The sequence below is a fragment of the Trachurus trachurus genome (assembly GCF_905171665.1).
Source record: "Trachurus trachurus genome assembly, chromosome: 24".
NCBI lineage: Eukaryota > Metazoa > Chordata > Actinopteri > Carangiformes > Carangidae > Trachurus > Trachurus trachurus.
Window position 1 is genome coordinate 3,195,805 of NC_139910.1, and position 72,089 is coordinate 3,267,893.

A 72,089-nucleotide genomic window follows, 5' to 3' on the forward strand; every position below is an offset into this window, starting at 1 on the left:
ACCAGAGACTCTGATCGTTGTTGTCGTCCTGATCTGACTGGTTTGCAGCCGTACAGACCAACATCCTCACGTGAGACGTTCTTCAGAACCAGAGAACAGTTCTCTGTGAGACTCAGTCTGTCTGATTGATCCTGAACTCTCTCACCAATCCGCCCCCGGGAAAACAGCTCCACTGATCTGGAATCAGACATGAAGGACCAGGTGGTACTGTCACATTTACCCTGATGATCGCTGATGTTTCCACAGGGCAAAGTGACATCATCTCCAAGTCTGAAGATCAGGGAGGAAACCTGTCCAGTGACATCTGAGGAGAAGACGAGAGAGAAACATCAACAAATAACTGAAATGAGAACAGGTGAACTCAGAGCTGATCACTGTGATTGATCAGTGAAGATGCAGGTTAACAGGACCTGTGGTTCTCTCTCTCTGTTCATGCAGATCTGATCACATCGGTTCAGATTATGAACATTAGTTATTGATCACTGCACCTACACTGAAGTCAATGGCTGCTAATTGATCCCTAATTCTCTGATCAACAATATAGACCTTTTCAGAGAGTATAAACAAATACAGGTGTTACCAAGGATACTAATTAAGGCTCCATTCCATTTAGTGTACCAGAGCGTTTTCTAATGAGCCACACCTGTCTTTGTTTATACTCTCTGAAAAGGTCTATAAATACAAACAAACAAACAACTACATGTTGGTTCCTCATTTGTTTTCTGAGAACCAATGAGGGAGGAGGTGTGAACAGTGACCACATGACCATCATAAATAGAAATAGTTGACATGGCAACAAGTGTCAGTGTCAGAGCAAGAAGACCACAGACTAAAAATAAAGTTGCACAAAAACTTCACCACCATGTTTATATTGTCCTAAAAAGACCGATGATGGCGATGTTGTGGTCCTTTTTTTTTTTTTTAATTGTGTCTTCGTGGTTGCAGCTCAGAGTTTGTTCAGAGAATTAAAGGGGAAGTAGTTCAGTAAGTGTGTTGTTTTCTACATTTTAAATCAGGTGTGAACAGGTGAACTCAGAGCTGATCACTGTGATCGATCACTGAAGATGCAGGTTAACAAGAACTAAAAAAGTTTGACTGTGGTTCCTCTCTCTCTCTATCTCTGTTCATGCAGACATGATCACATCAATTCAGATAATAAACATTAGTTATTGATCGCTGCAGCTGTCTGATGTGTAAACATGTGATGAGGTCGTTAACAGAGAACAGGAAACTGTTTCCTCACCTGGGACCTGAAGCAGCAGCGTCACAATCAAAGACGTTTGAATCCACCTGAGTTCAGCCATGGTGCGTTCATGTGTCCGTCTCTTCATCAGTTTGTGAACTGTCGCCTGACGGAAGAAAACACTCAGTAATATCATCTGTGGTCAAGAACGAGCCACTTCCTCAAAGTCTGTTTGTCATCATGTGGGCGGAGCCACTGAAGTCTTCACCTGTGGATTCAACAACGAACCCAAAGGTGTTGACGACAGAAACTTTACTGACTGACACTGAAGGCACCGGCTGCTCATTGATCCCCATTTCTCTGATCAACTATATCAGAATCAGTCAGAATTAAAGAGACTGGAGTCACAGATGTTACCATGGCAACAGCTGTTGTTCAACAACTTTGTCTCTTCTTCCTCTTTTCATGAAGTCAAACGTGTGAAGACAGTTTATCAAGACACAGATCAGGTCTTTGGTCATTTTGCTTCCTTTTCTGAGAACTGAGGAGGGAGGAGGAGGTGTGAACAGTGACCACGTGAACATCAGAAACAGAAACGGTTGACATGGCAACACATGTCAGAGTCAGAGCACGACAACCAGAGGTGAGGAAGATGAGTTGTGCAACCGTCGTAGTTCCTGAACACAACTGAGAGAAGAGTTGTTGTGATGTAAATGTAAATGCAGCAGTGGGTCAAACAGGCCCAGAGTATGCTGTTTGATTGAAGAGTTCATTGTATATAGCTGGGTATGATGTGTCAATGATGGTCCAGTTGGTACTGTTACATTTACCCTGTTGATCTCTGATGTTTCCACAGGGCAGAGTGGCTTCATCTCCTTCTCTGACAACAGGTCCATTGACAGCTGAGGAGAAGACGAGAGAGAAACAACAACAAATAACTGAAATGTGAAAATCCAGCTCCATCACGTCCTCCACCACCTTCACCTGATAGGACACTTGTCTCTGTGCTGGGACACCACCTGTAGGACAGAACCAGAGCAGAACCGCCCTCTACTGAAGGACTGTCCACACTACTGAGCTCCTCTACCACAGGTTTGCTATTAATGTAAAGGAATAGTTCACCAAAAAATGAAATTCAGTCGTTATTGACTCACCCTCATGCTGATGAATACTGAAGAGTAGTTTTTTATTCCTCAAAGTGGATCTGGAGACCCGGGAGGCCGGTTCGTAGTCCAACGAAAACTTTATATATGAGAGTAATAGGCCCAGACACAAAAACGTCCATAAAACTACACAAAACCATTTAATCTTCCTCCACACTGCTTGCCCGAGGCAAATTCAGTGCAGGACTATTTTGGCTGTAAAAATGTCCTAAATGACGTTGTTTCGAGTAAACTCTGGACTATCTCCCTTCAGGACACTTGGATTGCAGTGGACGAGCAGTGTGGAGGAATATTAAATGGTTTTATGTAGTTTTATGGAACATAAAAAACTACTCTGCAGTATTCATCAGCATGAGGGTGAGTCAATAATGACCGAATTTCATTTTTTGGGGAACTATTCCTTTAAAATAAAAGAAAAAATGTATTGAAATTTTATAAAACTTGATTTCATTGTGACCTGTGCAGCACATTCATTCACTCAACCCCTCCTTCTCTCTCTCTCTTCCTCTGTCACACACACACACACACACACACACACACACACACACACACACACACACACACACACACACACACACACACTGACCACAGCCCATCTTTTAAAGGAAGTTAGATCATCAATGATCAATATTCAATGTTTTAAATCAGACATGAACAGGTGAACTCAGAGCTGATCACTGTGATCGATCACTGAAGATGCAGCTTAACAGGAACTAAAAGAAGCTGACTGTGGTTTCTCTCTCTCTCTCTCTGTTCACGCAGACATGATCACATCAGTTCAGATTATCAGCATTAGTTATTGATCACTGCAGCTGTCTGATGTGTCAACATGTGATGAGGTCGTTAACAGAGAATAGGAAACTGTTTCCTCACCTGGGACCTGAAGCAGCAGCGTCACAATCAAAGACGTTTGAATCCACCTGAGTTCAGCCATGGTGCGTTCATGTGTCCGTCTCTTCTTCAGTTTGTGAAATGTCGTCTGACGGAGGACAACACTCAGTATCATCGGTGGTGAAGAAAGAACCACTTCCTCAGAGAGTTTTTGTCATCATGTGGGCGGAGCAACTGAAGTCTTCACCTTTAGACTCATCGACCACCCAAAGGTGTCGACGACAGAAACTTTACAGACTGACACTGAAGGCACCGGCACCTCATTGATCCACAATTCTCTGATCAACAATATCAGAATCAGTCAGAATTAAAGAGACTGGAGTCACAGATGTTACCATGGCAACAGCTGTGGTTCACACTGTGTCTGGTCCCACGGTCGGTTTATGACATGTTTTGACGTGATGTGTTTGACATCATGAAAAGGAGAAGAAGGGAAGAAGAAGTTGTGTGAGGAAATGTGTGAAGACGTGTCTCTCTGCTGCAGCTCTTGCTCTCTTCACACAGGTAATCAAGACACAGATCAGGTCTTTGGTCATTTTGCTTCCTCCTTTGTTTTCTGAGAACTGAGGAGGGAGGAGGAGGTGTGAACAGTGACCACATGAACATCAGAAACAGAAACAGTTGACATGGCAAGCAACACGTATCAGAGTCAGAGCACGACAACCAGGAAGATGAGTTGTGCAACCGTTGTAGTTCCTGACCACAACTGAGTGAAGAGTTGTTGTGATGTAGCCTAAATGTAAATGCAGCAGTGGGTCAAACAGGCCGTCCACCAGACTGAGACACCTACAGCTGAAACTACAGGACAGTGAAGGTGGGAAACAACAGGTTTGGAGGTGGAGTTTGAAAAGAAGAGGCCCCAGAATCCAGCCCTGAGGGACTCCGCCTTATACATTTTATTTTCACAAAGTGAATTTGAACAAGAAATTAGAGCAGTGGGTCAACAGAGAAGATGATGATGTGTTGGTGCTCTTTCGTGGCTTCGTGGTTGTTGCAGCCTGACATGTCCACCTTGGTGAGCCAAGCTCCAAGCTCTTCACTCGACTTCTGGATGGCAGCAGTGTCTTTCAGGGTGGAGTCGAAGAGCTTTCCCAAGCTCTTGACTGGTTGTTCAGTAATGGATGGGATTGCTGTTCCTGAGATGGAAAAACGGAATTTGTCAATCACCTTCCCCCTCTTCAACACCATGGACCTTGACTTGGAGGGCTTGAAACTCATCCTTGCCCATGTGATGAGTCTGTCCAGACCTTGCAAGATCCACCTGCTCCCTGGGACTGATGTTGTTGTGATGGTGAGGTCGTCCATATACGATCTTATAGGGGGCTGTCGAACACCTGACTTGGACAGGGGCCCCCTGCGTTCCACCTCAGCAGCCTTGACCACCATGTTCATCACTAGGACGAAAAGAATAACAGAGATGGTACAGCCTGTTATTATACCTTTCCCCAGGCGATGCCAGTCTGACGTTACTGACCCAGAAGTGACTCTGAGCCTGAAATTGTTGTAATAATCCAGGATCGGGTCCTTGATCTTACTGGGAACATGGTGACGGTGTAGAGCAAGCTCAACCAGTTTGTGAGGGATGGGTCCATAGGCGTTGGTCAAGTCCAACCACAACACAGCAAGGTCACCTCTGCTCTCATGTGCCTCTCCAGTGTGCTCTAGACAGCCAGGAGCTCCAGGAATCCCGCCCTTCTGCACAGAAGGGTCGATGTAGTTGTTCTTTAGGAGGAACTCGGTCAGTCTTCGGGAGACGATGCTGAAAAACACCTTCCCTTCCACACTTAATAGTGAGATCGTCCGAAACTGGTTGATGTTCTTCGAGTCCTCCTCCTTGGGGATCCAGACTCCCTCTGCACATCTCCACTGGTCAGCCACTCTCCCCCTTTGCTAAATTACCTTCAAGATCTTCTAAAGGTGCCCTAGAAGCTCTGGGCAGCGCTTGTAGACAATATAGGGTAGGGTATATAGGGTACGTCACTGGGGCCTGGTGAAGAGAGAGTTATCAACTTCTTCCACAGGATGTAATGCAGCTCTGCTAATGGTTGCTTCTCCTCCTCAGTAGCTCTTTTGAACTGTTTCTTGAGGGTTTGAAGCTCCTGACGCAGTTGGTGTATCTTGGTGGCCCTGAAGCATAGATGACGATGAGGGTGGTCATTGCTTGTAGTCTGCTATCAGCATCTCCTTTGGTGGTGGCATGGATGATGTTGGACACATCCTCGTCAAACTGCACCCACTCGCTCCGTCTGCTGGCTGGGGGCCACTTAATCCGCTGCTGTGGAATTACTCTGCTGGGATTGGGAGGCTCTGGTGCATGGAGGGACTGGGCTCACGCTCCCGCTCCAAACATTTCATTCTGGCCTGATGGATTCTTAGGCCACGCTGGTTCTTGCACAGCTTGCCGCAGAAACATGTGATATTCGTAGTCAGTTCGTTTGCGGGGGTCGTTAACCTTAGGTCTGTCCGATTGGCGATCTCATCCTCCCCCCCTCTCAGGATCTCCTGGGGGTATTTCTCTTTAGGGCTTTCCGTAGCTTCTTTGGGTTCTTCCTCACGAAAGATACAGGCTGGGGTGCTAACCCAAACAGTCCCTGGTGCTGTCTTTCCGAGCCGTCAACTGTCTCTCCAGTAGTCTCCAAACTGTATACAGTTGCATACAGTTTTCACTTCTAATACAGAGTCTCTGTTCAGGCTGGAAGCTCATTCAAAGACAAACTAAACATTTAAAGAGACACATTGGACGAGTGAGGAACTAGTCTGAGTGGCGGAGGGATACGACTACCAGGAGGAGGCTCTAGTTCCTGGTGAGTTGATGTTGATGTGGAAGTGGTGGAACAGTGGAGTCTGACAGAGTTTTCATAGTCGACTGGACCTTCATCTTCATCTTCTTCTACAACACGCTGCACCTGTGAACAACAACACAACACAGTGGAGCTGAGTTTGACAGCAGAGACCAAACAGACTCCCAGATTCCCTCCCAGCTGAACCTGAAGGCACCACGGCTTCCTGTCTGATCTGCTCTTTACCTGAGTGGCTGCTGCACCTGAACGCCGATTCTAGAAAAAAGTGGTAAAATTTAAAAAAAAAAAAGAAATGTGGGACCCCCTTGAACCCTCTCAAGGACCCCATGTTGAGAAACACTGGGCTATAGTGTATATTTCTTCTTAATTTCTTTGCATTTGAATGTAGAATTCAGTCTATAAATTTATTGCATGTGTTGCAAAATGTTAGAAAGTGATTTCAAGTTACAGTTAAAAAGATGAAACATGCAAAAACAATGTGTTCCCCTGTCGTTCCCTCCTCCTCCACCCAGGAGCTCATGTTTCTGCTCATGTCAGTCAGAGGACCGAGGTTTCACCCGCATCGCTTTGGAGCAGATGTGGAGCTTTTTAATTCAAATTAGATTTTTTTGTTTTGTTTTGTTTGGATGTCGGCTGTGGTCCGTTCGCCAGCAGCTGTCACCGCTTCGATAAACAAGATCATCTCCTCAGACTCTGTGAAGTTTTATTTCTAACTTTGCAGAGGTATTTTAATTATACGGCCACGATTCTCAAGAAAACAAGGAAAACATAAACTATTTTCTCTGTTCCTTGTAAACTTTTTCAGATTTGCCTTTGTGTCTTTCGTCTCCACCCAGTGAGCTGGACTCAGAGGTCACGGTCACGGTCATGCCCCGACTTGTTCCAACACTGAGCAGAGACTCTGGGCCCTGAGGTGTCGGCAAATCAAAACTCGGTATCAATGCTAAGCTGCAGTAAAGTAAAGTAGAGTCAGATAACAGCAGCTTAGTTGTAGTTTTCTTGTCGATGTCTAAAGCTGCAGGAAGAAAACGCCACAGCTCAACATGGGACAACTTGGAGTACGACCCACCGGTAGATGGATGGAGCTTGATGAGGACTGATGGGAACATTATGGGATGGATGCAACTAAAAGGGAACAAGTTCATCTTCAGAGGTCTGACAGAGGCTTTCTCCTAAGACCTGAAAAACTACAACTAAGACTAAGACTAAATAAAAACTACTCAATTCCTGTAAAATAAAAACTAAATTAAAACTGATTCATCACTTTTTGAACTAATTCAAACTAAACTGGAATAAAAAAGCCAACTGAAAAACTAAATTAAAAAAACTAGTGAAAACTTTTGAACTATAATAACCATAATTGCACCACATTATGTCATAACGTCACATTTTGTAATACAATTCTTAAACGCAATAGGTAATAAACTTTGCTGCATTTTGTAATAAGTTGATACATATTGCACCAAATTATTACATTTTCTATATAAAAAAAGTGCAACACTCACATTTTGTAATAACTAGTGCAATATGTAACAACTTATTACAAAATGTGGCAAAGTTTATTACCTATTGCGTTTAAGAATTCTATCACAAAATGTGGCAGATTATTACATAATGTGGCGCAACAAGATTATTATAGTTCTAAAATTTGCATTAGTTTTTCATTTTGCTTTTTTATTCCAATTTAGTTTTAGTGAGTTCAACAAGTGATGAATCAGTTTTTGTTTAATTTGTATTTTAGAGGAAATGTGGCGCTATAAACCTTGTTCAGGACTCATGACAAATAAAAATTAAATCACTGGAGCATTTTTCCTCTGTGGCATCACCAGTGTGAACGTCCCCAGTGTGGAAACACCCGGTCCCAGCCCCCTCCTCCTCCCCCTCAGGGAGGCTGCAGGTAAACTGACACTGGTTCAGTTGGTCAGGTGGAGCTGAGGAGGAGGCGTGGCCACACCACACCTGTCCTCCTCTGCAGGTATGAGGCCGTCGCTGACATCAGCTGCTCTTAAACACAGAGTCAGACTTCACGGAGCGACTTCCATCCAGGCGAATGGCGTCTCTGCAGCTGTGTGGCCTCCTCAGCCTCGGCCTCGGCCTCGTCGTGCTGTCGGCCGCCCAGACCACCACCACCACCACACACAGGTACAGAGGCCGGGGGAGCAAATCTGAGATGTTTAATCTACCGTTAAAATAACATTAGATGCAGATTTCACCTGTATATTGTTGAACTGAGGATCATATTAACACCAGACGGACTGTGGTGTTGAATATGGACTGACAGATGAAGTAAACAGCAGCTCCACCTGTGTAAGAGTCTGATTTGACCAACTTTTATAGGTCATGCTTCATTAGTTCATGTTCAACTTTCCAAATGTGTTTCTTTTGTAATGCTAGAACATTTTGTTCTGAACAGCAACACAACTCAGAATCAGATCTGTCACGGTTACAGATGATGAAAGATCACAGTCATGAAAAACAGTTCAAGTAGCATGAAGTCATGATGTGAAGATAAGAATTGTTGATCCATTAGTTCAGTAAAATGCTGTATAATGATGCAATGTAATATTTTGAAATCACAGTCAGTGGCCTCCTCCTCCCTCTGACCTTTCTCCTCTTTTCTGTTGTTCTTGTTGTGTTGTTGTCTGTTTGTTTGTCTGTTTGTTTGTTTGTTTGTTTGTTTGTTTGTTTGACCTGTTGTTAGCCCGGGCCCCGGGGCCTCCTACCTGCTGCTGGCCCCCAGGTTCCTCCTTCCTGGAGTTCCTCCGTCCGTGTCCGTCTCCGTCCTCGGCTCCTCGTCCGTCAGCGTCTCTGCTCACGTCGACCATGGAAACCAGACGGTTTCAGCCTCAGAGTCGGTGACGGTGGACGGAGGTAAAACACACGAGTCCACATCAACATCACAACATCGACTCTGATTATTATAATGTATAATAATACTGTATATATTATAAGTGATACAGCACACATTTATTCAATTATTATACAATTATTTATCTGTTTACAGGCTCAACTAAGCTGCTGACTCTGCCACCTGTAAGTATAACACTATATACCAGTGATCATCAACTGGCGGCCCGCGGGCCGAATCCGGCCCGCCGAACCTTCCAATCCGGCCCGCGACTGAGTTCTAACAGTTAAAAAGTAGGTCTCTGTTTGTGTGTGCCTGTAAGTCAATGCGCTGGGACACGGAGACACGCAGACACGCTCAAAGTGTGCGCCTGTAAGTCAATGTGCTGGGATAAGGAAACGCGTCGGTAACCAAAGCCCCGTGCATGAAAGTTTAGGGAGCTCGCTGGACTGCAGGGTTCCCCAGCCTGCAGAGGCGAGCTGCCGCCGCCTTGGTTAAACCGGGTGTGCACGGGCGGGCCATGTAGCGTCTTTTGCGCACTCAAACCCATTCAGTGTAGATGCGTGTCATGCACGTTCACAACCCAAAAACGATGCGGTGGCAGCGCGTCTTTGATGCCACTCGGTTGTTGTTTTTTTGTGCACGTCCGTGGCGCACAGCTGCACGGACCTGTTTCTCCCTCCGGTGTTCAATTCAATTCAAAAAACTTTATTTATCCCCGAGGGGCAATTGTCCCGGTTCCCCCTCGGCCTGTGTCTCTCCTACTGTTTCCCACTGAGCTCTGCCTGTGTGGAAAAACGTCGCCTCCGAGATGTAGAATGTGTATTATAGAAGAGAAACACTACTAACTACTCAGGGCTACTGACTTGTATCATCACCAGAACCGATTGTCAGCCTCCTTTCATATTTAGGCTGAAAATCACAGGCCAGTCAGCAGTGTAAGCTCCAGCCTTTGGGAGTATCTGAAAGTCCAGCTGTCAAGATTTTTCATTTTATATCATACCAAACACCAAAGATATGTATCAATGAAAATTATGAGTTTACAGGTAAAATAGAATATAAACAAATAAATTAATAGGCAAAAAGGTGAATTTAATTTCAATCTCGGCCTATTTGAATGTCCGGCCCCCAAGATGTCTGTTGAGAAAGATTCTGGCCCTTCAACAAATATAGTTGATGACCCCTGCTATATACTGTAACTATATGTACAATTCTTTCACATGTTTCTGTATATTAATGTGTGTGTATTTGCATATACTTTTTATATTTCACATATTCCCATAATGTATCATCATCTTCATAATCAAATATCATTTTAAAAATTCAAATAAACAATTAATATTATTTATACTATAAATAACAGATAAATATGAGTGTTTGCAATGTCAATATGTAATTTTATAATGACATTTTTTTGTCTTCACTGTATATGACATACATTTATAAACATAAATATCATTTTATGTTATTGTGTTGTTTTAATCTTTCCACATATTTTACATTTAAATATCAATTTAAGAATAAAACTACATTTTCAGATTATAATTCATACATTATTTTGTTATTATATATGAATATTCATTTGTATCATGAGTAGGCTAATACATATGAATAGTATAAATATGTAATTTGTAATTAACTTTTTAAAAACTTTCTATACATTACATTACATACATATATAAACATATGATATATATTTTGTTGTCACTTGTTGATCTAATTAAAACTAAACTGGAATAAAAAAGCAAAATGAAAACCTAAATAAAAAAAAACGAATGAAAACAACCTTGTTGCGCTACATTTTGTAATAATCTGCCACATTTTGTGATAAATTCTTAAACACAATAGGTAATGAACTTAAACATTTTGTATTAGTTGAAATAATGATCAATCAAATGATTACATTTTCTATGTAAAAAAAAAGTGCAACTCACATTTTGTAATAATTTGGTGCAATATGTAACAACTTATTACAAAATGTGAATAGTATAAGATAAAATGTAATTTTGTAATTCACTTTTTTTTTTACTGTGTCTATACATTACATAACATACATATATAAACATTATATATTTTGAATTGCTTTACTATTTCCTCAAATCCTTTTAGGACCATTGTGAATAAATATGATCATATAATAATAATATAGTTTTTCTCTGTCGCCCCCTTGTGGCCGCCAGTGAACCTGAGATAAAATCCAGTGTTTATTAAAATCCCAGAGGAGTCGTAGAGGAAATAACAAAGAGAACAGAATCAAAGTAAAAAGAGAAATGAAGACATGGTTTGTACTAAATAGTCGTTTCCTCCTCCGTCTCTGGTCTCTGTGTTTCCCTCCATCGGTGTTGACAGGTTTCTTGGTCGATGAGCCCAGAACAATCAGTGAGTGTGTGTTTTCACAGCTGGAGTAGAAACTCTCTCCTCTGGAGTGTGAACTGACGCCTTTGAACAGAAATGTGATCTGAGTGAGTCACATGTGGAGCAGAGCAGCTTCTTATCTGCTGCTCAGCTCGGATCGACTCCACAAACACAAACAACAAGCTCGCTCTCATTCTTCACTTTCTCACATTTACATATTATTCCTCCTCTGGCGTTGAGTGTCCATGAAAACACCTGAGTCATTTCCTGGTTGAAACTCAAGCTCCATGATCCTGCAGATCCCTGACGGAGAGTCCAGCTACTGGCACCCCTACACGCTGCAGGTCAACGGTCACGTGGACGGCGTCCAAGTTTTCTCCAACTCCACGGAGCTGCAGTTTCAGCCCAAAAGCCTCTCCACCTTCATCCAGACAGACAAAGTGAACTACCTGCCGGGACAGGTGGTGAAGATCAGAGCCGTGTCCATCCACCCCGATGGTCTGCCCTACGTCGGCCCGGTGGACATCACCATCACAGTGAGTCTGACCTCTGACCTCTGACCTCAACTTCTTCTGCTAGAATTTAGATAACCTGCTTCAAATCAATCAAAATATCCCCAAATTTCACAAATTATATGCACTTATACAATAAAATCATATATGAAACTTATCAGATATTTGATCTATTTTATAAAATATATGGGCACATGTATCCAACCCATTCAAATCAGGATTCAAATTCATATGATGGACATAGCCTACGCTATGTAAATACTGTATATCCATCCCACTGACTGACCGTCGGTATTATGTACCGTTTTCACAGAAAAGATCAAATTCAATCCAATCAAATCAAGCACCTTTGTGCAAATTATAATAAAATATCATAAAAACATCTTTTAATGTTTAAATTAAAGAGAATTGATGAGAAAACAATATAAAATCCAACAGAATATTACATACAGATATTTAAATTGACTTGCATGTGTAGCTCTACAACATTAGCGTATGTGTTCATAACATATATCATATTTATAGAAATGTTAATGTGTATTCTATTTGTTGTATGTTTTTTTTTACCTTATACTTTTAAATAGAGGATCCAATATGTCTTATGATATGTGACATATGTTGTACAGTGAGAAAGCATCATATTTATACAGATTTTATTGTGTTATAAACATGTAGCTTCATATATCCAGAGTATTCGATGTGTGATAATAATGTCCCAGCCACATCAGGCAGCTATTATATTTATTATATTTATATCATTATAAACTCCTCTACTGGTGGATCATCATGAGTTTTTCTCCTTCTTCTTCTGTCTGATTCAGGACCCGAGGGGAAACATCCTCAGACAGTGGTCGTCCGTGGACGGCGTCCTCGGGGTCGTGTCCAAACAGTTCCAGCTGTCGGACAACCCTCCTCTGGGTGAATGGACCATCTTCACTAAAATCAAAGTAAGAGTGTTAAAGGAATAGTTCAACATTTTGGCAAATTGGCCCATTGCCATAATCCCTATAGTCATAGCAGTAGGTTCGTTACCTTTAATTGTTGGTGCAAGCTATTTTTAGAACGGCAGAGCAGAGCCGTGAGCTGCTCAGAGCTTCGCTACGGAGGCTAATGGGATTTCTTTGTTTCCCTCATCAAACTCATCAAATACACAATCCAACAACTCCAAAACGCTCTGGTGGACAAGTTGTGACCTGCACATTCACCACGCTATGAGATAATAACACAACGTTACCACACAGAGTTGTTTTAGAGGCAAATTCATGCAAAACCGCTGATGCACGTTGCCTTCAGGGACAGTTTTTCAGCAAGCAGTCTCTGTATTTACCTCTAAAACAACTCTGTGTGGTAACGTTGTGTTATTATCTCATAGCGTGGTGAATGTGCAGGTCACAACTTGTCCACCAGAGCGTTGTGGAGTTGTTGGATTGTGTATTTGATGAGTTTGATGAGGGAAACCAAGAAATCCCATAATGAGCCTCCGTAGCGTAGCTCTGAGCAGCTCGCGGCTCTGCTCTGCCGTTCTAAAAATAGCTTGCACCGACAATTAAAGGTAACAAACCTACTAAAACTATAGGGATTATGGCAATGGGCCAATTTGCCAAAATGTTGAACCATCCCTTTAAGATCCAGGCTTTAACCAGGACTGTACGAGCTGCAGGTGGCGCTATAAAAAGGCGTTTATGTTGTGTTTGTTTTCTAGGGGGCTTCAGCTGGGCAGCACTTCACCGTGGCTCATTATGGTCTGTGCAGTTTCTCTTTATCTTTATGTTGCACAGTGAAGCTCTGTTTATTAAACACAACATTAATGTCTCCGTTGTGTTGTTGCAGTGCTGCCAAAGTTTGAGGTTGTGATCAAAGCTCCAGATGTGATTTACCATAAGGACCGTCTGGAGGGCTCCGTCACAGCCAAGTGAGACCTCTGCTCCATCCCGTCAGGTGTTGATACTCTGATTTACAGGTTGAAATATTAACGATCTCCATTGGTTTGTCCTCATCCTCAGGTATTTGTACGGGAAACCAGTTCAGGGACGAATGAACTTAACCTTCCTTTATCACTTTCATGGTGTTATGGAGGTTTACAGCGAAGACACAACGGTGCGTGATGGATGAATATGTCGATGTTTGGAGTTTAATATCAACCAACAAACTCGTTTTCTCCACTGATCGAATAATCATTGGACTGAGAAACACAAGGAATAATTGAAGTGGAAATAAGAAAAACAAATATATTTGATTACATGATAATTATTTTGTTTTAGTTCGATGGCACAGAGGATTTCACGTACAACGTTCCCACCTACGATCTAATGAATCAACCGGCTATGAAGATGGTTTTCTACGACGAAAACATGAAGAAGGAATTTGTGACAATCAAAGTTCATGTGACTGAACACCTGACAGGTAATCAGGCTCATTCGTTCATTAATGTGACTTCCTGTTTGTTTAGACGACTTCATGAAGCATCACTAAACTAACTGTGGGTGTTTCTCCTCCTCCAGGTCTCACACACAACTCAACAGCAACGGTGTCTTTGGCAAAACACAAATATAAACTTTCATTTTTTGCTTATCCCAAAATATTGAGGCCATCTGTCATTTTTACCACCAGGGTAAGAAAAACAGCATGTTTTATAGATTTACCTGAATATACAAATGAAACATTTCAATTAAAACACATATTGCTGATAGTTCATTCATTCTTTTCTTTTTTGTAGTTGAAAATATGCACATACGACGGCAAACCACCGTCGATGGAGGATCTGCAGAAGGTTATTCAAGTGTCAGTGATGCAACGAAAACAAAGTCCCTGGAGTTGGAAAATGGAGGCGATGGAGGAAATGATTCCTCGGTCGTCACACCCAGAGGAGACCACACACAAAGAGATGGAGTATCTTGTTCCTGCAGACGGAGTCATAACCATTATCATCCCAGTCCTGAACGACACCGGAACTCTCACTATTGATGTGAGTCATGATGACACAGACAACCGGAACAACACACTGTAAAACTATAATGATTACAGTGATATAGATATAGATAAAGATATATTTCATAAAAACATGGTGATAATTCTATACAATTAATATTTATTGTGCAGTTTGAACACAACATCTCGTAGGAATAACCTGAAATGTAAAGCAAAGTATCGTCTGCATAGAGGAGAAACAAAGCGTCACATTTTCACAGTTCCGGTGTCGATGAGGTCAATCACACAGGTTTTGAATTCATTCAAAATAGTGCTGGGCATAGATTTTTAAAAAAAATCTAGATTAATATCACTGCAATCTTGGAGTTAAAATAGATTAATCTAGATTAAAATACTATGTTGACCCAGCTCCCGGACCCAAGTTTGAGAATAGATTAACGGCGATCATTTTCTTATCGCGCGATAAGAGTCTCGCAGAACGCCGTTAACGGCCCAGCACTAATTCAAAACCAAACACTTTTTTTAAAAAGTCAACTACAGAACCTTAAAGGGATAGTTCACCCAAAATTCAAATTTCACTCATAATCTACTCATCCTAATGTGGACTAAGGGTTGGGAGAAGTTTCAGAGTCCTCCGTGGCTTCTCTGAGTTACAGCGGGGCTCCGTGCAGCACTGCATGTCCATATGACGGTTGCGAACGGAGCTCACTTTTCTTCGTCCAAAAAGACACACCAAAAAACATCCAAATACCTCCATACTAGGGACATTACAGATGAGCAGTATGGAGGTATTTGGATGTTTTTTGGTGTGTCTTTATGAAGACAGTTGGTATCCATTTGCAACCGTTATATGGACATGCACTGCTACGCCGAGACCCCCTGTAACTCAGAGAAGCCACGGAGGACTCTGAAACTTCTCCCAGCCCTTAGTCGACATGATGGTGAGTAGAAAATGAGTGAAATTTGAATTTTGGGTGAACTATCACTTTAAGAAGATTGTCTTCAACTTTATTTAACAATACAATAGAAATCAGAAGTCTTTTTCATGTATTATAAATGTATTTCCAGGCGTCCATTGAGGACACCCAAAACACTCTGCAGCTCTACAGGAGCTACACCTCCCCCAGTGACTCGTACCTGCAGGTCCAGAGACCAGTCACACCCCCAGAGGTAAACACATGAATAAACACTGATCACACACAGTATTTTGTCTTGGGTTGGATAAACTGTCACCATCTTTTCTTCTTTCAGGTCGGTTCACCGCTCATGCTGCGCGTCAAGGGGAATTTTGCGATAACTGAGATTCACTACATCGTAAGAAACTGAAGATGATATTCAAAATATTTGTTTGTAATGTTTTCTGTTTTACTTTTCTGTTTTTGTGTGCGTTTAATTTGCATATGTTCAACACTTTATCAACATGATTGCTATAAATGATAAAACAAGAACATTTGTTATGATACATTCGAAAGTCACATTATGTCTGTAAATCTTCTTAGACCTCAAATATTCTGCCGTACCAAACCATGTGTAACACCTGGTTCCCATCTGGTTGTGTGTGTGCAGGTGAAGTCCAGAGGTCAGGTGGTTTCTGCTGGGAAAAGCTCTGAGGACCTGAACCTGGTCCCAGAGATCTCCTGGGCTCCTCTGGCCTGTATCATCGTCTACTGTGTTCACCCTGATGGAGAGATCATCAACGACGTCCTCCAGCTGCCCCTCACTCACACTCTACACAACACGGTGATTCTCAGTCCTTTTTTTGGATACATTATTTACTCCCTATATTATGTTAGTACTGTAGTATTATAGGAGCAGCCTGATTGATCAGTCCAAACTGAGTCAATCACAAGTTTGTGACATGTTTAGAAAAAGGGGACACGTTTGACTGTGTTCACAGAGCAGAAGACGATTTACTCAACTGAATCACACATCTTCGCAAATAAAAATAGATAATTTATCACTTAAAACATCGTCAGACAGAGCTCAGCTAATGACACTGTTATGTGGTCAAAAAGTAAGAATTTACTACTTTAAAGCAGAAGTAAGCAGAATGTTTGTGTTAATATAAGTCTTAAATAGTTCTATCTTCCGACAGCAATCACTTACATAGAGTGTTTGGACTGAAACACGGGTCTGTCAGTCACTCTGCTCTGCTCTGAGCCGAGGAGAAAACTTTCCTTGTATCCTACAACCTTTATCCAATGAGGAGAGAGAACGGCATAAAGGGGCAGTCCTCTCTGTGTGTGCAGCCAAGGGATGCGCGTGAATGTGGTGACGTAGGGACGAGGACGGGGACTGCTAACTCCATCTGCTGACAGGAAGTTAGCCAAAACCACCGGATCGCTTACTTCTGCTTTAATTAATTCAAATAGGTTCATAGGAATTCCTCAGTTGACACCTTCATCAAAACATACATATTTTAAAGTGAATACCTATGTATTCTTTAAATAAAGTCATGCTTTTGTTTGATTATAAGGGATTTTATAGATGTATCTGTCTTGAACTTTGATCATATCATGATGCAAAGACACGATTCACCTCTGAAAACCAAAACGCCATTGTCCCTGTTACCTGACGTGACAGGATTCAAACTGGTGCCTGAACCCTTGTGATGAAATGATGGTTACATACAGTATGTGTGATTGGCAGGTGTCTCTGAGCTGGAGCAGCGCCATGAGCAGACCAGGTGAGGAGGTCGACCTGAAGGTAACAGCGAAGGAGCCGGGCACCCTGGTCGGGATCCTGGTGGTCGACAAGGCCACGCAGTGGGCGGGGTCACACAACGACATCACACCAGAGAGGGTGAGGGACAGATTTACTTACTATTCATCATTACCTGTATCATCTTTAATGAGCCTGTGTTGGTTTCTTTTTTCGTTATCATGGGATTGAGGATGTGTTCGTCGTTAGTCTTAGGCCTAGTCCACACGAACACGGGTATTTTTGAAACCAAACTCTTATGGAAAATTTGCGTCCACACCACCGGTGTGATAAAAAATAACTCCGTCCACATGAGACCGCAAATCCATCTCAAACAATGTCATGTGTATTCCAAAGCAGTACGTGGCGATATCACTCCTAACAGGAAAGAAGCTGTAACTTGTACAGAGAGAGTGGAGGCCAAACAAATCCTCTCTGGTGGAGGCTCAAACTGACCGGCACCGAGAGTCCACGCTACTAACACACTCCACCCGTAATCTCTTGTTTATGACAGATACGAAAATACACACATCGATCCACTGATTGATTCTGAAAGGCTTCATTGAAAACAAATCTACAGGACGGAAGGAAGCAAAACAGTGGGGAAGTGACCACAATTTACAATTTGATAAAAGCCTATTTTCGCCATATCAACATTATATTTACATATGGTGACCACGCGATTTTGTATTAGTGTCCGCATGTTTAGTGATTATTGATATATTCACAGTCAGAGCAGTCAGCGCATGATGATCCATGGGTCAGCGTTTACAGTCTGTGGTCAGCGTCGAGCAACAGTAACTAGGGGGGGCGGGGATTTATGAAAAATGTCCGGTTTTCCTGTCCACACATGAAGCTGAAACCGGAGTTTTCGAAAAAGTTCACCCTGGACCCCGGTTACAAAAAACTCCGGTTTCAGGAGCCACAACTGCGGTTAGGTGTGGACGAAAGGCCAAACCGTGTAGAGAAACACACGGTTTCAAAAATACTCGCATTCGTGTGGACGGCCCCTTAGTCTTAGTGAAGTCTTAACTCACGTGTGTCTTGTTGTGTAAAGTCTGTGGTGCGTTTGTTGTCGTGACACGTTGTCGCTTTACATCGCTCCATACAATGATACCTCCAGCTTCTATAACTCTGCACGGTCTTCCCCGGTTTCAGCAGTAACAGATCTCCATCTTTACATTCACCCGCCTGCAGGTACATCCAAGAAACCCAACCTGCAGCATCCAGTATCTGTTCAGTGTTTAATCAGCCCAGCTCGGTCAAACTGGTTTTTTTAAACAATAAGTGCTGCGTTTGTGTCCCACCAAGTGTTGTCTGCCTTTGTGGACTTTGACAATAGCTGCTGTGAAAAAGGTGCTGGTGTTGTTTTCACAGGTGCTGGAGGAGATGAATCAGTACAGTGGCTCCATGGCCGACGCCCACTCTGACATGCTGACAATGGGAGACCCGTACTCTGTCTTCAAGGTTAGCTTTGGTTAGAAGATACAGTAGGTATCCTGTTTCCATCTGAACTCTGGGCCAATCAGCAGTTTTCTCTATGACTGACTAGTTAAACACTTTGTTCCTTCAATGCATTGTTGGAATAATGATAATAAACCAGTTTGCTTTACTCCAGTGTGTTCATCTGGGTCTTAAACAGAAAATATGTATAGTTACATTTAATCAAAACTAGTACTTCTATTTGGTATCATCAATAGGCAAGGCAAGGCAAGGCAATTTTATTTGTATAGCCCCTTTTAACAGGGAAAATACTTATCATTACTGTCCTAAATTTTGAAGTCTCTAACTTTTATGCTTTACAAAGTAATAATATCCAATCCAATCCATTTTACTTATAAAGCACAATTTTAAATCAACACAAAGGTTTCCTAATTGCTGTACAGTAAAATAAAAACCATAAAACATAATAAAAAGACAAAATAGTAAAGATAAAATACACAATAAAACATAGTAAATAGATAGACTGTCCACCCCAGATAAAATATCTGTGCACATAAAATCAACAACCTACATTAGCTCAGAATGAATCCTCTCTGTAACTTGAGTCTGTGTCCATTGAAGCTGTTCAGGTTGTTTTTTTTTCATCTATCTGGAGTGAACTGTGTTTTCCTCCCTCGTCTTTTTGCAGACCTGTGACCTTGTGGTTCTGACTGATGCCTCTTTGCACATGATGGAACATCCAATGCAACCTGAATTTCGTAAGTTTTAATAATCAACTATGCACAAAAGCTCACTCTCATGCTCACTTAAGTACTGTGTATAAGCTAACGAAACTGATGCTCATCTTCTAAACAGCAGGGGAGGCAATATTTCCCATGGTGGAGTACATGCAGCAGCAGCAGGAACCACGAGAGCGCTGGAACTTCCCAGAGACCTGGATATGGCTCGACACCAACACAGGGTGAATCCTCAGAGAAATAGTCTCATGGATACCTCTTCTCTTTTCCCCCAAAAGACCTGAGAACAAAAAATATTCAATATTAGACAATCACAAAAACCTTCACACCTAGCACAACAACACGTCTTACTGGCAGGACACTAAACTGACATTTGAGTGACAACTTGGGGCATTGATACTACCGTTTCAGTGATAAAATGTTTTACACAAACACAATCAGGAGACTTCAGGGTAAACAATATATAACTTTGTGAGGCGGTGTGCATGTGAAGCAGAGCCACCAAGGTCTAGATCAACTGCAAAATACAACTCTATGCAGACGATCCTCCTCTTTATTCTAATACGATTAACAAGCCAGTCATGGGGTTTAATTTCCACTTATCAGCCTCATATTGATATATTTTGACTTTCAAACCAAAGTGAACAAGAGCAGTGACTAAAACTGAACATTAAAGAGGGAAATGTGTATTTCACTTTTCATATTTCACCTTTTGTGGGTCTGCTTTTGCAAAGTATAAAACTGACCCTTGATATTTAACCATTGGTTTTTTTAATTAAAAACATCTTTCTCATCTTCATGGCAGTGATTCAGACACAGCAACGATGACTCTGACTGTACCTGACAGCATCACGACCTGGACCGCCACCGCCTTCGTCATGTCCAAGTACCAGGGCCTGGGCATCGTAAAGAAGCCTGCAGAGGTTTTTATATCAGCTCACTGACTTCCCTTTAAATGACAAAATAATAACTCAGAGTTATAGCTGCTTTGCAATTTGAGTTATTTTCTTATTTCTATTTGGCCTCTCTAATCTTAAATAACAAAAACATCACTTGATGGTTTTATTATTGGTGCCCCGTCAGTTTTAACACTGTTGTTGTGATGTCCCTGCAGCTCGAAGTCTTCCAGGATTTCTTCCTGTCCTTGAACCTGCCGGCCTACATCATCCGAGGGGAGGAGCTGCTGCTGGAGATCATCCTGTTCAACTACCTGCAGCAGGACGTGCAGGTCAGTGTGCTGCTCCTCAAACAAGATGAACAGCTGGATGAACAGTCAAGACATTCAGAGAGTCAGAAAGTAACATGTTCACACGATCTGACACCTGCAAAAATAATAATTGAACAGTGGCGTGCACAGACTTTTTGAAGGGCAGGGGCGAAAAGGAAAAAAAGGGGCACCTAATAGCGCGTCCTCGCCACTGAAGAGGGCACTTTAGCACGCGTTTTGGCTCCTAGATGTGGCTCCTAGAGGGCACTTTCAGGGCTGCCAAGTTTCAGAAAATGACAAGAGTGAGACTGCAGCGACATGGTGCGTTTGGCCGGCGACCAGAGGTCGGCGGCGAAAAAAATTTGGCCTTTTTAAACGTTGATTTGGCCTGTTTTATAATATCGATACCTTAAGACTAAAAAACATCGATGTGGCCTGTTTTAACACGTGTTTTGGCTCCCAAGAGGGCACTTTAGCACACGTTTTGGCTTCCAAGGGCACTTTAACATGTGTTTTGGCTTCCAAGAGGGCACTTTAACATGTGTTTTGGCTCCTAGAGGGCACTTTAGCACACGTTTTGGCTACCATGAGGGCACTTTAGCACACGTTTTGGCTCCTAGAGGGCACTTAAGCACGCGTTTTGGCCCCCAAGAGGGCACTTAAGCACGCGTTTCAGCTCCTAGAGGGCACTTTAGCACGCATTGTGGCTCCTAGAGGGCTCTTTAGCACACGTTTTGGCTCCTAGAGGGCACTTTAGCACACGTTTTGGTTCCTAGAGGGCACTTTAGCACACGTTTTGGCCCCCATGAGGGCACTTGAGCACATGTTTTAGCTCCTAGAGGGCACTTTAACACACGTTTTGCCCCCCATGAGGACACTTTAGCACGTGTTTTGGCTTCCAAGAGGGCACTTTAACGCGCGTTTTGGCTCCCAGGGGGCACTTTAGCACGCGTTTTTCAACAATTGGGCCACGAGGGGGGGCGACCGCCCCCCCTGCCCCCCCCCTGTGCACGCCACTGTAATTGAATAATAATGAGAAGGGTAAACTGAACTAAACTGGGTTAAAGTGACACATGAGGCCTGTAGACAATACAAACCAAATCCTGTTATAAAAGAAGTGGAGTTTTAAAAGTTTGGAAACGCCTCATAAACTCTGAGGTCAGTGGGTGCACTGAGCCATGTTTCCAAAAGGGATCTTCACCCACGGTCCAGCTTCCTCTGACTCAGCTAGAGATTTCAGGATATTCCCATGAATATTTTTTACAGCGTTTGTTTGCCCACGATTCCTCTCATTACCACGTCTCAGGGGACCAATTAAGACGGAGACGTTGGAGGATGAAGGAATAGAAGAGAAGTGGCTATAAAAGGGAAATAGTTGAGGATAACATTGAGGGGACTTTTGGGGATTAGTCATCGTGGTTTCTATTGAGGGGTGGTCACACAGAGGAAGATCTCCCAGAGGAGGCTGCACAGTCAGTATGAGCCAGGCAGAATGAATGTGTGATATATGTCAGTGTGTACTGTCTGTACCATCAGCAGGTGTTGGATTACAGGCGTGCCTTAAATCTGGTTCACAGGGTCAGTGAGGTTGTTCAGGCATCAGGTTGCTTCAGTATCACGTGGCATCGTCTGAAGAAACGACACAGACACGGGAACTCTTTAATCTTTAAATCCTTCAACACACAAGAGCTTCATAAAAGATCATATCAGGCCCTGAAAGAGCCGCTGCTCTCATAATTATTTCTTTAATTTGATATTTGGTTACAACAACGTGTCCCTTTTTGTTTCCTCCCACGCTCTTTGTTCCTGGTTGAATGTGATCTGGGTGTTTTTCTCTCGCCGTCTTTGTTGCCAGGTCATGGTGATCGTGGCAGAGAGCGACACGTTTGACTTTGTCTTCCCCGACAATGAGGAGCTGTCCATGCCCAGTGTTCGCAGGGTGTCCGTGGGGAGAGAGAGCGGGACGTCCGTCCTCGTTCCCATCAGGCCCAAAGTCCTCGGAGAGATCCCCATCTCTGTGAAGGCGATGGCGGCGGCGGCTTCAGACCGGGTCCGCAAGACGGTGCTGGTCAAGGTGACAGAGAGGGAATCACACACTAGACCCAAATAACCCAATATATGTCACATTAAAGACCAAATTTTTGTGTTAGTTGAGTATTTCTTCAATTTTAACCCCATCATAATCGACCTTTAACTGCGTCCTGTAAAGGATGAAGCCGCTGAATTCAGATTCAACTATAAACTGCTAGTTCACAACCACTGAATTTGTGTTAGACACTTATTTATTTATTTATTGGATCTCCATTAGCACCAGCACATTAGCTTGGCTATTCTTCCTGGACTCCAAACATTCAGTCAAAGTTGACCACTATTCCTCCAGGTACATCAAGGATAAAGTAGAACAAAACAGCTAACACAATCCCAACACACGGATACAATCACACAGTAGACACAGACATACGTATAACACAAGACACGATACACCACCTGTACAATACAATCAAGAATCAATAAATATACACATACAAGGGGAAGGCAACACAATAAAACATACAAAAACCGAAATAGTAATCTCATAGGGCAGGGAAGAGAACAGGCACCTCATCATGTACATCATAGACACTGATCTGTTTGCTCTGATGCTCTGGGGATTAACCAGCCAGTGAAGTGAGAAGTCAGATCTTCAGCATCTTGCTCAACAGCACAAACCAGAGCTGGTGAGAGTTGAAGCTGTCACACTGTGTTTATGGAGCTGTCCGTCAAAAACTGCTGCTCCAAAACAACCAGAGAAAAACTCCTCTAAATCTTGACCCACTTTCACAGTTCTGACTTTCCCAGAAATATTACTCACTGTGTTTGTCTGTTTGTGTGTGTGTGTGTGTGTGTGTGTGTTGGGCTCCCGCAGGCCGAGGGACTGGAGCAGACGTTCTCCACCTCGCTGCTGTTCGAGGTTTTCCCGTCGCAGCCGGTCGTTACCAGACACGTCGCGTTCACCCTCCCGGAAGACGTGGTGGAGGGCAGCGCCAGGGCCGAGCTGACGGCCGTCGGTACGTAAACACAACCTGCTGGGAACCAGACTGAGCCTCAGACCACCTGAGGCCTGAGGACCGGTCCTGTAAACAACAGGACAGGAGAAGAAAACAGACGACAAACCAACGACAAAACAAAAACAAAACAAAAAAACAACATAACGTATGAGCCAAGGTTCAGCTCAGCCAGTAAACTGGTGGTGCACAAACACATACATGTAAATATCATCTGCATAGAAACATCAGAAATCTGTAGATCTATAAATGCTAATGTCAGGAAAAGACACAGGAGGGAATTCAGGATAGATAGATAGATAGATAGATAGATAGATAGATAGATAGATAGATAGATAGATAGATAGATAGATAGATAGATAGATAGATAGATAGATAGATAGATAGATAGATAGAGATGCGTGCTCTGCAGACTTAAAGGAAAGTGAAACATGTGTAATTAATAGATTGAGACATAACTCACTCTTTGTTGTTGTGGCTGCAGACAACACAAACCTGCAGAGTGACACACACATGGAGTCCAGCACGTCTGACTGATCAGACACACGTGTGCTACACAACATGGGTCATAATAACCCAGAGGTCGTCGCTTCATGTTTTGAGGGCGATGAAAACATGAAACACACGTGTTCACACAGAGAAGCTGCTGCACTGGTACTTTTCCATGTATCAAGCTGCAGACGGTTCAGCGTGAAAACACGTGTGCGACACAACACGCAGCAGCAGCAGCAGCTGAGCTGAACCTGGATCAGATTTATTACTCCAGTCCAACTCTGGGATCCTGTGGGGTTAAAGGTTAATTATCAGTCAGACAGGGTTCAGCTCAGTGAAGGTTGGCCAGCGTCATCATGCTACATGCTCCAGCTGTTCACAAAGGCATCAACAGCTGTTTACAATGTGTTTGTTAAGTATTTTGTTTTAAAACTAATGATGCCTGATGCTGTGACTTCGGCTCAGTCTATTTTATCTTGTTTCCATGGTGACGAAGGCGACATCCTGGGCCCGTCCATCAGCGGCCTGGACGCTCTGATCCTGATGCCTCACGGCTGCGGCGAACAGAACATGATCAACTTTGCTCCGAACGTCTACGTCCTGCAGTACCTGAACGCCACGGGACAGACAAGCCCGGACGCCATAGAGCGAGCCCTGGACTACATGATGAAAGGTAGGACCGCGGATTACATCACAGTGATGTAAGAGGTTGTGGCCTCATAATGTAATAACATGTAATTGACTTGACTGGACAGTTTTTTCACATATTCTCTATCTATGTGTTCACTTTAGGGAGACCAGAAATACAGTAGAATGGTTTCTGATCATGCCAGTTAACATGTAGTTTTTCACAATAGGTGTAGCATTGTTTGGAGACAGCCTGTAGCTTTCCAGTAGCTACTAGAAAGGCTATCTTGGACTCAAATGGAAGCTTATGAATTAAGGAAATGTTCTATATACATGTTAAGCATAGATATTCTCCATAAAGTACTGAAAAATAATAATTTTCATGAGAATTTGTCAGGCGAACAGTATTTTTTGGGGTCTTTTTTGGGATGTTGAGGGTGATATCTTAAAATCGAGTTGCAACAAACCCCAGAATCTTTTTTTCATGCCTCCCCCTATGTGTCAAGATAATCCCTGCCAAATTTTATAGTTGCATGACTATTTATGCCATTGTAGTACCTAAATATTTGCATTAACATAATTTCGCCAGCAAAATGACCCCAGAAAGGGGTTTTGGCCCCTGTAGCTTTCCAGCAGCTAGTTGACCGGGTTGTCCACCCAGGTTTTAATCCTTTAAGTTCCTAGATATCATTTCTGTTGTCAAACCTTTTACAACGCTCTGTGTCCGTTTTTCAAAAAACTTGGATTTTTCCCCCTGGGTATAGCTCGACAGCCTGAGTCTGAAATCTGTCAAACTTTTATTACGTCTTTTTACAAACAATCAGAAGATTATGAAATGACCAGAAAACATTTGCACAGAAACTGAATCAACTCTTATGAGACGGAATAACTTCCTGACAAGTTATTTTTGAGTCCATAAAATAATCAAGTGAATGTTTATGATCTCCACTGTCTGTCCTCAGGTTACGAGCGAGAGCTGTCCTATCAGAGGGCGGATGGCTCCTTTAGCGCCTTCGGAGAACAGGATTCATCTGGAAGCACCTGGTGTGTTATAAAGTGCTTCACACACCTGGACTGTATGAATATAAATGTAAACAGCATCTCAGAAACTCTGATAAGACGGACTCTGTCTCCTCAGGCTGACAGCTTTCGTGCTGAGGTGTTTCCTGCAGGCGCGTCCGTTCATCAGCATTGACGCCAACGTGCTGCACAGAGCCGTGGCCTGGCTGGTGACCCATCAGGGGGCGGACGGGCGGTTCGAGGAGCCCGGCCGGGTCATCCACACCGAGCTCCAGGGAGGACAGGACGGGCCCGTCTCCCTCACGGCCTACGTCCTCATCGCCCTGCTGGAGGACGGTGGCATCAGGGTGAGAGACACTGCAGCCAACAGACTGAGTTTAGAGCGCCAATGAAACACCAATAAAACGCCAATGTACCACCAATAAAACACCAATACACCACCAAGAAAACATCAATTACACACCAATACACCACCAAGAAAACACCAAGAAAACGCCAAGAAAACGTCAATAAAACACCAATACACCACCAAGAAAACACCAAGAAAACGCCAATATATCACCAAGAAAACATCAATAAAACACCAATACACCACCAAGAAAACATCAATAAAACACCAATACACCACCAAGAAAACATCAATAAAACACCAATACACCACCAAGAAAACATCAATAAAACACCAATGTACCACCAATAAAACACCAATACACCACCAAGAAAACGCCAATATACCACCAAGAAAACATCAATGAAACACCAATACACCAAGAAAACACAAATAAAATGCCAATATATCACCAAGAAAACACCAATACACCACCAAGAAAAGTTTGTTTGAGTCAAAGAACATGTGTTTTGGCAGTTGGAGAAAAACGTGTTGAATAATAAAGAGGGGAAACTTTGTCAAAGCATCAAGAAAAGACACAATGCTCCAATAATATCTGTTTAGTAAACACCAATGAATCCATAATTTCAGGATAAAGCTTCAATATTTCTATAATTGTCAACAAATTTAATGACAGCGCCTAAACTATGAAGAATTCAACTTTACTCAAACAGGAGGAAATTGTTTAGTTTAGTTTAGATTTGGACTGATTGTTTGACTTGATCTTGGTTTATTTGGTTTACGTCTGTTTACACCCACAGGGATCAATAAAGTTGGATTGTCATGTGTCTGTTTGCCCTGCTCTCTGTCTGTCAGGCTCAGTATGGCACTCATGTGTCTGAAGCTCTGCTCTTCCTGGAGACTCGTCTGGCTCTGGGCGTCCCCGGCAACTACAGCCTCAGCCTGGTCACCTACGCCCTGGCTCTGTCCGGCAGCTCCAGCGCCGACCTGGCTCTGAGCGAGCTGATTGGAAGAGCAGAGATGAGAGGTAACGGCTGATTTGTTCCCTCTTCCTGAGCTCTAATGGTGCCTTCATGTGCTACGGTAATTATAGTAAATACCAAAAGACGACGTGAAAAGTGCACATGAACACCCTCTCATGTGGTATTTTCCACTGGGCAACTCGTGGAATTTTTTGATGCCCGAGCTGCCGAGATGAAAATAACCTTTGACCTTTTCAACATGGCGGTGAGCAACGCAAGATTCGTTAATGGTAAGCAAGGCAAGCCTTTAGAAAACACTTAGCAGCTATTCACTTTATGTGTGCGTGCATGTACAGTAAAAACGCTTTTAAAAAGCTAGCCAAATAGCCAGTGCTAAATCTCCATGAATATTAATATTTACCGTTGATAATTCATCTTCTTGCTGTAAGAGATTAGATTAGATTAGATTAGAAAACTTTATTGATCCCCAAGGGGAAACTGCTTTGCCACGCAATAAAAAACACAAACATCCACTTAACAAACAATACAAACATTTCCATACCATTGCACAAAACTTATCAACATGATTGGATACTTCATACAACAGAGTAGGCTGCTCAAAGCAAGTGATTTAAATTGATATTAATATAGGCAAGGATAAATAAATAAATATAAGAAAAATATACACCTCCAGAAGATTAAAAAACAACAACAACAGCAACAACAATAGACAGCCGCTATTTGTGGTTAAAATATCTGACTGCTGCAGATGAACTAGGCAATCCAAGATTGTTTTACCCCATAGATATATACACGTAGATGCCGCACGTGTATATATCTATGGTTTTACCCAAGTAACAAGTCTGAATCTGTGTGTCCACCATCTTTATTTTCTCTGTACAACAACAAAAGCACATGAACAGTGGAAAATACCATCTGTACCATAGCACATGAAGGCAGCATAAGCATGGAAGACACGATCAGCTATACCACTTCCTGTTTTCCCCTCTGTGGTTTAGACGGCGTGCCCACCTGGTCCTCCCCGGGCGCCGGCCTGTCGTCGTCGTGGCAACCTCGCTCGGCAGACGTGGAGATGGCGGCGTACGTGCTGCTCGCTCAGCACAGGCTGGGTCACGTGGCCGAAGGTCTGGACCTCATGAAGTGGCTCAGTCAGCAGAGGAACCACCGGGGAGGCTTCGGAAGCACTCAGGTTCAGATCTCAACACCACACACACACACACACACACACACACACACACACACACACACACATGATCAGCACTTCCTGTGACTTTTTGATGTCACAACAGAGCAGTCGCCAAGCCCCGCCCACCTACAGTGCAAGATATCAAACCTTAAAGGGATAGTTCACCCAAAATTCAAATTTCACTCATTATCTACTCACCCTCGCAGTATTTGTCCATATATACTTGTGAATGGATACCAACTTTCTTAGTCCAAAAAGACACACCAAAAAACATCCAAATACCTCCATACTGCTCGTCTGTAATGTTCCTCTTGTATTGAAGCCCCGACATGAGAAATTGTTCCGCCGGTCAGATTTGCATTGACACAGGAAGAGCAGTGAACTGAGACACTGGGAGCTTTCACTACAAACAAGCTTAAAATATAGACTTATTTAATTTTTTTTGTAACAATTTCTCATGTCGGCGCTTCAATACAAGAGGGACATTACAGACGAGCTGTGTGGAGGTATTTGGATGTTTTTTGGTGTGTCTTTTTGGACGAAGAAAGTTGGTATCCATTGACAACCATTATATGGACAAATACTGCTGCGTGGACCCCCCCGCAACTCAGAGAAGGAACGGAGGACTCTGAAAATTCTCACAGCCCTTAGTCCACATGAGGGTGAGTAGATAATGAGTGAAATTTGAATTTTGGGTGATCTATCCCTTTAAGATATGAGACCTAAAGTATTTGAGACTTGCACATTTCAGACATCTGAGTTCATGCAAAAGGAGAAATTCCCGTCTGTGTCATCTGAGCCTGATGTCTGTGGTCGTCTGCTGACTGAACTGTAATTAATCCCTGAACACACACACACACACACACATAAAGGCAAACACGCGTGACAGACGCTGCTGCAGAGAAACTAAAAACATGTAAATAACGTGCCAGAGGCTCCAGATACAGAGAATAAAAACAAGCAGGAAGGTTTTTTCTTGTCATCTGTTTGTCCACAGATGCACAGACACGTAGAATGGCAGGAATGATGCAGCCGCACACACACACACACACACACACACACACACACACACAGAAACATACAGATGTGTAAACAGGAAATGAGCAGCAGGATGGATCAGATGTTTGAGGTCTGGTCTGGTTCTCTCTCTCTCTCTCAGGACACCATCGTGGCTCTTCAGGCTCTCTCCACCTTCGCGGCTCTCGGTGCGTCGCACGACTACGACATCACCATCAGTGTGAACTCCAACTTCAGCTCCTTCAGCTCCTTCATGCTCCACATCCACCAGGACAACTACCTGGTCCAGCAGAGCCAGCAGGTACACACACACACATTTACACCTGAGATTCATCGTTCATCTGAATCTCTGAAGGGTGGAGCAAGATGGAGCTCATTCATTGAACTTTATTTTATTTCATTCACAATGTAGTTGAGCAAAGGAGAAATTAAAAAAGGTCCCAGAGTCAAGAAGATAAAAGTGTAAAAAGGAAACGAAATCACAATTAAAATCAAAAAAGTGACAAAAATAAAACAACAACTAAAGACACAAAATGTTTAAAGGGATAGTTCAACATTTTTGGCAAATTGGCCCATTGCCATAATCTCTATAGTCATAGCAGTAGGGTCATTACCTTTAATTGTCGGTGCAAGCTATTTTTAGAGCGGCGGAGCAGAGCCGTGAGCTGCTCAGAGCTACGCTACGGAGGCTCATTATGGGATTTCTTGGTTTCCCTCATCAACCAAACTCATCAAATACACAATCCAACAACTCCACAACGCTCTGGTGGACAAGTTGTGACCTGCACATTCACCACGCTATGAGATAATAACACAACGTTAGGAGCCCATGAGCCTCCGTAGCGTAGCTCTGAGCAGCTTGCCGCTCTGCTCCGCCGTTCTAAAAACAGCTTGCACCGACAATTAAAGGTAACAAACCTACTGCTATGACTATGGCAATGGGAGAATTTGCCAAAATGTTGAACTATCCCTTTAAGGATAAATAAACTAAACTAAACAATAATTAACATATTAAAATAAAGGTGTATGGATCAGTTGAAACATGATAATTTAAAGTTTTCTGCAGGTTGTTCCATGTTGCAGCTGCACAGCTACAGACTTCACTGTGTTGCCTTCAAGGACCGTGGGACAGTCGCTCAGTAGAAACCTGCTTTACCACCTGAGCCACAGTGACGATACACGTTTTGTCCAGATGGTGGCGCCGGAGGGAAACGTCACAGAGAGTTAACCCTCTCTCTCTCTGTCTCTGTGTGTCTGTGTGTGGTGTTTCAGGTGGAGCTGCAGCAGCAGGCGGTCAGTCTGGAGGTGACGGCTCAGGGCCGAGGACTCGCTCTGGTCCAGGTACAGGATCAAACACCACGTTAAACACAACAGCTTCTGGCACAAGGAAACATCTGACATCACAATCTCCTCCTCTTCCTCTTCCTCTTCCTCCTCCTCTTCTTCCTCCTCCTTCTCCTCGTCCTACTCCTCCCTCTCCTCTTTCTCCTCTTCCTCCTCCTCCCCTCCTCTTCCTCCTCCACCTCCTTTTCCTCCTCCTCTTCTTTTTCCTCATCCTTCTCATCCTCCTCCCATTCTTCCTCCTCCTCATTTCTCTTTCTCCTCCTCCTCCACTTCTTCCTCCTTTCTCTTTCTCCTCCTCCTCTTCCTCCCTCTCCTCTTCCTCGTCCTCTCTTCCTCCTCTCCCTCCTCCTTTTCCTCCTCCTCCTCCTCTCTCCTCCTCCTCCTTTTCCTCCTCTTCCTACACTCCTCCTCCTTCTCCTCCTCTTCCTCCTCCTCTTCCTCTTCCTCCTCCTCTCTCCTCCTCCACCTCCTTTTCCTCCTCCTCCTCCTCTTCTTTTTCCTCATCCTTCTCTTCCTCCTCCTCCTCTCTCCTCCTCTCCTGCTCCTCTTCCTCCTCCTCTCCTCCCCCTCCTACGCCACCATTTCCTCCTCTTCTTCCTCCTACTTCTCCTCCTCCCTCTCCTCCTCCTCCTCCTCCTCCTCCTCTTCCTCCTCCTCTCCTCCTCCTCCTCCTCCTCCTCCTCCTCCTCCTCCTCCTCCTCCCTCAGCTCAACGTGTTCTACAACATCGGGACCGACCGGCTGACGAGGAGGAAGAGGAGGAGGAGGATGGAGGTCGGTTCCTTCGAGGCGTTTGATCTCTACGTCGAACTGTTTGATACGGAGATGAACTCGGCTCATCTGCACGTCTGCTGGAGGTGAGCAGCTCCTCCTCCTCCCTCCTCCCCCCTCCCTCCCTCTGACCGGCCTCATGCTGAGAACCACCACTTTATTTTCCCATGATCCATTGCGTCACACCACAACGGAAGCCGGTTTAAGTAGCATTCTAGCGAGCAGCTAACTGGTAGCGTTAGCCACCGGTGTAGGCACCAAATGTGGGGGCTCCGGGCTGCCAAAACCGTTTTGACTAAATCTGATGTTTGTTAAGTCTATAAAACAAATTATTGAACAAACATTACTATTTCTGTGTGCACGTTTTTGTAATTAGTCGTGGTTATCGTAGTTGTTAGCTTTGCTGCAGCTGACAGCTAACAGCAGCAGCTAAGCTAACACCAGGACGTCAGCTGTTAAAACCCTCCCGTTGTCGGACACGACATGAAACTACTCCAGTTAGCTCAATCATGTTGGAACTAGGATATCCGCTGGAAAAAATATTTTTTTCATGGGCCGTTTATTGAGTCATTGTTTATTGACACTGCTAACGGCTAACAGCTAACGGTTAGCCCAGCTAATCTAAAATGTTTGTTCAACAATTCGTTTTATAGACTTGATAAACATCAGAGTAATCACTCACAATGGTGATATAGTGACGTGAAAATGTGACATATAGCTAAAACCTCGTCTGTATTGTTCTCATTAAAATTACGTGATGATTATAAATAAAGTCATCACGGCCAATGTCTATCAACCAGTCTATGCTATCAACAATACAGTAACGGTGGAATGGAGTACGTGTCATTCTCCGGAAAGTGGTGGATAGAAATAAAATGTAATTGACTCGACTGGTTATCTTTCCTGTTTGTTCACACGTCTGAAACCTGTCAAACTTTTATTACAAACAACGAGTGAAGATGGAAATCAATAATATTATGAAAAGACCAGAAAACAGCTGCATAGAAACAAAAACAAACAGTTTAGTGTAAATTCCTTCATGAATTAAACTCTTGATGAGACAGAATTGACGTCAGATCATTCATTATACCTTTTGTTTATCCTTTGATGCTTCATTTTAAATTTATAAACAATTTATCATCAGATAAAAGCTAAATGAAAACAGATTTCAAAATGAAAATGCAAAAAAAAAAAAAAAATGGAATAAAAAATACAAAAATGGCTCGATGAATAAATGATGTAATTGAACCAGAGAGATGAAATTATTGCGTTCACGCTGCAGGAACCCGGGAGAAAAAAAAACATGGATACCTGAAGGAAGTTTGGCGTATTGTAGCTCATCGCTGAATACGAAAAATAAATGCAGCAGTAAATGATGTTTATTTTGGAGGAGAGGAGACGCTGCAGATGAGTGCACATATAATGTTACAGCCTTGATAACAGTTAAACGTTATTTCCGTCACATATGAGGACCGCAATTTCACACCATACAACAATCACAGCTTAATATAAACGTATTTCATATAGGCTACTGCAATAATACACAAAAATATGCATTAAAACCTCAACAAATAACTTAAAAACGTTGTGACGTCAAGTCGGAAAGTTGGAACTCTGAAATGATACCCGAGTTTCTGACCTGTAATTTCCGAGTTCGACGCCGTTCAATTCATTTTTTACAACTCGGAGCTCGTTTTTTTCCGACTTCCGAGTTGTCTTGAACGCAGCATTATTAAACCTGTCCATGTCCCATGATGCCTTGCTGCAGCCTGCGGGAGGACGCGGGGCTGAACGCCACTGGGATGGCGATCCTGGAGCTGGGGCTGCTGAGCGGCTTCGCTCTGCTTCCCGACGGCGTCCGGACCGACCAGATGGTGAAGAAGGTGGAGACTCGACCGGGGGCCGTCGTCCTCTACCTGGACTCGGTGGGTGTCTCACACACACGCACACACACACACACACACACACACACACACACACACACACACACGCTGTACCGACGCCTGAGTGTGTGTGTGTGTGTGTGTGTCAGGTGACGGTGGAGGAGACGTGTCTGACGGTTCCTCTGCTCCTCGAGCACAAAGTGGCCCAAGTCCAGGACGCCTCCGTCCTCCTCTACGACTACTACGAACCAAGTAAGACAAAAAAATAAAACAATAACTAAAGACACAAAATGTTTAAAGGGATAGTTCAACATCTTGGCAAATTGGGTCCATTGTCATAATCCCTATAGTCATAGCAGTAGGTTCGTTACCTTTAATTGCCGGTGCAAGCTATTTTTAGAACGGCGGAGCAGAGCCGTGAGCTGCTCAGAGCTACGCTACGGAGGCTCATTATGGGATTTCTTGGTTTCCCTCATCAAACTCATCAAATACACAATCCAACAACTCCACAACGCTCTGGTGGACAAGTTGTGACCTGCACATTCACCACGCTATGAGATAATAACAGAACGTTACCACACAGAGTTGTTTTAGAGGGAAATTTGTGCAAAACCGCTGATGCGCGTTGCCTTCAGGGACAGTTTTTCATCAAGCAGTCTCTGTATTTCCCTCTAAAACAACTCTGTGTGGTAGCGTTGTGTTATTATCTCATAGTGTGGTGAATGTGCAGGTCACAACTTGTTCACCAGAGCGTTGTGGAGTTGTTGGATTGTGTATTTGTTGAGTTTGATGAGGGAAATCAAGAAATCACATAATGAGCCTCCGTAGCGTAGCTCTGAGCAGCTCACGGCTCTGCTCCGCCGTTCTAAAAATTAGCTTGCACCGACAATTAAAGGTAACAAACCTACTGCTATGACTATAGGGATTATGACAATGGGCCAATTTGCCAAAAATGTTGAACTATCCCTTTAAATACTGAACAGCGACTCTGTGTGTGTGTTGACCTGTCGTCCTCTGTGTCTCTCGTCCAGGACGCAGGGCGGTGAGGACGTACGAGTCCCGATGGAGACGCTACTCGTCCAGCTGCTCCTTCTGCGGTCCAGACTGCAGCGAGTGCAGATCGAACGGAGGCCAAGCGCTCCACGCCGCCGCGCCCAGCTTCCTGTTGACCCGTTCACCGCCCGCCCTGCTCCTCCTCCTCTTCCTTTTCACCATCGTCATCTGAAAATAAAAATCAAACAAACCCTATCCACCTTTTTCCGAACGTCAACAACAGAAGCCTGTTTTGCCCGGTTTTGCTCTTCCGGTGGAATTTCATGTTTACGTTTCCATGGTTTTGGTAGTCGCGGTAAATGCATGGATTTTTTTTTTTTTTTCAATGAAAATCTGTAAAGTGCATGGATCATCACACCAGCTTTTTTTTTTTTAACAAATGCCTTTGTTGATATTTCAAGCTTTACATACTTACAGAATTATTCTTGTTAAAAGCTTTAAATTCTTTTGTTCCATATCTGAGTAAAAAAGTAGAAAAGGCCAAAAATAGTAACAGCATGAACAGAGAACCTATCGGCAAGGTTATTCCATATTCTTATGACAGTGTCAGAGGTCTGAAAGTTAAAAATAAATGGTTGAATAGGTAATAAAAATATTGATAATTATGTAAAAGTCAAATTGAGTAGAATTTCCATGGTGATTGATACTTATGAAATGAAATAATAAAAACAGAAATACATCACATCAGCTTTTAACAGTGGATATCACACAAATTGACATCCGTGTTAAAAGCCAGCGTTAATAGATCCATGCGTTTACCGCAACTATGACAACGACTGAAAACCATGGAAACGTAAAACGTACAATCCCACCAAACCGGCAAAACCAGCTTCCGGGTTTGACCATAGACGACGTTCGGAAACTTGTGGATAGTTCAGGTGGAGTGGCTGCGTTTACATGTATCTGATAGTTTGTTAAATGTACAATCGTACCGGTGTCGTACATCTGTAAACATCTGTAAACATCTGTAAACTTGCTTATTTACATGACAGGGTGAAACATACATGTACGGAACAAAACTAAACTGAAAGAGTTATGTTGGCAGAGACAAACCAGTAATTAAACGTAAATGTAATTAGATAAATGAGTAAATTAAACGTTGCACCAAATCCACGGAGAATCAACAGAAGACTCATTCAGACTTCTACATTCAGTCTGAGTCTGGACTTGTTCTGTTCTGATAAACTCAGACGTTCAGAGTCATGCAGATGTTTTCTCTCAGGAGCTGAAGGAGACAGAAACAGAGCCAAAATGGAGTCCAGGTAAATGATGTGCCAGTCTTTGTGCCAGTCAACAGAAAGTCATATTGTAGAGATTTAGTTGAAAACTGTTTTGCTCGCTATTAATAAAAGACAAGTTGATATTTTGAAGTCGGTTCTTTCTTTGGCTCAGATGCAGTTTTACATTTATTTACATTTAGGCACAGTGGACACCTGTAAAGCTCAGTGTTTGATCTGTTCATGAAGTGTGAGACGATGATTCTGAGCTGAACGTGTTTGTTTCGAAGTGAAGCTGCAGTTTCAGGTCTGAATTCAAACATCATGCAACTTTTTGAATGAAGAGTTTGTTTGTCGGTCACTGATCTGATGGGACAAAGTCATAAAGCAGGAAAATAAACCGAAAGTGAAAGTGTCAAACCCTTTAACTGTGTCATCGACGACAAAGGCCGAACTAGCCAATAGGAAACCGTCTGTACTGACCTTCTATCAACTTCCACTTCAGGTTTGTAGGTCTCGGGTTTCAACTGGTTGGTTGAAGCTGGAGCCAAACTAACAGTTAGATCAGATCCTCTGTCAGTGTTGCTGTCTTTCTTTACCAGCGTGCAATGCATCATGGGATAGGTCGGACCATCGCTGCTCAGGAAAAGGACGACACTTTAATATTGTCAAATTTGAACACATTTGTCACATCGAACTTCTTCTTCTTCTTCAAAATCTGATGTCTACATGACCCACAATGCACCAGGTGGGTCGGCAAAGAGATGTCTTATATGTGTTAAAGCATGCAGAAGTAAGCGATCCGGTGGTTTTGGCTAACTTCCTGTCAGCCGATGGAGTTAGCAGTCCCCGCCCTCGTCCCTACGTCACCACATTCACGCGCATCCCTTGGCTGCACACACAGAGAGGACCGCCCCTTTATGCCGTTCTCTCTCCTCATTGGATAAAGGTTGTAGGATACAAGGAAAGTTTTCTCCTCGGCTCAGAGCAGAGCAGAGTGACTGACAGACCCGTGTTTCAGACCAAACACTCTATAGAAGTGATTGCTGTGAGAAGATAGAACTATTTAAGACTTATATTAACACAAATATTCCGCTTACTTCTGCTTTAAATAAAAATGAACATTTCTACACTGAGCCCAGATCAATTTGTCCCTCTGATGAAATAATCTTTTATCTTTTATGTTTATATACATCATGTAATTTCCTTTCTGACCCATTTGTAGAGTTCCTGTGATGCCTGGGGGAGGGGGTAGGGTGGGGGTTGGGGGTCCTGACCTCCAGGTGGAGAACCAGCTGCGTCGTCGCTCCCAGTTTCTCCTGACAGAAGGTAAAACAGCTCTGCACCGCCACCGTGACAGATTTACTCTGTGTTCGTAAACCTCAGTTGGCAAAAAGTTGCTCCAAATGGACTGGGACAAGAAAAGCATCCAAACAGCGGAGCGGCACTTGAAGGCCTCGCATAAATCTCCACGCCAGAGCAGGTTTCTCTACGGCCTAATGGAGCAGCGGCGCGATAAATCCCTGCGACAATCAAAGTGATGGAGGCATAAACGTTAACGATGAGGCGACGACGAAGGAACTTCAAACAGAGGAGGAGGAAGGTGAGTGGGACCGACGCTGCAGCGTTCACCTGAACTCTGGAGGTTTACTGCCTCAGACCTTCTGCATCATTACAGCTGCTCAGAGACCTGCAGGTCACCTCCTCCTCCTCCTCCTCCTCCTCCTCCTCCTCCTTAGCACCAGTCTGCAGAATCTACAGTAGCCTCGCTTAGCGTCAAGTTAGCTGGGTCAGATGAGTGTGAACTGGAGAATATCTGCTGCAGCATCATCAGCTGTTTGTTCTTCGGTCATCTTCAGCTCTACATCCAACACATGATGCACCTGAACTCACAACTGCTCTGGAAAATGTGTTTTCTTGTGAAATTTTCCTATTATTCCTTTCGTTTTTTTCTGTTACCATGAACTTGTTCTGAGGAGTTGCAGGTTTGATCCCCGGCCGGTTGGACTCTTCTCTGTCCTGACTGATCTCTAATAATCAATGATGGTCCCTGAACGCCTGATGGGATGTTCTCACCATCACTTCCTGCTCCATGATGGAGGTCGATCAGTTTGTAGCTTTGGTTCAGATGTGTTTGAGTCACCATGACCCGTTTTCAGGTTTTAAATGCATATAAGTACAAATTTGTTTACAGCATCAAGGCTTTTCGACTTTGTCAGGAACCTCTATTTAAACAAAATAAAACAAAACTTTTATTTTTTCACAGGATTCTAAAATGCTCTGGTTATAAATTATTTGTGGTGTTAGGGTCAATGTTGACTTGGTTATAATGGTAAGAACAATAATTAGACTTAAAACTGAAATCATAAGTGCAGAACCAACCATTTCATAGATAAGGAAGCCTAACAACGTGACCAAGAGATCAGAAACAAATGGGATGATAAATAATTGTTTTAGTGTGTTTAACAGCTGATTAAAGACTCGGGTAAAAACTGACCCGAACACCATAGATGGTAGCAGAAAGCTGACACAAGACAAAGGTTAAAAGGACATTCCTCAATCAGCCATTTCTTGTTAATTTAGAGTAAATTATTTATATTTAAATAGTTTAAATAGTCTTTAAGTTTTAAAGTCACAAAGAAATGAACAGCTCTGAGCAACAGATGAATTAATTCTCACTCTGTCTCTCTGTGTTAAACCAGACACAGACTGTAGTTTAGGAATCATATCAAGCTCTTCTTTAATTCAGTGATCTTCTACACACACCAGACTCCAGCTTCTACTTGTTGCTGTCTCACCTGGGAACCATTCCTAGCTGCACAGTTGTTCACATAAAAACCTGACAGAAATATTTGGGATAACAACAAGTGAATAAAAAAAAAGTTGAGACGTGTCTCTGTTCTCACACCCACGCAGCCGACCAATCACAGCGTGACGTGTGAAAGTCGTTGGAAAGTTGGTAGTGAATCCGACAGCGGCTCTGATGAATGAGCCTCCAGCAGCCGACACAACTGGAACTCATTAACATGCACGTTCGTTAGGAGCAGAGCTGCAACCAGGACGACGTGATTCATTGATCTGCTGATTGACAGAAAACGGGTCAAGACTTTTCATAACTGATTGATGATTCAGATATTATAGCTCCATTCAGCTTTGATCTGCACAAATACCATCTATTGGAGGATGAATGGACCACTCATGTGACTTTTTTATTTGATTTGATGGAGTTATAGATGGACTTGTGCAGCTCTGTGCAGGTACGATCATGATGTACGACCTTATCTTAGAGTTAGCCTGTTAATTATAACCTAAACATGATAATGAGGGTCATCGGTTCTGCAGGTGTTTGTATTGGACCTGACTCTGACCTGATGATGGCGCTAGATGAAAAAGACCAAAGACTTTCACTGTGCAGAGAGAGAACAGGCTCAGGTTCAGGGGGTCGGAGCAGATCCCACAGATCAAACCCTCCATCCATCGCTCAGCTCTGGGACTGTGTATCAGATCCTGTCAGAGCATAAACACCACTGCAGAGGCTAAATATTTTCCCTCCAAAGACTCTCTCTCTCCCTATAACTCGGAGCGCCGGCCTCTCCATGCATCATCTGTCAGCGAGCGACATGAGCTGCACCACATGTCCTGCTGCACACTCAGTCAACACGTGCACTGCAGGCCGCTGCGCTCATTCTCATGGACATCAAACAATACAAGAATGTCACAATTACACAACGCTGCCTGGCGCTACCATATTTCAAGAGAGCGCTTTGGACGACGAGGTTGAGATGAGTCAGTGAAGTGTCCATCTGGGTTCAATCAGGGCCGAGGCTGCAAGCAGCACACAACTTGTTTCTATTGGAGGAGAATCTGACAGCGCACTGAAAAGATTCTTCTAGTCCTCAATCAGAGGAAAGTGATTTTATTATTGTTTTACAGATTTCTGCATAGAAATGTCTGGAAATGACTAAAGGCATTCATGGATAATAGATAATATGATAGTAAATATAGAGAGTTAGAATATAAAGCTCCTTCAGTATAAAGGTAGATGTTTGTGTTAAAGCTCCTTCAAAATAAAAGTGGATGTTTGTATTAAAGCTCCTTCAAAATAAAGGTAGATGTTTGTGTTAAAGCTCCATACAGTATAAAGGTAGATGTTTGTATTAAAGCTCCATACAGTATAAAGGTAGATGTTTGTGTTAAAGCTCCATACAGTATAAAGGTAGATGTTTGTGTTAAAGCTCCATACAGTATAAAGGTAGATGTCCATGTGTAGTGTGATTATAAAGCAGCTCTAGGTTCTATATTAATACTGTGAATGTATCAAAGAAATGCACACAGCCTGTATTCAGAAACTGAGCCTTAAAACCAGCCGTCAGGACTTCCTGTCACTTTGTGATGTCACAACTAAGCCCCGGATTTGGTTTCTGAGTGTTTTATTCTGAAATCTGCTCTGTTTTTATTGGATTGCGTTTGGAAAACTGTTATTTTTCATTTTTCTAAAAGCAATGCACATATGATGGAACCTATGATTTGTGCCAAACTAAGAGTTTTTGAGGTATTTAAGTGCATTTATCTCTCACTTCCAACCCTTTACTTTTGTCTTGATTCACAGATGCCACATCAGTAGTAGAGAAAAGGGTGTGTGGACATGTGTGGTGGATTTTTCTTGAGATGTGAAAATTTCAACTGTTATAATAAAAGTCTCTGTTTATGTGGAGCAGTTATTAACACAGAGAGAGACAGGACGACACTGGAGAAGCTTTATATTCACACTCTACTTGTTAAAAACATGTGTAAACAGGCTAAAGTCCAGTTTTCCACCTTCACGTGAACCCTGCTCCCTCTTCTGTTCCCCGGCTCCACCACTAGGTGGCAGCGTTGCTCTAGGGAAAAAAACACACACACACAACCAACCAACACAAAGCGCCATGAACTTTCTCCAAACGACAACTTTCCATGACACAAAGGTAACAACGGGAAACTTTTTATAGAGGCTTTCACATGGGCTGCATGAGCCCGGGCTGTGTGAGAGTCGAGCCTCTCTGGCTGCCACCGTTAATGGGAGGCAGATGGACCTGGAGCGCTCGCTGCAGACTAATGAGGGAAATATGGAATCAGTGGAGGTTTCACACAAGAGAGCAGACTGGATGCTAATTGTATATTTTTGCTGTGTCGCTGTCAAACACAGCGGAGAGCACTGATCCGGTTATTGTGCTCAGGATAATGCATCTTGACATTTAGAGACTATGAAAGAGAAGCTGTAGGGTTTTAACACTGGAGAGCAAACGTTTCAATATTATGAATCTGCAGGAGATTAAAAGGCGATAATCCTTCTCTTTCTTCTCCTGAGCACCACAGGCACATTGTCAGACACTTCTTCACAACAGATCTCTTTTATGCTTTTTTTTTTTATTTGTGTATTTCCAAGAAAAATAACCTTCACGTGGTTCCACAATAATATGGAAACAGTGCTGATGTTGTCTGTAAACCGAGCTGCTATTTTACAGGCTGAACGTGGATCTGACTGAGCTCCATAAACGGCCCCCGGAGAGGATGAGGTCGAAGCTCAGAAACTCGTTACACAAGCCCTGAAGACTCTGCGTGGTGTTGGAGACGGTGACGGTGACGACAGAGGACGACACACACGATCACGGTCGAGTGTTTTCTCTCCTCCCGTCTGTGTTTGATCAGTGTGTTTAATTAGAGGGAGGTTGACCGTGTTTTACACCGATCGGGCTCTGATCAGAGTTTCTGTCCCGGTCCAGACCGAACCGTCTCAACGACCGTCTGATTTACTGCCACCAGACGCTGGACAGACCTTCATGTTCCTCTGAGGATCGAACCCAGGGTGATTTTTTTGTGTTAGCTCCAGCTTCAGCAGCAGCAGCAGCAGCAGCAGCAGCAGAGACCTCTCAGTCATCCAGGGAATTATTTCAAGATTTGGTTCAATATTCAGCAGATGTTGGCACCAAACTAAGACAAATCCACTCCCATCACGATCAATTGTAATAGCTTTGTCATCCAGTGTCGTCATCGGCTCAGAGTTTTATATCAAATACTTTGAATTATGATCAATTACCTGCTAAACTAAAAGCCCAACAGCCAGCACAATCACCGAAGCCACAGACACAGAGAGGTCAAACTGAAATGAAGCAGAATGGCCTACTTTGCATCAAGTTTGTTTTTATGGAGCTTTGCATCTCTGATGTATCAATGACAATGTGAATGTTGGAGGATTTCCACCAACTGTTAATACCAGGTATGAACATGCATCTCCATTGACCAGTTGTGATCAGATTTTACATCATGCTTCATATGCAAACAAAAAAAAGAGTTTTATCCATTGCAAATAGTAAAATATTGCTGCTTTATTATGAAAGTGGGCGGTTCTTTGTTGTGGTCAGGACTTTCTCTGGTAAATGACTGTGGACACATGGGATCCAGACCGTCTTTGGAGGTGTCTCGGTGCATTCACACCTTATTGTAGAGCTGATCGCTGTGATCGGATCAGCTGGGGTGGATCTTAATACCAGTTCTTTCTGACACCTCTCACAATGACTTGATGTTTTTCTCTTGAAGAAGTTTATTGGATCATAGAGGCTCCATATGTTGGAGCCCTCCAAGGAAAGATGGACGACACCTTTGAAGACGCCTTCACAGTGGTACCACACCACTTTGTTGGACCTGGTCATTGAAAGCATCTTCTGAAACAAGGAGGAGGTGGTGGAGACCAAAGACGGAGCAAAAAGGGGAGGAAACGTAGTCTTACTCCCCAACAGTGGCCTGAAAAATCAATGAATGAAGCTTTCAATACCACAAAAACATACATCATCTCTGTAGCAGAACTTCAAAGGTCTCTATGTTAAATGTCTAAATTAAAAGTCTTCATAGTGGAGATGAGTTTACTCTACGTTTGTCTTTGATCTTCAGTGATTTAGCAGCGCTGAGCTCCTGATCCAGATCCAGCTCTGACCCTGTTTATCATTTGTGGAACAGACAGTCTGAACCTGTCAGGCCAAGTTTTCATTGATGGCGGCTCCAGCTGACAAATGCATGTTTTGTGAGTCTTGGCCTGACGTTCAGGAGTAAATCTGTAACCTCAGACACTCGAGTGGCTCCTTCTCCTTCGTCTGACGGAAACAGCTCGACCACTTTAATAAGACCTGGACCGGGCCCGCGGCTGATGATGATGATGATGATGCTGATGATTCTCAGGGAAGTGATCAGCTTGTTTTCTCTGGTCTAAATCAGAACAGAACGTTTGACTTTTTTATTGTTGGACTCTTTCAGCTTCAGACTTGACCAATTAGAAGAGGACCAGCTTGTAAATCAAAGTCATATTTTCTGTGTTGGACCGAGTCCCGGTCACACGTCATCCTGCCTGGTTGGAGTTTTTTGGTTGTTTGATGGACTCTCTGGTTTCTGGACCAAGGAGCCGATGTTGTAATTTATAAACTCTGGTGGAACATGTGATGAAAATGCTGAATGATTTTGCTCCACTTGGCTGTCGAGGCCCCGTCAGACCTTTAGGACCATTATTCTGAGGACTCGTGCTGCTCTATCTTGGTGCTGCTGGTCGTTGGGGTCACATGGAAACCTGTTCGACCTCTTCATGTATTTCTGATTAAAATAATCTACCCAGGAATCTACACAGGGCTTTTCTCATGGAAAAGCATTTGGTTGATTGATATTTTCTAGATTGTTTTAATATAACAAATGACCTGTAAGTTGAATACATATGGAAAATCTGGACGCTCCTTCCAACAACCAGGCCTGTGTGTCAGATATATTTTGAAACCTGAGAGTGAAAGTTTGTTCTTGACCTTGGAAACAGCAGCTGACAGAACAACGTCACCACAGCCTCCATTCATTAGCTGCTCCGGAGCTGTTGTTGATCTGTGGAGCAGCATTGGGAGTCTGAACACGGCCGGCCTGCAGGTTCATGTCTGTCAATATTCATCAGTCGTCTTTATGATGTCAGAATCTGCTCTGAAGCCTCAGGATGTGCAAAAGATGTTTCAAACTAAACTGAACTGAACTAAACTTTCCTTCTCTGATCATGTTGTTTCTCCGAACATCAGGAAACCCAGATCTGATCCGACCCAGATCCTGGTGCCTCGAATAACAGAGGAACCCCCACAGATCTGCCAGGATAAGAAGGTAAATGCTAAATGGTAAATGGTCTGTATTTTATATAACGCTTTTCTACCTGAAACGATACCCAAAGCGCTTTACAGGTCCGTCTCTCTGGTCCTGGATCAGCTCTATATCTCTATAACGCATTATAACTATACTTAAAATGAGTTACAATGCAGTTATAGCACTGTATAACTATGGTTATAAACACTCATAATGCTTTATAACAATAATCATAACACACTATAAAGCATTTCATCATGACTTATAAGGTCAGGTATTATAATAGGTTATAATTGTTAGTAACTCGCTGACAATGCCCACATTTATAATGCATTATAAATATAGTTTGGCTTATAAACGTGTATAACTATCATTATAAACACTCATAAATTATCGTAAGACTTTATAACAATAAGCATAACACATAGAGCATTTTATAATGACTTTTAAGGTCAAGTATTATAATAGAGTAATAATGCATTATCGATATGGTCATTGTCAGCGAGTTACTAACGATTATAACATATTATAATACCTGACCTTATAAGTCATGGTAAAATGCTTTATAGTGTATTGTGATTATTGTTATAAAGCATTATGATCATTTATGAGTGTTTAGAACTATAGTTATACAGTGCTATAACTGCATTATAACTCATTATAAGTATAGTTATGCATTAGGCGTCAAATAAAGTGTTACCATGCTGCCTTCAGAGAGAGAGAGACGTCTGGGTCTGGGTCTTACATACTGTTGAACACAGGTGTGTCAGGTGAACAGGAGGTGAGGTCATCACACCCCCAGAGGAGTTCCCCTGGGGCTCGTCACAATCAGGCCGTGTAGCTGGATATCTGGGAAAAAAACCCTTTTCTCCTTTCTTTCACATGAAAACTCAGTTTCAGGTCACTGAAAGCTGTTTTTTTCTGAAAACTACAGCCAAAGTGGAGATTTGGGAAAACTCTGGTGTCATGTTTTTGTGTATACAACGAGGGAAAACAAGAGTTTTGAATGTCACTGCAACATGCATTGACGTCATTCATCCAAACATGTTGTTTTTTTTACTTGTTTTGTTTTGCACAGCTCTGTCACACTGCCCCCTACGGGTTGGGTCTATAAATCATGACAGAACTCAACAGTGTATCTTGTAGATGAAGATCAATCTGGTGTTATCAGTGTTATTACTTAAAATGGAGGGGAAAATATTTGTTTTTATAATGTGAAGAGACTCTTTATTTCCAAGAATCTGCTGAAGAACCACTACCTCCTTGTTCTTCCTCTTCTTCTTGTCTTTGTTTTTCCTTTTTGTTCCTCTTCCTCTTCCACTCCTCATCCCAGCACTTCTTAACCTGACCTCCTTCTCTTGTTAAGATGATGTAATGTTTACTGAAATGTCTCCTGCTGCTTCACTGATAAAAGCTGCTGAACATAAATCTCTGCTCCTCTCACTGATCTGAGATCGTCTGAGTCAAACACTGAGCTCATCCTCGACAACCAATAATAACAGATTGCGTGTTCACACCGAGCTTCTGTTTAGAGGAGCTGATGGATACGAGGCCTCCGTGTGTGTCTCAGGCGATCGTACAACATTGCAGGATGTCGGCCCGTCTGATTGGCTGAAGACGCACCGTAGTCGTGGTTTTAATTCCCACCGCGGTGCGATAAGCCAGTGTGTATTGGTTCCTGTCCAGTAACTAAACAGTTATCATTGTTTGCTGCTCCTCAGACGGAGACAAAGTGAAAACCTTGGCCGACACCGACGTCGTCGTTGCATCACTGCAGAGTCTGTAACCACAGCGACCGTCCGACACACAGTGATGTAAAGTCCCAGCTGCTCTTTACACCGAGGCGACCCGAGACGTTTGTGATGGCCGAGCTGGAGACTCGTGTTCATGTTCGAGGGTTGTTGTTTTCCAGAGTGAGACGTTGGATGTAACGTGTTCATCATCGGGATGGAAAACACACTCAGACATCAGAGAAGTGCTTCAATGTGTCGGAGCTCAGACGTGCAGACAGACGGGACGCAGAGCCACCGGCATGATTTGTGAAGTGAAGTTATTGAATTGGATTAAATTGTGTTCTGTTGCATAACTGCAGGGGGAACGAGCTCAGGCTGCACAGGCAGAGACACTGAAGTGTTTCTGCAGCAGCTGCAGGTCACTGTCAGAGATCCTGTCCTGTCCTGACATGGAAACGTTCATGTGTGAAGTCAAAGTCGTGTTTAATCAACTTACTAAAAGTTTCCCACGTTAAACATTCAGGGCGGAAGTCAGGCCCCATGATACAACAGCATATGATACTTCAAACACAATGTTATTGTTATTTTGCAATGTTGCAATAACATCTGTTTTACTCAATCAGATAAAGTTTGGTCTGTTCATCTCATTTCAGGCATTGATGCTGTTCTTGTTTATGTTTTTGTTAAACAAACTAAAAAAAGACTTTTCTGGGCTGGCGCCAAAAACTTGCAGGAGGTTGGAGACGAGTGTGAACTATAATGAGAAGCAACTGTGAAACTATTGGATCAAACAACGACAAGTCAGCGATCAGAAATACCAAGACGGATAAATGAACAATAATGTTTGACTATATGGTCTTTCGTTTTAACCAATCTTATTCATAAAGTTTTTCCAATAGTAGTATTTTTTCTTAAGTTTATGTTTAATGGTCCGGACCTTCTTTGTGCTGACTCGGTGAAACCGTGACCTCTGTGGTCGCTGAGGTTCCCGTCTCTGTCATGTTACGTAACGTTGAGAGCGATTCCTGTTGACCTGAGTGTGTTTGTCTGCTCGGTAAACAGCAGCTGAAGGAGGAAGAGGACTCACTCAGGAGCTTCACACAAACATCTTCAGGCTCCTTCTTCTTCCTCTTCTATGTTTTCTTCATCCTCCTCTTCTTCCTTTTTCATCTTCATCTTCTTTGTCCTGTTGTTTCTGCTCTTGTTCTTCTTCACCATCTTCTTACTCTTCATGATCGTCTTCTTCCTCCTCTCCTTCTTCCTTTTCTTCTTTTTTTCAAGTAGCATCTTTCCTCCTCATCTTCACTATCTTCTTCCTCTTCCTCCTACATTGGCCCCGTTCCACTTCTCCCTCTGAACCCTCACTGACTTAACTGACATCAGCTCTAAGTGACTGAGTGTGAGCAGCACTTCTCGGTCTTTCAGGATCAAGACCAAGACCAGGACCAGGACAAGTACCGGTCCCAGAACTGACATCGAGACCAGAACGGACCCAAACCCGAACCCGAATCGGAACCGGGACCACACCAGAACTGGAACTGGAACCAGCATCGGGACCGGAATTTGCATCAGGTCCGGGACCGGAACTGTAAAAGAACTGGGACTGGAACCGGGACCAGAACCAACCAACTGGATTGTAAGGAATTCAGCCTTTGTCTTCTCTTTGTTGTTCTTCTTATTTGCATGTCATCCATCTTCTTCTTCTCTTCTTGTTTTGCATTTAGTCTCAGAATCAGAATCAGAATCAGAAAACCTTTATTGTCCCCTGCAAAAAGCAGTGGAAATTCTTCTTAGACGTAGAACGCATAAAAGAAACATAAAAGCACAATTTACAGTAACATAACATAAAACAGACAACAAATAGATAAAGAATGACACAGGTAAATACAGAATAAAAACCTTAAAAGAACATTAAAAGATTTCATAGTGAGTTGTTGATGATGTTGATGGCGGATGAGATGAATGACTTTTCACCAAGTTTGTCCTTGCTAAAGGGACTCTGTAGTGACGGCCTGAGGGAAAAAGTTGGAAAGAGTTGTGGAGTGGGTGTGAGGGGTCGTGTAAGATGGTGGTGGCTTTACGTCTGACTGCCTGTGTGTGGAGGTCTGAGAGGGACGACTGTGTGGTGCCTGTTATTTTACTTGCATATTTGATGATCCGTGACAATTTGGTTTTGTCCTTGACAAAGAAAAGTGTACCAGGATGAGATGTTGTAAGTTAGAACTGACTCAATAAGTGATCTGTAAACAACTGTTAAAATGTCTTAAAACTCCTCTCATTCTTCTTCTTCTTGTATCTCTGATGCTCTTCCTCTCACAGCCCCAGTGTGTTGTTCAGAGCTGTAGGGGGCGCTGTTCATGGTTCTTATCATTTGTTCCAATGACCTTCATGTTCCCGTTCCCTGGATGAAGACCCTTCAGTGTCGTGTCCCAACACACTTTTTCCTTCCACGACTGAGTCACGTCGACATCTTCTTCTCCTCAGATCAGCGAGTGACCACATCCAACAAACCTGCAGCAGCAGAACCTCACACGGAAAAACCTCCTTTGTTTGCAGCGTCATGAGCACAAACAGCCGGCGTGTGAGTGAAAGTTGGCTGATCTGATCTGATCTGATCTGAGCGCAGCAGCAGCCCCGACCCGGCAGGAAGCGCTCATCGTCTCATCGTCGTTGGAGAGTCATGGAAAAGTCTGCGGGGCCGCGGTCCCTCTGCCGCTGCTCGCTCTGCTTTTAAAGCAGCTTAGTCATAATAACACAGTCTGGGGTAAATGATTCAGAGACATGAGCACACACAGTTTCCACTACACTCAGCTGTATCCACGGGGGAAACACTAGCAGTGTGGCTACTAGTGTGATAACACTGGAATGACTCACACTCATTCATTTATTTAGGTTATTAGGTTCTTCATCATGATCAGGGATAAACCTCCTGTCTGCGTCCATAGAAATGTAAAGGAAATAATGAACAAAAAACAAAAAAAACCTGTATCTGCAGACAGGTCATCTGGCAGCATGGAAATATATTTGAAATATGAGATACAAGTATTTTTCCTCCCTGCTTGAGTTCTACCTTCTGTTCAGGGAAAGTCAAAGTCACTGGTTTCAGTAATTCTGCAGAATTTCCATGGAGTTTGATCACACCAGGATGAAGTAACTATTTTTTTTACGAGTGTATATCATGTTGAATCCCACTTTACAGCCTGTGATCTGTTCCTGGAAGAACGAACCCCCTCTTTACCCCCCTCCGTTACCGTTAGAGACCGAACCCCCCTCTTTACCCCCCTCCGTTACCGTTAGAGACCGAATCCCCCTCTTTACCCCCCTCCGTTACCGTTAGAGACCGAACCCCCCTCTTTACCCCCCTCTGTTACCGTTAGAGACCGAACCCCCCCTCTTTAACCCCCTCCGTTACCGTTAGAGACCGAACCCCCCTCTTTACCCTCCTCCGTTACCGTTAGAGACTGAACCCCCCTCTTTACCCCCCTCCGTTACCGTTAGAGACCGAACCCCCCTCTTTACCCCTCTCCGTTACCGTTAGAGACCAAACCCCCCTCTTTACCCCCCTCCGTTACCGTTAGAGACCGAACCCCCCCTCTTTACCCCCCTCCGTTACCGTTAGAGACTGAACCCCCCTCTTTACCCCCCTCCGTTACCATAAGAGACCAAACCCCCCTCTTTACCCCCCTCCGTTACCGTTAGAGACCGAACCCCCCTCTTTACCCCCCTCCGTTACCGTTAGAGACCGAACCCCCCTCTTTACCCCCCTCCGTTACCGTTAGAGACCGAACCCCCCCTCTTTACCCCCCTCCGTTACCGTTAGAGACCAAACCCCCCTCTTTACCCCCCTCCGTTACCGTTAGAGACCGAACCCCCCTCTTTACCCCCCTCCGTTACCGTTAGAGACCAAACCCCTCCTCTTTACCCCCCTCCGTTACCGTTAGAGACTGAACCCCCCTCTTTACCCCCCTCCGTTACCGTTAGAGACTGAACCCCCCCTCTTTACCCCCCTCCGTTACCGTTAGAGACCGAACCCCCCTCTTTACCCCCCTCCGTTACCGTTAGAGACCGAACCCCCCTCTTTACCCCCCTCCGTTACCGTTAGAGATTCAACCCCCCTCTTTACCCCCCTCCGTCATCATTCATCCATCCATTAACCATCAAACATCCATCCATTCAACATCCATCCATCTATCCAACATCCATCCATCCATCCATCCATCCATCCATCCATCCATTTAAGCGCTGTGTCAGTCACCTTAACTTAGATGCAAAACTAAATATACTGACTTTTTCATTAACTACACTGATTTTTCTTCTACAGACTTTCCCCGTCTGCAAATCTTTGTATTTTTTATGGTGCCTAGACTACTGATCCATCCATCCATCCATTATTCATCCATCCATCATCCATCTAACATCCATCCATCCATCCATCCATCCATTATTCATCCATCCATCATCCATCTAACATCCATCCATCCATCCATCCATCCACAGATGAACCGTTCCCTTGAGTCTTTGCTGATTCATGAATGGAGCTGATGAAGTCACAAAGTGAGGTGTGAGGTGATAAAGAACTGGTAGTAGTCTTCTACCTTTTTCTCCTCTTCCATGTTAGAGTGAGAACTGATCCCAGGTCTGTTTCTGGTCAGAGGAGCAACGAGATGACATCACACACAGTGAACATGACATCAGCACATTTACTGTAAACGGTAAATTAACTTTGCATCAAACTGTGTTTAATCATTTAAATACAGGGAAATTAAACTTTAGTGTTGTGTTTCTATAAAGTTTTAGGTTAAAAAAAACAGTCCCTAGTGTGAGTTAAAATGCAAAATGCTGAATCCTACGTTTCCCACGATGCCACAGTAAACTGAACCTTTTGTGTAGAAACGATGGAGTGTCTGATTTAAAACTCTACAGAGACGTTTGATAAAGTCACTGCCATCGATATAAAGTTGAATTAAATGATTGCAAACATATTCTAACAATAACACATGAATGAAATAAAATAATATTCTACTTGGAAAAGGAGCCAAGGAGTCAAATACCATATTTATGAGATAGTATGGAGGCTCAAAAGCGACTAAATGTTGTTAAATAGCTCAATTTGAGAAAAAGAAAAATGTCTTGATTTTTCTTTTCCATAAAATACTTAAAATATATCTTCAATTAATTAACATAATTGTTCTTCTTTTCCTCTACAATTTATCTTACATTAGATTATTTCTTCTTCTCAAACATTACATTTTTAGCGTAATTGTAATAAATAGATTAATTATTAAAGGCCGAGGGTTAAACAGAGGAATGAATAATGTGTGTTTGTGTGGGAGTGAGTTTGGGCACATGGACGTAGGTTTTGTTGACTTTTATTCTCTGCATATGAAGCTGTGGTTCAGTCAGATGTGTTTCTTTGAGCTGCATGAACCTGGATAACAACCAGAAATAAATCAAAGAGAAAACATTAGTCAACATTACAGTAAATTATAGCTGCGTCTTAATCAGGACAGACTTTGTTCTGGAAACAATTCACACACGTCAACTAGTGAGAGATTTAATGATTAACACATGCGGCAGTTTGCAAATTTACTATTTTACAGTCCAGTGCAAGACGGAGGGAGAGAAAAAAAACGTTTTCAACTTGAAATGATTTGAATATGTGAGAAAAGTTGTTAAACCGGCTCCAAGAGGCTGCAGCACCTGCCCAGGCATCTGTAGACCTGGATCTGGACCTGGATCTGGACCGTGCATCTTCTTTACGATGCAGATCAGTTGAAGCTGCAGCTCTGCGACTCTCTGCATGTGTTTAACAGACTTTAACCTGCACAGACGTTTCATCTGACAAAGATTTTCGTTTTATTGGAGCTAAAATGTTGCATGGACACAGTCATTAAGAGATTAAAGAGATCAGGGTGAAGTGAACTTGGATTATAAAACAGCATCAGTTCGAATCAGGAAGATTCTCAGAGATAAAAATCTCGTCCACTTACTATGTTTTAGTTCTGCGTTTTCACTCACCTACATCTTCATTTAGGTTCTTTAAAGTTAAGAGTTTAGAAGCATCTGTGAAAGTGAAAGTGTCTCAGGTTTCATGGCCACATCTTTGTTTTTAATCATCAGATCCATTTTCACTCAATCACCACATGTCTTCTTGTTTTCTCGGCATCATTACCACGAATGTTTCTCGTGTCATGAGGATGAATTTAAGAATCAGGTTGGACTCAACAGATCAACGTTAAAAGGTTTGAAATTGCCGTCTGTCATAATATTGAGTTTCACTTCACTTTAACCTGCACCTGCTTTTTATTGACAGTGAAAATCCTCAATCAGGATTATCAGTTGTGCTTGAACTGTTTGATTGGAAACTGGAGCAGGTACTTTTTCTTTTCAAGGAACTGTGGCTTTGACAAAAATCTGAGAATGAGATTATATTATATCATATTTCGTTATATTAGAAAGTCTTATTTGCAATTTGATTTGCAGTGACAGTCCACACGGTCAATACACATCATGAACTACAATAATAAAAGGGAAAAAAATGCACAAAACTCCATCCAATAGTAATAGTATATTTCATAACAAGTTAGAGTCCGATGTGAAGCAACAAGAGTTGATCAGTTTAATCTAAATGAGACTTTTAACCTGTGTAATTTAAAGAGCGGAGGTGAATCTGCTGCAGCTGAACTCCTCTGCACTCGTGTGTCTGAGCAGTTGTTGATTGTTTTGAAGAGTACGACTCTCACTCCAGGCTGAATAGTTAAAATATCTGTTGTACCCACTTCCACCGAACCTCCCTTCACTCCCTTTACAACAAGACAAGAGACAGTTACATCAGATCCTGTGCGTCGGTGAAAGGCAGAACTGTGTTTATGACATTACTTCAGGACAGATTATCTCTCCTATTCGTCAAAACCTCCGCCGCTGCCAGACAACGGAAACTGCTGGAGAGCTCCGGTCAAAGCCAGATTCCTATTAACGGAAGAGCTGGCGTTTATATTCAGCCCGAGCCCAGCATGGGTTTATATGTAGTCAGCTGCCATAGACTTACTAAATCACCAATTAGAGTAATGAGAAGCAGGCAGCGATGTTTATTTTCAGAGTCACGTGTCACCAGGCTGCATGTGAGTGTGAAAACAAACTCGGAAAAAGTGAACGGCACAGAAATCTGCTGCATTAAGCTCATCTCGTAGAGGTTCGGTGTCATCAGAGGCCTTTATGCAGGAAACGTGGACCAGGTCTAGAGTAGAGCCGGCCCCGGTCTGAGCCGGGCGGCTGCAGACAGGCCTGTATCAGAGGACGCATTAATAACCGGACCAATAAATACACAGGGTTTTGCCAAGGTGACACAATACGAGCTGCTGGTTCTGCTGCTGCTGCTGCTGCAGTAAAAGATAAATGCTTCCATTTATCTCGGGTGCCTTAAACAGCTCTTTGCCCAGGGAGTCGTTTAAAGGAGCCAAGTGGAAGTGAAAAGCCTCGGCCCGGTTAGCTTCTCTCCAGGTGGTGATCATTCACCACACAATCTGAAAGCAATAGATCAGGTTTGATTGTCGTCCCATCATGTCGAAAAAATGTCAGCGGGACGATTCGGGTCACGTCAGAAAAGTGACGCGGGGAGGAAAGAATGTGAAATAAAAAAAATAAAAAAAAGGTGAAGGTTTCTGTCAGAGCAGCTCCACAGAATCCGACAGGAAGTCAGAGGGAACCAATCAGGAGGAGGCGTGACGGCCTTTCCAATCAGTCGTCTTGGGTTGGAGACGTCTACAGAGGAGGGAGGGGGAGGTAAAAGAGTGAGGGTTGCACTACTGATATCTGTTGGATCAAAACAACGTATCTGGACGTCACAGTCGGGCCTGAACAAGATGAACACGTTCACATGCTGCTCTGTTGAACATCACCTGTCATGTTTCACCTGCTGCTGATGATTATAATCAGGAGTGTTTGAACATTGTTGATCACAGGACGTCTGATCTTCTGCTCCTAAATATTCCTCTCTGTTCTTGTCCTCTAGAGAAACATCAACAGTCTCAGCCCAAGTTCACATCTAAAATCTGGATGCATCATAATCATGTGGACTTGAGACGGAGACGTATCCCCAGAATGCTTTTTGCACCAAACATCAACAACAGCAGCATCAACCAGAGACTCAGAAGTGAAACTAAGGTCACTCTATGACTGCTAATGGATCTCTTTAACAAGTTTCCATGGTTTTTCAGGTGAGGTACTGATGATAAGACTCCAAATATGTTGACAGTTTGTTTAAACAATGTCTGATTTGTAATTTGCTTTGTTGTTTTTGGAGATAGGACAACATCCTACGGAGAAGAGACCTAGTAGATTTGTCTGTCGTCCAGATATGTAAAGTTTTATATCTTGATATCTTGTTTTGTTATTTGTCTCTGTGTCTCAAGTCTTCAAATATCTGATAGAAAATCCCTTTGGAAGATGAAATTTGATCTAAGTTCAAACATATTTGTTTCTACGAAGTTGAAACTGACTGAATATGTGATTTCTGTTCAAACACACCAACACGGTGGGTTTCATGTTAGGTTTGATTATAATCTATACATCAAGTTTATATTTTACTCAGTGTAGTTTTCCTGTGAGTTTATGGAGATTGTGGAACCTGATAACAGGATCTTCACTGTTGTAAACAGTCCTCCGGTCTTCAGTCTGAACTTCTGAAGTTCAAACTGTTCATGTACGAGAGTCTGGACTTTGGGTCAAGATCAATCATTGCAGCCGTGAGTCCTGATTGGAGCAGCTCCTGGTCTGATCCTCCAATCACCTTGCTGCGATCTGGGACTGAGGCTGTTGAAGCTTCTGAGGTCATTTTGAGCAGCTGTGATCTTCAGTTCGTCTCTGGACGATTAGAATTCATGTTGTTTGTTGAGTCGACTCTGAACGTGACGAAATATGTTGAAATCTAGATTTTAAAAACAGACTAAACTGTCTGTTTTACAGTTTTTCCAAGTCTAGACGCACTAACAGCTGTTTAAGCTGTTTTTAACATTTCGACTGAGACGATTATCTTTTGTTTACGTCGTTGGTTTTATTTAATTGGACGTACCTCTTGGTTTTTAGAGTCGTTCTTTGCTCTGCTTCCCGCTCGCGTTGCCATTTTTGCTTATGACTACACTTCTTCAAACCACCTTTGAGCATAAACGACTTTGTTTCTCCAGCAACATCTGGTTTTTAATGTTGCATCTCTTTTCCCCAAACGAGCTGGGTCGTAACATAAATGGAGGCTCGTCGGGGATTAATCTGTGTGGAGATTCCTGGAGCCAAAGTTATTCACAGCTCGAAGGTCTTGATTATTTCTGAGTATAGGGAGAACGGTCGGTGCAGGTGAGTTTATCTGAGCTGCAGCTGGAAATGTCGCAGTTTGATTTGGCTCAGATCGGGAACTACCTCAGCATCACTTACGTCAAACAAGAACGAGCCTAAAGTTTGGTGCTGTTGAAGATTATTGGATTGTTGGCCCAATCAGAACCCCCCGTGCTTTAGGATGGTATCAGATCATTGGGCCAAAAGCCTCAGGATGAAGATCACAGCTCAGTTATATTCTTCAGTCACGCACTCCAGTCGTACCAAGACACGAACCGGACCAGACCAGGAGGGAGGCCGACCAGAACCAGAGACCATGGCTCGGTGGACTGAGATGATAAGCTCTGGTTTCTCTCCATCGTTTTTATTACCTCCTCTGTTTGTTCTGAGTAAACAAATAAACCTTTTATTTCCATGTGAAAAACAAGCTAAAGGTCTTTGGTGATTGGACCCATTGTGATCCTGGTATCTGAAAAGGGTTCAGACACTGGTGGTGATCAAAGGAAGAGATCCTGAAGACTGGGAAGTAGAAAATAGAGACCAAAATGCCAAGTTTTAAAGGTTTGTCAGCAATATTTTTGATTGCCTGGTTGAGATCTTGGTGAAATCTGATTACACTCCCAAGTTATAGAAGAAACAGGTTTAAAGACAAGCTTCGGGAACCACATGGGAGAAGACAAAGCAACAACATCTCATCAAGCCTCAGATCTGAGTCTGACCTCTAAGTCTTGACCTTCTCATCCTTCTGTCCTGACTCATTCTTCCCCATCGGATTTCCGAGAACCTAGTGGTTAGCTCATGCTTTTGTTTGGTATTTCCACTTAACTGAAACTCAGGGAGATTAAAGACCAGAGTGAAGACTCATCCTCACTCATAAAGAATCTCAGAAACTGAAGACAAAACAGAGTAAGAGTCAAAAGAGAAAATAAGTGGAAATTTAATGTTGCAGAGTTAAATCAGCTTCAGGTAAGACTCATCCTTACTCATCCTCTGATAAAGACAATTGGACCAGGCAGCTCCTGGTCTCAATATGTAAATAAAGCTACAGGAACAACATGTCCGCTGACCCGCCTCTGTCAAACTGAATCAACATGAAATGGAAGCTTCAACTCTCATCCTGTGGTTCAGGAGGTCAAAGTTCAAGGTTTCGGTGAGTTCCAGCCTCCAGACGTTGGATAATTACGTCAGTTTAGATCGATTTATAGCGTTGTTCTCTCGGGAGGCGAAGACAAAAATCACCCAATTTAGATGATTGGTCATGGTGATTTGTACAATATCATTTCCATGAAGCTCGTTAACTCCTTCATGTAACTGTAGCTTCATGACATCAGGCCGTTGGCTGCCATGGACACAGAGATCCAAACGAATGCTGAGATGGTTCGAAAGGATTGTGAATCCTAACGCTGAACATTGAACCTCAGGCAGTGACTGTAAAACAAACCCACAGTGGGAGTGTTTGAACAAACATGTTGTAAGACCAATTAGCTTCCAGTGGGTATGTGTGACCTTTTAAAAAAAAGAAGCTCTAATTGAAACAGTGCCCGCTGCTGAATGGCATCAATAAGAAGACACGTGTTTTGTTGTTTCCTCATTTTTTTTTTTTTTTTTTTTTTAAAGAACTCAGATCTTTTAAGTATCAACGCCGTGCAAGGAAACAACAGGACTTTATAATTAAAAGACCTGCAGTAAAGGTTTGTTCCAAAATAAACGTGTTTTAGTGATTTTCACCCGGACGGAGCTGCTGGAAGAGGAAAGGAAGAATTATTACAGGGAGGAAGGAAGGGAGGAGCGAAGGCTGGTAGAAGCTTGTAAAGAAATCGGATGGCATTATTCATCATCGTCACTGCTCATCTGCAGCTTTTAATGTGGTGGTTTGTGCAAATGTGTTTAATTATGAAACCAAAAACAGGCCTAAACTTCCCAGTTGATCCGTCTCATGGTTTTTAATTTCCATTTCTCTCTGCGCTTTAAAATCATCTTGTCCATGTTAAAACTTTGTGAAGGTTTCTTCTTCACGCTGATTAAATTCTGTCGATTCCTTTAAAAAGCAGTTGAAGACTCTGTTTCTCAAACGTTTAGTCGTGTAGTTGAGGTAGATCAGGTTTCTGTGGTTTTTACTTGTTATTTGTGAAACACTTTGTGATTTTTATCTGTAACAGCTGCTGCATAAATAAACTTTATTTACCTACTCAACAAAACCACCGCAGCACACTCAGATGTCAGAGGAACATGAAGTTAGCCGTCTGTTATCTGTCGAGGAAAAGTACAACAACCCTGAATCTGTCAAACAGCCAATACGAAAGCTCTCCCTCTCTGAAAAGACCTGTGATTGGCCTAAGTCTTCAAAAAATACTTTTTGTCCCCTTAAAGGGATAGTTCAACATTTTGGCAAATTGGCCCATTGCCATATAGTCATAGCAGTAGGTCCGTACCTTTAATTGTCAGTGCAAGCTATTTTTAGAATGGCGGAGCAGAGCCGCGAGCTGCTCAGAGCTACGCTATGGAGGCTCATGGGATTTCTTGGTTTCCCTCATCAAACTCATCAAATACACAATCCAACAACTCCACAACGCTCTGGTGGATAAGTTGTGACCTGCACATTCACCACGCTATGAGATAATAACACAACGTTACCAGACAGAGTTGTTTTAGATGTAAATGCAGAGACTGCTTGATGAAAAACTGTCCCTGAAGGCAACGTGCATCAGTGGTTTTGCATGAATTTCCCTCTAAAACAACTCTGTGTGGTAACGTTGTGTTATTATCTCATAGTGTGGTGAATGTGCAGGTCACAACTTGTCCACCAGAGCGTTGTGGAGTTGTTGGATTGTGTATTTGATGAGTTTGATTAGGGAAACCAAGAAATCCCATGAGCCTCCGGAGCGTAGCTCTGAGAAGCTCACGGCTCTGCTCCGCCGTTCTAAAAATAGCTTGCACCGACAATTAAGGGTAACGAACCTACTGCTATGACTAAAGCGATTATGGCAATGGGCCAATTTGCCAAAAATGTTGAACTATACCTTTAACATCTTCACCTTTCATCGCTTTTGGTCAGTGTGTGTGTGTGTGTGTGTAGAGACAGGTGTGCAGGAGTTTAAGCAGCAGAGCTCCACTCGCTGCTTCTCACCCTGTGATCAAACACCCAGCTCCACCTGCAGCTTCACCTTTCCACTCCACACCTGCAACAACAAACCACCACATGTTGTGCACTTCGGTTTTCTTGCCTCTAGCACTGTTATCTGTGAAAACATTAACACTGTGAGGAGACAGAGCGGCCACCTCTGCAGCCTTGTGCAATCTATTACAACAGCTTTGTCATAATTCCCCGTCTAACCCAGTTCAAGTTTTAAAAACCCAATCTGTGCAACAACAAAAACAACAACTCAGGGCAGCACAGTTGTTCCTACTGAAGATGTTAATTTTAAGCACCTGACATTTACATAAGCAGCTGCTCACTGTTGTTTTTTAATCAAACAATCATCAGTAAATGGGACATTTGTTGGGGACTATTAATCCACATTTGGTTTTTCCCAGTTTAGCTCATAGGAACTGGATTTATCAGGCCTCAATACGCACAACAGGAGTTCACTGCTGCTTTTTAGTCTTTAGTGTGATTTTTTTGACACGAAGAGACTCAGAACAACCTCAGACTTCGTCCTCCTGTAGGAAACAGCAGCACTCTGCAGCCGACCCCGTGACGTGCTGCAGGTCAGGACTTTCCTCATGGCCGTAACTCATCCCACTACTGTAAAAAGAGATAATAAAACAACAACAACAAAGATTTCATGAATCCCCTCAGATCGTCTGTTTGACAAACTGCAGCTCTTTACAGTAAATCCACCTGATAAACGTCAGCGTACGAACAGCAGACACAGGAATGTGAGGATCACCTGGACGTCCACGTGGATGGAGGCTTTAACATCCACACGTCGTCTATACAAGATTTAGTGGTTGTGTAGTTGGCTGGAGGCTCGACCACGTGGAAGCAGGCAGAGCTGTGATGGACAGAAAACGAAGAGCTAAGGAGGAATACTACCATCGTCTTCCTCCTTCCTCCTTCCTCACAGCATCCATGTGTTTTTAAAATCACACTCAACTCCTTTTTTCTGTTTTTAAAGCAGAGTTTCCTGACGCTCACTCAGCACATTGATCATCTGAGCATTTTTCAGTTTGAAGTGAAGAACAGAAAAGATCCAGTGGTGACGCTTTGTAGTTTCTTGCTCTCGGCTGCCAGATTAACGGATCAGAACGGATCGCACAACCCTCTAAGAATAAGAAAAGCAGACATGTTGACCAGATGGTTTGAACTCAACACCAACATATTAATATCGTGGCATTATCTTGTCTTCTTCACTCCCTTTTTATCTTGTCTTTCTTCCATTCCTGCCAGGGAAACTTTACTCCAGTTTCTCCAGTCTGGAGATTAGAGTTAGCCACGTTAGTTTATACCCACGTTAGCTGTGGAGCTTCAGGGTCCAACTCTTCTGGTCTAGACTGAACTGTCTCAAAACCACAATAACTCTGAGCTCCAGGATGTTTAATCTAAAATAAAATCATGGACACTACATTAAAGCGGAGGTTGACAAGGGTGATTTTAAAGGGATAGTTCAACATTTTGGCAAATTGGCCCATTGCCATAATCCCTATTGTCATAGCAGTATAGGTTTGTTACCTTTAATTGTCGGTGCAAACTATTTTTAGAATGGTGGAGCAGAGCCGCGAGCGGCTCAGAGCTACGCTACGGAGGCTCATGGGATTTCTTGGTTTCCCTCATCAAATACACAATCCAACAACTCCACAACGCTCTGGTGGACAAGTTGCGACCTGCACATTCACCACGCTATGAGATAATAACACAACGTTACCAGACAGAGTTGTTTTAGAGGGAAATTCATGCAAAACAGCTGATGCACGTTCCTGTCAGGGGCAGTTTTTCATCATGAGTCTCTGCATTTACATCTAAAACAACTCTGTCTGGTAACATTGTATTATTATCTCATAGTGTGGTGAATGTGCAGGTCACAACTTGAGCGTTTTGGAGTTGTTGGATTGTGTATTTGATGAGTTTGATGAGGGAAACCAAGAAATACCATGAGCCTCCGTAGCGTAGCTCTGAGCAGCACACGGCTCTGCTCCGCCGTTCTAAAAATAGCTTGCACAGACAATTAAAGGTAACGAACCTACTGCTATGACTATAGGGATTATGGTAATGGGCCAATTTGCCAAAAATGTTGAACTATACCTTTAAAGTTAGCCTCGTAGATGTATTGACCGAGTGTTAGAATGCTAAAGTTAGCATTCAGCTCAGATCAGAGCAGAAAATATAATGTTTGTTAAAATTTGTCCGAAATAGCAGGTATAGAAAAAACACTAAAATACATGGATGAATAAGAGAATATAATGGAAAACAAGAACAAGAACACTTGAGGTAAATAAGCAGAAAGTGTCTTGAAGCCGTCAGAGGACGTGAAGACTCTCCAGGCCCAAGAAGAGTTGAACCGAGGTCGACTGGACCTGGATGTAGAAGCTGGAAGACGTTGAGTGTCACTGGGAGTTTAGAGGTGAACGGTGGAGCCAGGAAACCTGCGGCCCGATAACGACCCCACGGAGGTTCATTAACCACCAGAGTCACTCAGAGGTGGAGGATCTGAAATGTACTCAGGTCCAGATTCAACTTGTAGAGGATAAACATGAAGACGAACAAGATCGGGGCAAGTTTCCAACAGACAGTATTCTCCGGTTTCATCTGGCTCAGCTTCATCAGAGTGTACATTTTCAGTGTGTGTGTGTGTGTGTGTGTCCTCAGGTGGCGCTGATAAGAGAAGACAGAGTGATGGTGTGTGTGGAGGATCCAGCACCTGTAGAAGGACGATGGAAAGTTCATGAGTTCAGGCTGCGACTTTACTTTTACAGCAGGTGAGCGAGGTCGATGTTCGTGCAGAACTTCCACAGTAAAATATTTCATTTTCTGTCTTTATTAGAAGAAACACGTCCAGCTATTAAAAGATAAAGAGAGTAAAAGTTTGGTTTTAATGGAGGTAGAAGCGTCTCAGAGACAGAAGAAACTTTCCCTCCGCTCCGAGATGAGCGCTCAGGCCCACCTCGTATTTACGGGAGGTTTTAGGATGATTTGTGACGCCTGCTGCCCGCTCCGACTCCCGAACACATCACCGAGCCTCAGGCGGAAAGTTGGACACACTTATTTTTCCGAGGAGGTTTTCATTATTTGAAGGTGCCACATGGAGGAGGACAACGGCTCCGACAGAATTATGTTTAAGGAGGAATTTCCACTTGAGCTCCACATGACAGGTGTCGTCTGCAGAGGGTTAGACCCACAGAACCAGGCTGATCTCCTCTAATGGACAGAGTGACGCATTCAATGACGGCTCAAGGAGATTGTTTCTGCTGTTGTTTTTTTAAATGTTTTAAGCAGCAAAACCTGAATCCTATTCCTCTCTATTGCAGTGGTTCCCAACCTGTGGGCTGCAACCCACTGATCGTCATCAAAGATGTTGGAAGAAGGTCGACACAATCATTTACAAGACAGTGAGATATTGGTGAGAAAAATGTAATGTAAGATATTGTTGAGTATTGTGTGTTTGTCTTTTTTAAATGGACTTCAGTCTATCTATCTATCTATCTATCTATCTATCTATCTATCTATCTATCTATCTATCTATCTATCTATCTATCTATCTATCTATCTATCTATCTATCTATCTATCTATCTATCTATCTATCTATCTATCTATCTATCTACCTTTAAACATATTTAAAACCATGTATCATTAGAATAAATAAGGCATTGTTTGGCCTCCGTACAGTTACAGGTTGTAACTCCGGATCTACGGTGGCTGAGATGTTTCAGACAAATGCAAAAGCTGCAATGAAGGTAACGTCGTTTGCAATGTTCTTCTGAAATTTGTGCAAGCTAATGTTACTGTAACTATGATCACTATGTGACTGTCAGGAATGGGCCATGTTGTCTTTTGTCTATACAATCACACATGTTGTCTAATGTTGGGTAATGTTACCTTATGCAGGTAGCTGTGCAGTGATGTAAGCATTAACGCTATAGCTGCTTTAGCTAACTTTAGTCAATCAGATGAATGTAACCTTAGTTGTCCTGGAGTTTGGAGATACGGTGATGTTAAGGCGATTATGGCTGCCTTTTGTTGTTGTGTTGCAGCTTCCATTGTTGTGTTACTTCTTTGTCTTTGTACTGTTCTGTTTCTAAGCAAAAATTGAATGATGATAATAAAGAAAACGTAGGTAGAGATTTTAATAATAAAACTTTATTTATTGAGCACTTTTGCTTTACAATATTACAATTAATGAAATTAAAAACAACGAGAACAATAATAGTAATTAAAAGCCAGGTTGTTAGATACAAATGTTTCCAGCTGTTGTTTAAAAACATAAAGAGATAAAATTTTATTCTTTGGTTTGAAGTGAGTCACGTTCACCTGACTCTGTCTTCTTCCATGTGTTGCCGATTGTCTCCTCCTGTAGTGAGTTCATGTTTTCTGCTGTAATCAGACCCTGAATGGCTTCAAGTCTTCCCCTCACATGATGACAAATGCTTTTTCCCATGCGTGTGGTCAGAGGCTTGTTACTGCGACCAGCTGCTACCAGCGGCACGAGTTCCCGCCGCCGACCTGAGGTCAAACACTGAGCTCAGTAAATCAGACCTGCAATGATTCTTCATCCCCACTATTTATAACTGATCTCAGTTTATCCGTCTTGAAAACTCACTCAGCCCGACTCGGTTCGGTGACTCATGTTCCCCGCAGCAGAGGGTCAGAACATCAGAGGAGAGTGTTTATATGAAAGTGAGGAAAACTATGTTGAACCATCCATCACCTGAAAAACCACATGAGAGCGTCTCTGCTGTGTTTAATTCTGAAGTGTTGATCCATGAGAGGATATAAAAACCATCTCTCCGCTCTCAGCTTCTCTCTTGCATAGCGCTGGTAACAACAGGTCGGTGTCAGCCAATCAGAAGAGAGGAGGAGGAGGAGGAGGCTCTGAGCCACTCCTCTGATTGGCTGACTGTTTTCTAAAGTAATCCAATTAAAAAACAGAGCAGATTTTAGAATAAAACACTCAGAGAAACCAAAGTCCTGCAAATTGTTGGATGGTGATGTGTCCAAGTGGGGGGCGGGGCTTTGTTGTGACATCACAAAGTCACAGGAAGTCCTGACGCCTGGTTTTAAGGCTTTAATGGAGCTTATCTTTATACTTTATTTATACTTTATCTGTGTTTCGTCTCACAGCTGCTCCAGAGACAGTTGGTCTGGGGCTTGATGGTCGGCCGCTTCTGGTTCTGGTTCTGGTTCTAGTTCTGGTTCTATAATATGTTTACTTGTACTTGAAGCTTTCCAGACACCAGTGTTAGTTCTGTGTACTCTGTGAATTACTGAAGCGTATACTTCACTTGCAGTCGTGTGTGTGTGTGTGTGTGAGTCTAAACAGCAGTAAAACTGTGCAGCCGCAATCAAAGGCAGAGAAAAGTGGATTTATCCATCATCATGAAGCTGAAGAGACTCTGTATAGGTGAAAAGTAATTTAACATTTTACTGTTTCACTGTCATAAAACAGACAACATGCTAACTCGTTACTCATATACACTAACCTGGGCTTATATAAAATCTATATTTTACTTTTAAACTCATTCAATCATTATCTTTTTGAAAATAAACATTAAAGAGGACATCTTAGCATTAGTATCAATTATTAGGGTTAGGGGACCTACAGTATATTATGGTATAATGAAATTTAATACACAGTATAAATTAAAATGCTTTGAAAACATCAATGTTACAATCTGAAATGATATGATCATGTCAGTTTAATGTACATTTTTAACTGCCTTTATCTCTGTTTTGTCTGTTTCGTGTGTATTTCTGTGAATTACATCAAGTTCAAGCAGAATGAGTGCACGTATATGAGGTGTTGTTATGTTTTAATCAGCTGCAGCTCCAGGTTTCAGTCTGATAGAGTCATGAGATAATCGTCTGTTTCCAGCGGAGCAGCAGCAGCAGCAGCAGCAGAAGCAGCAGCAGGGGTGACCTCATGTTTCTGCCTGTTAAAAGGATTAAATGTGCTCATGTAGTCGTTTGAACACACTTTACCTGCCGCACATGTAAAACCAATCTTTTTTTTTTTTTAGTGACATACTTGTCCGTTTAGATAAAAGTCATTACAGATCTTGATGCAATGTGACGCTTCATAAACAGCGAGCATGGAGAGCAGCGCTGACATGAGGTCATTTATTTCATAAACGGATATGACTGATGGAGTCATTCTCACAAATCTGTTCCCTGGAAGTTCTTTACATCAATTCTCGACTTTATGAGGAGTCAACATGGAAATATGTGTGAGACCAGAACGACAAGGCTGCTCCTCCTCCTCCTCCTCCTCCTCCTCCTTCGACCCTGTTATTACAATCAGAGCATCGGTGTCCACAGACTGACTGTTACAGTGAACATGGCCGTATATGCACCAGTCTGAGGTCTCGGTTCGGTTCAGACTGATTCACATAATCCAACAGGAAAATGTTGGAAAGTGTATTTTCCACCTCATGGTATACCGACTCAGCTCGAACTGAGTCTACACACTCCTGGGACCAGATTCTTTTATTCCCCGAACGCAGCATCATCACTGTGGTGGAGACACGTGCGGAGGACGTTAAAGGAAAACTAAACAGAGAAACTTCTGCAGCTCTGATACATTAACACTAAAGAGACAGAAGAACCCTGTGACTTTTCACTGTCACTTCAGATGTTTAGACCCCTGGAGAACCATAGAGCTGTGTCTAGTTTGTTTAAAGGGATAGTTCAACATTTTGGCAAATTGACCCATTGCCATAATCCCTATAAATTCATGCAAAACCGCTGATGCGTGTTGCCTTCAGGGACAGTTTTTCATCAAGCAGTCTCTGAATTTCCCTCTAAAACAACTCTGTCTGGTAACGTTCTGTTATTATCTCATAGCGTGGTGAATGTAAAGGTACTTTATAAAGGTACTTTATTTGTCACATATACAGCTAGTACAGAGAAATTCTTTCTCTGCATTTAACCCATCCCTGAGGAGCAGTGGGTAGCCACGGTGCAGCGCCCGGGGACCAACTCCAGATTATGAGCCAGTGCCTTTGGTCAGGGGCACAACTTGTCCACCAGAGCGCTTTGGAGTTGTTGGATTGTGTATTTGATGAGTTTGATGAGGGAAACCAAGAAATCCCATGAGCCTCTGTAGCATAGCTCTGAGCAGCTCGCCGCTCTGCTCCGCCATTCTAAAAACAGCTTGCACCGACAAATAAAGGTAACAAACCTACTGCTATGACTATAGGGGTTATGGCAATGGGCCAATTTGCAAAAAGGTTGAACTATCCCTTTAATGTAGCTTTTAAAGATTTAAGAAGTTAATCTAATTTAGATGCATCATAGTCATCAGCCTGTTTTCTATCACTCTGATAAAACAAAACCTTTTTGGTTGACTTTTCACCACCCCTCATATCCCTCCTCCAACCAGCTGAGCTGCAGGAAATATGATCACAGTGACCTTGACCTTTGACCTCCAATATTTTTATCAGTTCATTGATTAGTGAAGTGATAAGAAATCCCACAGAGATATTCATCTACAACCAACAACGTCTCTCTACAAATCCCATGTGCTTCTATGAACAATAGACAATAAAAACACATTTGAACCTCCTCCACAGGTGCACACACCTTCACACTGACACATGTTACTGTAGATGTGAAGGTTTCAATATTATTAAATTTCACTGCAGGGAAACTCAGGTCATCGTGATGCCATGACCCAAATATGTCGTCCATCGTCTTTACTGACTGTTAGATCAACATGCATGTTCACACACACACACAGAGGAAACATTTTCCTTGCTGCAACTCTGTCAGGTTTGATGCCAGTGACTTTTATTAACACTGGAGTTTTCCAATTGCCTGAGGTGTTGGAATATTTTCCAGTCCAGCTTCATATACTCAGTTTTTTTTTTACAACACCTTTAAAAATCAGTGCACACGTTAGTTATTCAGTTGTTGCTAATCCTCCTCTGATCAGCCTGCTCTGTTCTGTGTTTAGCAGATATGTGTAGGAAACACTTCTGCATCCCAATTTTTAACAAGTTTCTGTAAATAACAACTGTACTGTATCACTTAATTTGAAGTTTTATGTCCCAAAATTAGTGAAAGGGAACATTCATTTTAAATGAGTCACATCTCCATAAACCAGCAGCGCTGCAGAGCCAGATTCCCAGAATCCATTTCTACTGTGATCATAGATTTTCTATTGTCATTGTTTGAGGAGAAAGCTGGGTCCCATTTTCCTGCTGCCTGCTGAGAGCATGCCTTCAAAATAAAACATCTTACTTAAAACAAGATACCATCCTTTAACTGTGCGCTCGTATTTCATTGCTTCTTCTTCTTCTCTGTGGCTGTGTCGCTCCACACAAGGCTTCCAGCTGCTGCGAGAGGATGGGATGTAATTCACCGACTCTGTGTTGTAATGTGCATGATTGGATAATGCATCAGGACCAGGGTGAATCAGACAGTACATTCTCTGCAAGTCTATATTCCCAAACATGTCGTGAAAATGTTTATTTCCAAACATTTTCATGATTCACTTTACAGCACCACCTTTCATTCATTACAAGTCCATCCCAAGAATCCACACATGGGAAGGATTTTGGTAGAATAACTGCCAATATCATCATTTTACTGGTTGCTAATTAAAATACAATTGTTCTGCAAACCGAAAAATATCCAGTGACCTATTTAGACACATTAAGATTAAGTCATTTACCCGATGGGATCAATGTATTAACTAAATTTACTGTGTGTGGCTGACAGGGACGGTTTAATAAAAAACATAATGATCTTTGTACATTGTGCCACATTAATTTTGATCTCTATTGAAATTTGAAATCAATTTCTATTTAGAACAAATGCTTATAATTAATAGATGCAATATATAAGATACACATCTGTAATGTGTAATCTGTAAGACTTCTACCTGTCAGTGTGATCTGCCACATCTGGAGTCAGGAGTTTAGCCTACAGGGGATTGAGCAGGACAGTTGTATTTTTATGACACATTTTTTATGTATTTATAATTGATCGGTTGTATTAGTTTAGTAAATCCATTCTTTATACAACCCAAAGTCCTTCTCATTCACACTAATATTTTCCAGGTTTGCTCATCCCCTGGTTTTAGGAGCTGGTAATCCCTGTGTCCCAGTGAGAGTTTACCGTCTGTATCAGAGGCTTCAGAGGCTCAATCCACCAGGACATCATCCATTTCAGAAGAAAAACAAACACTTGGAAAAGTGCAGCATGAAGAATGAGCTGACGTTGTATAACAGCCATGAAGTAAGATCTTATTATCTGATATTCATCTTCTTCACTGAGAAAGTGTCTAAAGTTCCAACACACAACACAGTTTAAAAGATTAAATAATTTCATGGTGAAATCATCTCCTTTCAGCACATTCTCCACAATCTGTCAATTCACAGAGGCAAATCCACACAAAGTGTTCAGCATCAAGTTTAACACTGTAGGTAAATGTAGGAACTGCTAGATAACTAGCTTGTTAAAGTGTTATTAACAGAGTTTCTGAATTAGACTGTGTCAAGTGATACATTAGTTACATTGAAGTTATTTGGTTTAGTTACAATTTTAATTTAACTGATATGAACTATTTTCTAACTTTAGCTAAAGGGATACTTCATCCCAAAATCGATAATTCACCAATTTTCTACTCACCGTCATGCCAAGGAAGGGTTTGGAGAACATTCAGAGTCATCAAAATGCTTTAGGAGTACCAGGGGGGGTCCGGCTGGCAACGGATTTCCATATAATGGCGGCGGATTGAGTTCATTTTTGAATGGTCCAAAACACACACTATGAAACATCCAGATACCTCCATACTGCTCGTCTGTACTGACCCAAGTGTCCTGAAGCTGCCACATGAAAAAGTTGTTCAAAAATTAATTTAATCTCTGTTTTTATCCTTGTTGTAGCAGTAGCTCCCAGTGGCTGTGCAAGATTTGCTGTGAGATGTTCTTCCGTGTTTACATCAGACATCCAATGGTTTACAACGATGAACAAACATCTCGCAAACTCCAAAAGCGTTTTGATGACTCCAATTATCAATTTTGGGTGAAGTATCCCTTTAATTTCCAATAGTTTAGCAAAAAAATGTTGGCTTTAAATTAGCTAATTTAGCTAGTTTCTACATTTAGTTTAGGTAATTTATGTTGGATAGATTAGAATTTTAGCTTTACATTGGCTAACATTACAGTCGAGCTATTGTTGTCAATTCATAACCAATACATGTGCATATATGTTTGCAAAACAAAGACGAAGGAGACGTTTATTTGTTGTGGGGAGACATTTTGGCATCAGTATAGAGTTTATTGTTCCATTTTGTTTTAATAGTCCTTTGTGCAGCAAACAAACAAAACAAAAACACATTTTGATTAAAATTTTAATCTCCAGCAGACAAGATTGGCTACAGTCACATCTAAGTGCATCTAGTGTAGAAACACGACCTCATACATGAGCACACAGTTAAAAGGTGCTCACTTTGCATAACCAGATGTTTGAGAAGTTAAATAATCATCGCTATAACATCATTAAAAAGTGAATTTCATTAACTGTTGCAATGGTGCTTTAACAGATAGCGCAGCAGACATCTGCCTCCTTGGCTCGGGGCTGTGGTGATGTCACTGTCACTGTCTGTAACGGGGATTAGCGAAGAAGCTTTCGCTCATTATTCAGCCCGCGGAGACGAAGAGACAGGCTGCACAGTCACGATGTGTAAAAACTCTGGACTCTGGATCTGGAGACAGGAATGTCTGAAGCTGCAGGTGGTCCCAGGCCTCCTCACTATCTATAGCACACTCGCAATTCTCCCTGGAAAAAACACTCATAAATTTCTGGTAGCTGGGTTCAGACGTCTTCTTTTTTCCTCCCCTCCTCTGCACCTCCTCCCTAAATTCTTAGTGGTGAATTTATCCATGTGCCACAATCCCTGGTGAGTGTGGTCTGAGCTGCAGTAATGACTTTCCAGACTGTAAACCTTGGCCTCATGCTGTACATCCATATACATCATGTCTTATAGCCTATATACAGTATCGCTCCAGTATCACTTTGGAAGTCGATTTAAAGCTATCAAAGGAAAATCATTAGTCTTGATTTGTCTGGAGCAGCAGTAAAACAAACGTAATCACATTTAATGTTGTACTTCAGCAGGAGTCTGAGACGTTAGGGAGGGAAAAGAAACAGTTTGAATTTACTTGACATGTTTTTGCTGATTTTAGTTTATGGATTTATGACTCCAGGGCCTGAGAGTTGGGTTCAGCCCCCATGATAGAAAACACAGACGAGCGCAACAGCTTTCACTCTGAAGAATTTGAACCTCCTGACATCTTGAAGATTGTATCTGACAAACAGCAAGAAGTGACAAGAGGATGATGTGACTAAAATAGTTCAATCTGTGCAAGACGAATGGACATTAAAACCTCACATCAACTGGGCTGCAGAGTAATGTCAGTTACCTGTTACCTTTTCCTTTTTCAGAGCCAATATGGAGCCCCGTTGGGATTCGGATTCTCATCGCTGGCAGGAAAGGAGAAGACGACTGTGACCTATGCTGCAAACCCTGCATGGCTCCACGTTAGGACGGACCAGTGAGGTAGTGTGTACGCTCACATGTGTAGGCTAACCATGCTACTTCCTGTTAAAGGAGAATTCTGGTCATTTTTGACCCCTACATCGTTGTCCTGATGGTCACCCAGTGTTGGAGGGGAGCAAAAAATGCGACTAAAATTGATGCAGGCAAACCGGAGTTACACCGTTAGCGACAACGCTAACCTATGGGGGCATTTTTTTCAACCACAACAAACACTCAAAAAACAATCAAATATCTCTGGTACATGACTGGAATTCTTAGAGACACCACTGAACTCATATAGTGTACAGTATAAACAGTATAAACTTTGTGTTTTTGCATGTAGTCACTCACCTCAGATAGCCGAACTCTGAAACATCCTGGAAAGACATTACTAAGCAATCGCAGAGCGCCTTCTCCCGTCACAGAAACAAACACTTTTTCCTTGTTGTGATGATTTCTTTACAAAAATAAACGGTCGATTTGGTCAAATAAACATGTATGTGGAATTCTCCTTTAAAGCTACAAAAGTCCGGAGCGAGAACACCTCTTTTGGTCAGACCAAATTTTAGTTCATTGGCCCGGACCATGGTCCAGGGAACTTTCACCCCTGTAAATTTGGTAGGCTACTCATCAAACGGAAAAGTCAGAGAGTTGTGAAAGTCCCTTTAAAAATACATATATATCTTATGAATCAACCCGATTCAACATCAAACAGGGGAGGTGTCAACTATGGACATTTAAATGAAAAGGTCATCCAGATGAAATGATGTGTAACTGTAAACTTCCTGCATAATTTGGTACCACTTCATAGAGACAAGATTTCGCTGGTAAACTTCCAATTAATTCATAAAATTGCAGGATAATATGACAGTCGTGCAGAAGCATTCAGTGGAACCACAACAGGGAATAAAGTGTCCTATAATTAATGAACACATCATTGGCTTTAAATGGATTCCTGTCAGTTTTTCCAGCACTGTCAAGGAAATTCCTCCTGAAATCAACAACATCTCATAAACTCAACTCAAACTGAACTGAAATAACCGTCCCAGAACTTTCTCTCGATTTCCCCTATAATTATTTCCAAATTACATACACTGCATGTTTCCACACAACTTCCCTGGAAATGACGAGACCCATAAAATAAATGTGTTGCTGCAACTTTCAGTCCTGAAAAACCATCTAGAGACACAGCTGAGGCTGCACATTCTTCCTCTTCTTCTTTTTCTTGTGTTTTATTTACAGATGTCACGCTCTGTTTTGTCTTTGTCTTACATGTTGATGAGTGACTGTGGAGTTGTCTGAGTATGTTTGGTTAGAGAAACATGACACAGCACAAATTAAACAGAAGTAAATCATTAGGACGTAGCAAAAGGTTTCTCCATCAGTTCTGAAGTGTTTTCAGCTCATGTTGCATGTTACACTTTTAAAAATCTATATAACAGAGATTTAGAGCCACTAACTGAATAAAAACATGCTGTTGGGTCACAGGTGGATCCTATTTAACATTCATTCGTCATCACTCATGTTTTTATTTGTTTGTAATTCATCTGAATGGACTTGTCTCTTTCCAGGTGTGGCTGTTCTTCATGGCTGCATGTTATCTTTTTCAAAATGTACAAATCATATGTTTGAGTTAGTTTTATTGCCCCTCATGGTGCAGATACAGTCTGAACTTTGTTGTGAGTTGTTGTTGTCAGGATGTTTCGGCCTCACACCAGATTGAAAAGACATTAAAAGCTCATTTTCTGTCTGAGGAGTGAGCTCAGACTTAATTCCTGTGTGCAGCATGTTGACCTCCTTTGAACCTGGAGTGAACGTTAGCAGAGAGAAAAACCGGCTTCACAGACGTCAAAGAGAAGAGAAAAGGCAGAAACTCATGTATGTAAAGGAAAAACTCAGTGACCTGTTCATTCCTATGTGCCGCTCTCCAAATATTGGACCATCTGAGCCACACTGGGCCAATGCATTCTGGTTTTCAGACTCTCTGCCTCCTGGTTTTTGCTCAGTGGAAATCTGTTGGTCCAAAACGTCTATTTTATTAAGACAAAATAACATCTTGACATATCAATTTAATCTAAAAACATAAAAAATCGATTTGCTCCTGTCAGTTCAGGTGTTTGTACAGGAAACTTCAGGCTGTTGGTTGATGTTTGACTTCATTGTGCTCATGTACTGTAGGCTCTTGTATCTAGTGTGTTATGCTCAACTGTGATTTAGTATTTGGAACAGTCCATTTGCACGGTCAATTTTGAACGGTAGTGGAAATGTCTAGAAAATACAGATGTTAATAATGTCGCCTTAAATCAATATTGTTTCCACATACAGTATAGTACATATTATAGGTGAGATGATTGTTTTTCCCTCTCTTGAAGCTTAGGTAGGCTAGTGTCAGACATGTAGAGAAAAGAACATTAAAATGAGCTATACTCTATCTCTTGGCAAA

At 42.5% G+C, this 72,089-nt stretch overlaps 1 protein-coding gene across 1 annotated transcript; it reads left to right on the forward strand.

Moving 5' to 3' along the window:
- Positions 1–8,088: 8,088 nt before the first annotated feature.
- cd109 (CD109 molecule) lies at positions 8,089–34,708 on the forward strand (the record flags this gene model as incomplete). Its single annotated transcript, XM_084000188.1, has 33 exons — positions 8,089–8,180; positions 8,740–8,909; positions 9,043–9,071; positions 11,541–11,777; positions 12,575–12,700; positions 13,456–13,495; positions 13,584–13,665; positions 13,757–13,850; positions 14,015–14,156; positions 14,255–14,364; positions 14,470–14,718; positions 15,750–15,851; positions 15,933–15,995; positions 16,248–16,421; positions 17,331–17,483; positions 18,759–18,848; positions 19,513–19,582; positions 19,680–19,785; positions 20,367–20,484; positions 20,676–20,789; positions 22,624–22,842; positions 23,674–23,815; positions 24,801–24,977; positions 25,894–25,975; positions 26,070–26,298; positions 27,156–27,327; positions 28,282–28,472; positions 29,629–29,787; positions 30,759–30,827; positions 31,538–31,686; positions 33,369–33,525; positions 33,633–33,735; positions 34,515–34,708. The coding sequence occupies 33 exons, from the start codon at positions 8,089–8,091 to the stop codon at positions 34,706–34,708; spliced, it is 4,404 nt and encodes a 1,467-aa protein (XP_083856314.1).
- Positions 34,709–72,089: the final 37,381 nt, after the last annotated feature.